Consider the following 53,513-nt stretch of genomic DNA (forward strand, 5'->3'; position numbering starts at 1 on the left):
TGGCAAAGTTGTAATGAAACTTTGCCAAAAGTTTCATTAAAACTTTTGGCAAAGGCTATGCGAATGACTTCATAGCCTGTGCCCCTCAAACTTGCACACAGAAGCACACAGCATCGTCGTAAAGAAAGAAAATATTAAAATTATGTTAGAAGATAATAAAGCCCCAGAAGGGTCACTGCTGACTTTGACAGTAGGTCCTCATCAAAAGGATGAGGACAGCAGCAGGTGAGGGCCGACACCCTGTGGCAGAAACAACATCATCGGATTGCGGAGCCGGGCTGGGATTTAAGCCTGGACAGATAAGAGTGAGAGGTCAAAGGTCTCATAAGAATTTAACAAAGACCAAGCTAGTTGGAACTATTTTGCCATCTGTTAAATTGTCGGTATAATCAGGGCAAAGGTGCCACAATTTAATCATCTGAATTATTCAATAGTTATGTGTACAAGTCTTTAATGAAATAACATTTAAAATAAATATGTCATCTGACAATTGTTTTCCCTGTCTTTACGTTTGCCTGTTTCTCAGCTGAAGTGGGAGTAGTCTTGAATCAGCGGCTAACTGGGAACACCTGAGCCCAGTGTTCCCAGTCTACTTAAACCCAGCTGCTTGGTTTTGCTTTTGGCATGTTTCAGCTTTTTTTGGATGTGTTTTACACCGCATAGCACTTGCACTGTCACTCTTTGTTAAACATGCAATTTATATTACTGATACTCATATGCTATACTAATTTTTTATTTTTTATTTTTTTTGCTGCATTAACTTAATAAAAACATGTACTCTGCTTTTGCAATCGATGTATCTCCTCTTTTTGTTCTGACGTCACGAGTCAAGTGGTGACAGTAAATTTTTCTTTCTTTAAGTCTAGTATTTGATTTTATGCTGGGTTTTTGTTGTTATTTTGTTTGAGAGATCCTTTTCATTCCCTTATAAAAACAACTTCCTGGTTTTAAATCCAATCTACTGGAGGTGTGAAACATTTTGATAACTGTATTTCTTGTTTATTTTGAATATATATGACACAATTTAAAGATAATCTGTTGTTTCATTTGTGATACCGAATTGTGGCACTTTTGACCTTCCATACTAATGCACCAATTTTCAACCTAAAGTTACTATTCTAAATTATAAGAATTACCAATAATGGCTTTCTAACATCTCCACCTCTTGTTCGTTTATTACATATCTTTTATTTCTTAAAAAAGATATGTAACCAGATCTGAAAACACTTCAATCCTAAAAAGGAATCTGTGACTTGATTCAATCAGACGACTGAAGATTTATATCAGCTCTTCCCCTGAGGACGCTTTCATGGCCCGTTCCATGATGTGTGAAAAAAATGTCACCTTATCCTTTAAGGAGATTGTGTTGAGAAGTGGAACATTTAGTATCAATTCAATGAGAGATGCCAGTTGATAGATTATCTCTCTGCTGCGTATCATCTGCCCTTACTGACTCTCTAAGTGCATAATCTAAAAACACATTGTAACATTTTAGGAAAATTGGGACGAAACAAGTAGTAACGTTATTACATATATGAAAGTATTTTAATATCACAACTTACAGTAAAGTTCCAAAGATTAACTATCCATCCATCCATCTATTTTGTGAACACCCTTCATCCCTAATGGGGTCAGGAGGGTTGCTGGTTCCTATCTCCAGCTGCGTCCCGGGCGAGAGGCGGGGTTCACCCTGGACAGGTCGCCAGTCTGTCGCAGGGCAACACAGAGACATACAAGACAAACAACCATTCACACACACACTCACGCCTAGGGAGAATTTAGAGAAATCAATTAACCTAACAGTCATGTTTTTGGACTGTGGGAGGAAGCCGGAGAACCCAGAGAGAACCCACGCATGCACAGGGAGAACATTCAACTCCATGCAGAAAGACCCCGGACCGGGAATTGAACCCAGGACCTTCTTGCTGCAAGGCAAGAAGGTCCAACTGCGTCACTGTGCAGCCCAAAGATTAACTAATGCTTGATGTTAAAATTTCAGATAGTAGTGAAGATTGAGTTGCTTAAATTGGAAGAATCTGAATATATGATATTTTACATCATGTTTTAAGATGCTCACATTTTTTATTTTGGCCTTCCAGACTGCGAATGATGGACTCAAATCAATGTCGCTGCCAATCATCGACTCAGGACCTATTTTTAGTGCACAATTTCTCCTGCAGATATCTAGTTAAAACCAAGAGCTTACATTCACTAAATTAATTAAAAGATACACACTTTTTTCCTCACCATCTGAGGTTAAATTAGACTGTTCTCTTATTTTCGTTCAGCTAGAATTACCAAACGTATCAACTGTATTTTATAAAAAACTGTATTTTTGTTTTTAATTCAAAACTGTAGAACCTAATTAACATCCTGACTCTAAAGGGTTAAAAATGATCAAACTATAATTAACATATTACATGAAGCAAGTTTATTAGACTACTATATTTATAGTTGACAAAATAATAACACGTTCGTAGTGCTGGTAATAATTTTTCTTTGCAGTCCATCATCGGAAGACAGCAACTCTTCTGGAAATAGTGAAAACAGATTAAGACCATTTTGATTAGATGAATTATTCCACCATTTTTATTTGCAGAAAAACTACTAGTCAACATAAAATGAATACATTGAGTTTATTTGCAAAATTATTTCAGAGAAAACTGTGAAAGAATTCTACTTTTCATTATATCTTTGTTGTCTAAGTGAAACAAACAGGACAGAAGCTATTTGATTGTATCCATCCATACAGTCATTTCATTGGTTTAATTTTTAAAATACAAAAATGTAAAATAAGACAAAAAACTCTCAAAAGTTTTTTAAAAGACCACTCAAAATAATATTGATAACAGTAAAAGTTGAAAAATAACACCAGTAGTTAGGCAGGGATCATATCTGTCTATAGCAACCATGGAGCAAGAAAATTGCAGATCAGTCTTTCGACCGTAGCTTATTGATCTTTGGGTATTTTAGTTATCAAATATCCTGAATGTCCTTCAGTAAGAAAATTAAATGTTTGTTTTGATCACATTTGTGAATAAAGGAGCTGTGAAATTACATTCCCTGCCACTGGAACTTGTTGGAATCCAGCATACTAAAACAAACAGAGTATTATGGAGTTCTACAGAGTTTGTCGAATCAAACAATGACAACTCATAATCTCAGGATTGCATTTGAGCGTGTTGCACATACTTTCACATAAAAAGACTCCACAGTTCATTATATACAACTTTCCTCCCGCGGTCCAGTCTTCTGTCCCTCACTCTGAAACAGCACCTCTGTTCCTGATCACCCTCACCCGCTTTCTCCTCACGACCCCGTTCCCCCTCGCAGTCACTCTGCTCTCAGGGGCGTACCGGGCGAGCATGGTGGCCTCCCCATGAAGAATCCTAGCCCTTTTGCCGCCTCCCGCCTCCGCCATGTCATCCCCGCGGTAACCGTGGCGACGGAGGTAGGGCTCCAGCGTTGCTAGGCGATGAGAGAGTTCGGCGATGCGATGGCGCAGCAGGGAGACTTCCCTAAAGAGGTCGTTAAGAGACTCGGACAGAGGGCGCACTCTGCAGGAAAAACAGTGGAGGTGCAGCGTCACATATAAAGTACATTCCTAACCAGGGAGAACATGGCCTAAAAAATCATTAACTGCTACTTGCATGTTTATGTGAGTGCTTTATCTTTTTTATATATTTTTTTATTTTCTATTTTAATCTCAACGTCAGCTAATAAATTCAGGAATATCTTATATCCGAATGATTCAAAAGAAAGAGTTAGAAAAAAATAAAATGTTCATCTGAAAACAGTCAGGTGTTGGACTGACTTTGAGGTAAAAGTAGCTAAAGTTCAAAGAAAATCACAAAATGATTATTTTGGAAAAGCTTCAGGAAAACAAAAACATGTGGATCCATGGAAACAAAATACAAAGAGCCCATGAAAGACTTAAAGCCTCTACAGACCTAGAGCTTTGTGTCAGAGTGAAAATGTGGAACTTATGAAATCTTTTAATTCTACTTTAAAAACATCTCCTAATTTGAGCTGTCCCATTACAAAAATAAAATGTATTAAAGAATTTGAAAAGGTCAGCTGGACGTTCATACCAAAACATGCAGTGCTGTTTTTATGTAATATTGACACCGTGTCCAAAAGAGTTTTTGTTTTGAACAGTTCTTCTAAATTTGGCCTCAAATAACATCTTAGATAATTAAAAATGAGGCATGCTTTAGTTTACTTCTTGGGAAAATATCTGTTAATTTAAAATTTCATCCAAGTCACATATTTAAAAAAGTCCTGAGCTTGAGGCAGCTTTACTCCTGCGTTGCATCACTTCCTTTTAACAACATTCAGTAAACATTTGGAAACTGCTGTTGCTGGAAGAAAATGAAGTCATTTTTATTTCCCTTTTTGGCTTGTTCATCTGCTAAATAGTTTGGGTGCTCAGTTGCTCCAAATGGTGACAATGCAGGCTGTCACGTTAATGTGCAATTGAGTTTGGTACTCTACTGCACATTAGAGTGTGAAATACCTAAATGCATAGTCAAAGAATAAAAATTGGAAATAGGGCAGGGAGTTTAATTTGGTGCAGCTCCAGACAGTGTTTAAACAGGATCTAATATATAAGCTCCATTTACTTCTGAATCTTCCCCTTTGCTTGCCTGATGTGTAACCTTGTGACATTCTGTCCCCTCTAATTGTAAAACAGGGTGGTGGCACCATCATGAGAAAAAGGAGGCTGGTCAGAAGTTATATGAAGATGGATTGAGCTAAATTCAGAGAAATTCTGGGAGAAAACATTTTAGACTGCAAAAGACTTGAACCTAGAACCAAAGTTCAACTTCTAGCAAGATGGCAGCCCTAAACATGCAACCACAGCTACAATGGAAAGATTTGTCTCAAAGAATATACATGTTCAGACCAAGACCAGAATTTGTGCAATGACTTCTGAATATATTTTCACAAATAGTCAGATTGAGCTTGAACTATTTAGTATAGATTAATAGCCAAAATGTCTAGAAACAGCCACAGTGGAAGGTGTTTCTATACAGCATTGACTCATGTGGCTGAATACAAATCCACACCACACTGTACAGAAAAACATGGTTTATCATAAAATCTAAAATAAAAAATGCCATAAATTTTGTGGATGTAAAGTGTCAAAATATAAACATTTCCAAAAGTTATGAATAATGTTGCAAGGCACAGTATGACAGCATTTTTCAATCAGCCTGAAATATGTTAAAAGCAACTTAACCTCCTGAGGGTTAATTTCAGTGTTTCTGGGACCCCCATCTGGCCACCCTGTCAAAAACTTTCTTGAGGCGCCCCTGTTTTAAAATGTACCTGGAGTAGTCCGGGAGCAGAGTGCTGGGCTGAGAGTGCAGTAAAGTCTTTATCTCCCTGAATATGTGTTTCCCCCAGGCGTCCAAAACTCTGGTCACACTGCGCACTGAGGCCACGTTAACACTGTCAGCTGAAACCAGAGCAGGACACCATCAGGTTTCCATTCAGACAACGAGTCTGAATATATCAAAGAGCTCATCTGGACACTTTGCTGCATTTCATTTAGCTGCTCTGTGATTTATGGTCTCTGAAAGTCATAAATTTATACCTCCTTCTCTGTAGTTCCAGTACCCGTAATCCAACTCATTCTCCTCACTGCCTGCTCGGGCCTCTGTTGCTGTGGCAACCAACGTCAACACCATCAACACAGAGAACAGGGCCATGACCAGGAGTCAGATGATGTCCTTTGAAAAGAGGGATATGAAGAGAAGAACAAAGCTTTATGTGGCATTTTGCTGAAAATAAACTATAATCTTTTAGGGTTTTTTCATTGGATGAGACAATAAGACACATTAGAGAAAAAAATAAAATAAAATCATAGAGCTGTCAAGCATGAGACTCAAGCAGTTCTATTAAGTATTTACATGCGTGGGGGAATAAAATATCTCAAGCAGCCTTTTAAAGAACTAAAATAAAGAAATATTTTACCTTGATTCAAATGGAAAATCAGACAACGGGATGTGTAGCCTGGTATGCCTTACATCTATAGTGTGCTGGTGTACTCTCCCATCTAAGGAAGGAAGATTCTTCTAACTTTCACTTTCAAGATTGAAGCAACTCAATGTTAATTTGTTTTTGTTGTATTCCGCTTCTTCCTCTGTCAGACATCTAGCATATCATAAAAAGCTACTGATGTAATCTTAACTACAAATGCCTGACTTCCTTGATTGAGCTAGATTCCATAATCCAATTTCAAACAAATGTGCCAACATTTATTTACATTACTGCTACCTCACCACCAAGGCATGCTTGACCCTAAGTGATGGTTGGTAATTATTGTAATTCAAACATGCAGTTATAATATTTGTCCAAAATATGTGATCTAATGTGTTAGGTAAGAGAGGTGAATAGACTTCACTGAAATTTTTCCACAGGAGGAAAAAGTAATTGATGAGATGATAAAATGCTGTCATATAATGTTATTTTCAGGGTCTTACGTTTATGATTTTGGCTCAAACTGGTGAACAAGTTTCTCCAATTTTCCCAGGCCTCAGAGGTTTGTCAGAGAATACTAGTGAAGAAGTTTAAGTTTTACCAATACTGATGCAAGATCAATATCACAGCACAATAGGCACAACAGACAGAAAGTATCATTAAAACAACAAAGCAAAAAGACGTCTCACTTTAACCTAAATCTGAGTGGTGCATTTGTTGTAAAAACATGATTTTCTTCATTTAGTGAAATCACCCATGACAGTGAGAGAATCCAGAAATATTAGTCAAATAAAGGTAAAAAGTACTGTGCAGTAAAACGTCTCTTAAATATATATGTTTTACCAAATCAGTCACATAAGTAATATGTTAATGCCATGACAGCATAGAGTGAGTGGCTATGAAAAATACACCTATATTCTGTAAAAGGAGATTTTTAGAATTAAAATTAGTTATTAAAAAGCAGAACACATTAAAGATATATATATATATATATATATATATATATATATATATATATATATATATATATTTATATATATAAATATATATTTTTTTTTTTTTTTTTTTTTTTGACAGCCACTCAAAGCATTTCTCAACAATTCAATAATGAAACAGAAACCTCATAAGACAGCACTGCCACTCATCCCAGATCTCTTGGCACTCCTTTGCAGATCCAGGTAAAGTTTTCAACATCTGTCTCTGTGTAATACACAATGCATGCCAGAAAACTAGGATGGTATGTCATGGTGGACGAGTCTTGGTGTTGGTTTTGCTTTTCTTCAACAGGAACAGAAAACTGATCACAGTTTAATGTGTGACCTAATCAATGTCCAGACATAAATCCAAAACACATGGACAGCATGTATCCTTTTCCCTCCACGTAGCTACACTGTAATGTCTCAATATCTATTAAAATGATACACAATACCTTGAATGTTTGTGGTTTTATTGTGGTAAATTGCAAAGAAAAAAGAATCTAGTGAAATGACACTTTTTGCAAGGTTTTTTATACTTTATCAAACTAAAAGCTAAAAGCTGCTCCATATGACAGAGCAAGAAAACATACTGAGGAACAAACACAATGAAACACCAAAGATACTTGTAGGACTCGGCTTTGATCAAGTTGAATCAACATATTTGTCTGTCTCCAATCACTTGAATTAGACTTTATGACTAGGTTCAGATTTTATAAATATTTAGTCTGTTTGTCTGTTCTGCTCATATCTGACAAAAAAATATTTTTAAATTCCATGTTTGACAGTGGAAAAAGAAGAAACAGGTTACAGGCAGGTGACCGAGCAGGACGACAACTAAAAGCTAAAATCAAATGGCTTCCATCCATGGCACACTCTGGTTCCATCAAAGACAATAATAAACTGGTGACTCAATATTTTGCTGTTGAGTAATACTAATTGGAAACACAGGCAAAACAGTGACAAAAGAAGTTATCTTCTGCTGCGGTGGTTAAGTTTTGTGGCTGTGAAATTTGAAGCTTTTTCATAAACTTACGTAAGAATCAAGAGGCGGGGGGAGCTGGAAGCTGTTTTGGAAAAAAATGATGGAATACTCACAGTTGTAAGCAATGATGATGAGACTGTAAGACTTTCTCTCCTCTCTGTCTGTGATCCGCCTGTGATCCACTCTGATGCTCTCGTCTTTTCTCCCTTGGTCCACAGAGGAGTTATGACAGTCCACACAGTCTTGTTTATCTGAGTACACCTTGAAGTACGTCTATAATGTGGTGGCTTTGAGAGCTGTGGTATCTTTAGACCTCAGCACACGCCCACCTCTGACTCTCCCTCTTTCTCACACACACACACACACACACCCACTCTGCTATACAGCTGCTGCCAGATGTGTTACAGATCACCGTTTTCCTGATTTGCCTCACATTCTTCTCTCCTTGTATTCATCATCTTTTTTCAGTTGCAGTTGAAGTAGAGGCTTTAATTTTGCTGTACAAAGTGATAAACTTTCTGTACTAATATAGTACAGCACAGTTTCTTTTCACTAATGTCTGATTTACTTTAAACATGTGCTGCTGACAATATTTTCTCCAAAGCTGGGATCAACTTAATTTCATGCAATTAGACATAAGGAAAATAGTAGCATTTTTTTTTTTTTATCATAAACTCCAGATCCAGATCTCATTTGCAAGAGGGACCTGGGCATCTAATCTAATCTAAATTTAAACTATAAATATCACTCAGCTGCAGGCTAACAGATTTAGACCTTTTTAATTACTGTTAAAAAAAGGTTACACAAAAATAGATGGAGCCCCTTAAGGGACATTTAATGAGGGAGTAAATAAAAACACTAATTTCTTTTGTGCCCCAGATAGAAACTGGCGTTTACCAGATCTTGTGCATGAACAAATGCATTCTTTTATTATTCTTATTCAATGTTCCTTTAGGGATAGATCAATGTTTAAAGATGCACAGATTTCTTTTGTGTGCTTTTTGTGTATGAGGCTGTCAAAAGCTGATTCAGTCTTTGTTAGGTAATAAACTGAGCCAAATTTAATCAAGTTGTACAAAAACATACAAGAAGTTCAAATATGTTATAATTTAACAAAAAATAAAATAAGAAGTTGTATACATGAAAGCAATATGGCCTTAGTGCTTACATAGGGTTTGAGACAGGAGGCTGCAGGTATAAGCTTTTAATCATAAAACTGTCTTTGCAAATATGTATTAGCAGTTTGATGGTCTGGGGCACACAGGTGTGTGTTGATATAAAGCTGCACACACAATACATCAACAGAGGCCTTAGAGAAGCAATCTGCTGCAACTCAATCATGGAAAAGTAATAAAGCTACCCCCCAAAATATTGAAAGTCTATCATTCTACTGCGAGGTTTTTTTATTTTTCAAAAGCATTTTAGTTTTCAAGAAAGAGGACAACATTTAAGAGATTGTCATTCTTCCTGGTTGAGGAGGTCTCAGCCAATTCACCTCAAAATCCAGCTGTACAATAGATCTACACAGCCTGCTGCATGTGCTCCAGGTCTGTTTCTTATAAAACTAGATTCCTGCACTTGCACAATTTGCTTGACAAAAACACTATCTTTTGACTGTGGTATGTACACATTTATGGTATCACCATTTTAAGTTTTTTTTTTTTTTAGTGCAGCAAATATTTATATTCAACTGCATTTTTATGAACACATCTGCTCAATTTATTTCCCAAAAAGGGGGAGAGAAAAGAAGAAGAGGAGAGGATCAATTGCATTAAATGTGTAATTTAAAAAACAAAATGTTTTCCTGGCATCCAGAAGATTTTCCAGCTCATGTGTCTGTTTTCATGCTGCAGCAGAGGTGAGGTCAGAGTTGGCCCATTAGTGCCCCCAGAGAAAAATGTGGTGCAAAAGTCAAGCAGAGGGGAGATAGAGGAGGAGTGAGGTCAGATGAAAAACAAGACCACCAAATGAACATGGGCGTGAAAACTGCTGCTGTTTATTTTCCAGCGTCCCAAAACCTCATGAGAAAGCTACATCAATGAAAGAACCTGGTTCATATTAACACAAGTAAAATTGCAACCTCACACACACACAGACGCCCCAACCACATGAGCCTACTCACACAGTTATTCCTCCAACACTGTCTCACTGTGGTAGAAAGCCAACACTGCAACTCACCCCTAGAAATTGACTGAAATGCAACAGCCAGAAACTCGTCTGTTTTACCACATCAGGAATCAGGCCTTTGTGTTTAAAGTAAGCTGTCAGAGAGGGAAGGTCTCATTAAGTTTGTGTTCTGGCCCTTTAATGTCCAGTTGAAGCAGGTTCCGTAAAATTGAAACAATCTTTTGAGGAAGTAATGGTTTTGTTGCTGTCAGGAAACCCACTGCTGTTTGTTCACCAAGACGAAGAGAGAGGAGACATTTGGCGTAAACCCGTCCAGACAGCTAATTACTTCCCTGACATGGAAGCTCAATACTTCTGGCATCTCTTCCTTACTTTGGCTTGGATATTTCTATTTTCCTTCCCTTCTGTGTGTAAAGGAATGAATGGAATAGGTAAGACTGTAAAAATGCTTTCTCAATATTGCATAGGCCGATTTAGATCACTACAGAAGTCATGGGTGATGTCTTCCTCATCAACTATGCATTTGATTAATATCACATTAGTCACAATTACTTATTTTTAACTTTCTTCTAAGGTTTGTAAATGTCATAAAAATGTAAAAAAAAAAATTTTTCATGGATCAGAATTTTTTTTAATTAAAACCTAGATTTAATATGGTAAAGTAATTCTTGTTTGGTGCAGTTTACAGTTTCTTATAAATATTTTTTAATAAATATTTTGTCAAACACAAACTTCAGGCAACGTTTTTGGAATTTGACTTGATAAAACAACATAAAAGTGCTAAATAAGGGGGCATGCTGTGGTGGCATCGGGGATAGCGCAACCCACACTTGGAGGCCTTGAGTCCTCGACGCGGCCGTCGCGGGCTCGATTCCCAGATTCGACCGACATTTGCCGCATGTCTTCCCCCTTTTTTTGTCAGCCTACTGTCATATAAGGGACACTAGAGCCCACAAAAGACCCCCTGGAGGGAAAAATAAAGTTAAATAAATAAAAAAGAAAGAAAGCTATTTATAATTTTAAACATTATTTCAAAGTGAAAATGAGAAGCTTAGCAGACATTTTGATTCAGCTCTCTTTACTCTGATAATACTACAAACAACTGAATGCAACTAGTTGTTTCTCTGAGTAAATACTTTCCACTTCTGCGTAATTTAATCTAAGTATTAATATTTGATATATAAATCTATTCTGTTATGTGAAAGTCTCAGAAGTTTGTTAGATAATATTAGTGAACAAACCTCAGTGAATACCAAGGAACACAGCAGACAAGTGAGGGAGAAAGTAGTACAGTTTAAAGCAGAGTTATAAAACAATGTCACAAACAGTAAACAGCTTATGGAAGGAGTGTTGTCCTAATGCAAACCTACCAACATATGCAAGTGACTTATCTAAACTGACAGGAGGGGCAAATGGAATACTAATCAGGAAAGAAGCCAAAAAGCTTTTGATACCTCTGGAGGAGCTGCAGAGATCCATGGTTCATAGAGTGATCTGCTGACAACTATTAGTTGTGCACTCCATAAATACAGGCATGCTGCATGCAGTTTACCTTAATCCATCCAAATTTATTTTTCTCTGGTCAGAGAAAATTTTAAACTTAAGTTTCCCTACATCACCATGAACACAGCATTCCACCAGCTTAGCATGGTGGTGGCAGCACCATGCCATGGGGGTGATTTTCTTCAGCAGGCGCAAGCAACTTTGTCACTGATAATAGAGTTAAATACAGGGTGATCCTAGAGAGACTTGAAAATTGCATTTCCAGCCTCTTTCTGTCCATTTGAGGACTATTTGAGGTATAATTCAGAAATATGCAGCCGTTTTGAGATTGAACTTGGTCCTGCCATCCACTGACATGAAACCATGCATTATTTTCTGCCACATCAAAATGCTACGTTGTGTTGCTTTGTCATGTAAAATCCCAATAAAATGCATTGAAAGTTGAGATTGTAACTTGACCAAATGTGAGAATGTTCAGATGGCATAACGTATTTAGCATGAAGTATTTAGAAATTGTCAGCTAATTGATCAGAGTCTTATTCATCTTCTATCTCATTATTTAGCAAGAATGTGAACTTCTTTTGTGTCTAAATTACAGAGATAAAGCTGAACACTGATGTGTTTGTGGCCTTCTCCGGCGAAGAGCTCAGTGTTGATGGCATCATCCATAAAACAGCCAACCAAACTTCTGAATATTTGAGATGCTACGACCCATATGGACAAGAGATATATATAATTAGGATCGACCCTACAATAGGGGATGAAGACATACATCTGAATCTGAAAAACCTGAGTAGTTCAGGACTTTATAGTTGCAAGTCTAATTCGGCTGAGGTGAAGTGGTTTCTTCGGGTGACAGGTAAGCATTAAAAAGACATCAGGGTACATAGAGTTTCACATGTCTACAAGATGTTTGATTTCGTAAAAACCAGTTCCTCTGAATGTGACTCCAGCAAATATGATGTTAGTGAAACTTGTATTACAAATGTTTGTGAAACAAACACAGAAGGGTTCAAGTTTTCAAACCAATGTAAATGTAGCCTTTGTTTTCCTTTTATCCAAACACATAAACAAACATCCATTGATTATAGGACTGTTTCAACTTCCATCTAAGTTTCAAGAAGAAGAAGCAAGTACCCAGCAACACATTGTCATTTAACAAGTGTATATTTAAAATATATAGTGAAATAAAATTTTCTTTCTCTTCTTTTTTGATTATCAAAGCTACCAGCCTGCCAGTACACCAGATGTATAGGGACAGTCATAGAAAACACAGCACTCTCTAACATGCAGATGTATATGCTGGGAATGGAGCAGTAAATAATCCCCCCTCTTAGTCAGCAGCTGAGCAATAGTAGCCAAACAGTGGTGGAATTGTTTCTTAAAGTTAAAACTTCAACTGGATTTGCTGCCCAACTTCCATCTCTAAGTAAATCACATTCCCTATGTCCTCAATCTTCCAAAGGAGCTTGTATCAAAAGATTGAGCTAATGTTAGCCACCATACGACCAGTTTTTAAATGATTTTGTCATCCTAAGTCAACTCTAATCCCGAAAATACAGAACTGGTTTAAGAGAGTACACACTTTGTTTTATGCATGAAACCATAAGGCAGATTCTCAACTTGATTGTGTTGAGCCCATTCTGTTTTTGAAAACAACTAGTTTCAAAACTGAAAAATGCCTTCTGTCAAAACTTGGTGACACCAGGAGCAACAAGTTCTTTGATCATAAATATCTTCCCACCAGATGGGGAATCTATAAGTCAGCCTCTGCCATCCAGGAGTTGCTGCATTCCAGCTCAGCCTGACCACGTGTGTTTTCCATCTAAAGCCTACAGGGAGCCGCAGAAGCCGGACTACACAGAGGTCTTCATGATGGCTGTCTTCACAGGCGTGCTGCTGGTTTTCAGTGTGTTTGCCTCTGTGTATGTCTTCAGAGGACATTGGGTAAGATTTGTGCTGCGCAGAAATTAAGAAACCCACATTGCAAGATAAAAGTGTGGCTTTTTGTCTCATACTGTGATGTTACAAAACCTGTGCAAATTTTCCTGCATTTAGAAAGGTACAGTGTCAGTCAAAAAAACAAAAAAAAACATGGGGGTACACACCCACACGTAGACACACACTCATATCTAATTTAGAAACATCCAAATTTTTGAACAGTCAGAGAAAAACTGACTTTGAATCCCAAGAGAAAACCCACACATGTAATAGGAGAACATGCAAACTCTATTTAGATAAGCCCCATTTGGTTATAAACACAGCACGTTCATAGGACAGAGCAGCAGTGTTAATAATAGCACCACCATGCAGCCCATGCAAAACAGAACAACTTCAATCAATTGTACTTGTTCCCTATTCGACTGTGGATTGGGATTAAAGTTAATGTTCATGTTGAGTTTATATGCTAAATAGATAATAAATAAAGTATAAGGTGTTTTTAACCTGTAACTGTTAAAAAAACATATACCCAAATTTATGTGTGTGCACGCTACATACAGTCATGAATGTTTACAGACACATACATACAAATAAACATATATATGAGAAAAAACAAACATTTTAGAGGGATACGTCTTCTACATCTGTTTCATGTTAGCCTGTGACCAAAGAACTTCTTTCCAACTAGGAAGAGACACAGTCTGGATCTCTGGCCAGTAGCAGAACACGGAAGCAGAACACAGAAGAAAGGAAGGAGACAGAAAAAGAGGAAGACAACATGGACATGGCAGCAGCTCAGTCGTCTTCGTTCTATGCTGTAAGCATCAATTTTTTCTCACTCATCTCTTTTTGTTCTCCATCTGAGATGGTTTTATGAGTTTAGTTTGGTTAATCATTCTTGAACTCGGGCAGAGTCTGGAGCCTCGGCCCAGGTCTATTTATGACGTGTTGGATCACTCAGCTGCCAACAATGACAAGGAGCGAGCAAAATCCCCAGAAAAGGTACTCTTTAGCAAAGCAAACCTAAAATGTTTGATGTCAATAGTGAAATATTTAATGTCAACATAAAACCCATAACTTCTCCGTCTCCTGCTCTGTCCTCCATAGGTGGAGCAAATTGGTGAATACCAGGATGAAGGCATCTTTGAGTCTGTTTATGAGAACTTTTGAGTGAAAAAACTGGGTTTGAATGATTTTGCTTCATAGCACCGAGCTAAACATCAGTGCTTTTCACTGTCACATTTGGCAGGAACAAGTTAGGAGATATTTCAAGAACAGTAAAAGCAAAAGATGAAAAAGACCCCTCTGTAACAAATATATCAATAAAACTGTAAATAATAAATAAACAAAAGTATTAAGAGCTCTAGGAATGAAGATTCCTAGAGCTTGTATCACATTGTTATACATATGATAGCTGGATTTAATAAATATTGCTGAATCAGTAACAGATGTTTCATTTGCTGTTGTTGTTTTTGTGTTGTTGTGACAGTATTTCATGCACAGGGATTACTATGATGAGCAGATATTCACAACTGTTTGCTTGTATTGTCGTGGTTTAGTTTGGGTGTTGCTGACATACTTGCTCATATAGTAAGCCAACATGGACAATATGTTACTTGATATATTTACACCTATTGGCACTGCCAGTCACATTTAAAAATGCCTACAAACCAATATAACCAGCAGTCAGCAAGAAATGCAGAGCCTGTCAGCAGTAACTAGTCATTTCTCCCACAGTATGATACAAATATTTATACTTATATAGGTATCTTCATTTACATACTAGTAACTTTATTTAACATCTAAGGACTAATATAAAGTATTGATTTTATGATTTTATGTTGAGGCGAACATCATGGATTAGTAAATATATTTACTGGAATTTTGACTATTACTTAGGGCATATCATTCTTTAACATCCCAGCAGAAAACACATTTTAGATATTAAACCACATCATTGTTATGATGCCAAAACTAAGGAGCTACGTTCACAACATAAAGGAAGGATTCCAGTTTAGAGTGACAGTGGAGTTGAGGAAACTAAAGCTGAAGTTGTCTCATCTTTTATTTTTATTGTTTTAAAATGCACAGTTCAACAAGGGTGGAAAGGAGGATCTGAAGAATAAAATTGCTGAATGAGGATATGACAAAAATACTAATGTTTAATTAATATTACTTTTTGTCACACACATTTTATTGTAAACACACTTTGAATAGGACATATTTGGAAATAAACTTTCGTTTCTAACTGTATGGCTTCTAACTGAAAACAAGGAGGAAAAAAGAGAAACTATTACAACCATGAAACGGTAAATTTAAATCATACAAACTATTTAGCCTGATATGTTAATAAAAGTATCTGTAACCACCGCAGAATATACATATTTATAAGGCTGGATAATGCCCTAAAAATACCTGTTGTTTAGATGCATCGGTTTAGAATATCTGTTTTAGGACTTTTCCTGTTGGGACACGTGCTACACATTCGGCATACGCCAGCCAATGAAACCTTGAAAAGATCTTCAGTAAGCCAATCGCAAAGCTTCTGTCAGAATGATTTCCTGGTTTGGTTTGTTTAGCTGTGTCGACCATGGCTGCGGAAGGCGATTTTCTGGCGAGATACAGAGCTGTGTCAAATAAATTGAAGAAGTCAGTAAGACTTTAACTTACTTTGTTTCACTGAGAGTTTGAAAGAAATGACTAGACAACGTTAAGAACAATAACGTTTTTTTTTTTTATCTTGAATGCTGTATGTAGCATTGAAGGCTAATGCTAACAGCCAAAGCTAGCGGTCGCTGTCCGTCTCTGCCATTTTTTTTTAATTATCTGTGCAATGCATGTGTTTGCTTATTTTTTTATTAACTTGACGTTAGCTTTGACGTTTATTCCTTTTTGAGTAAGCATTACCTTTATTGGTTAGTGGTAGTCGCTGGTTTGATTTCAGGAAAACATGTCCCCAAGCCGTTCATCGTTATACACATAACCACAAAAGAAATGTCAGACTTCATAATATTGAGGTGTAAGACCAAGAAGAATAACATGAATGTGACCAAATGGATTTTTCTTGCATAACAATTGCGTTAAAATGAGAGCGAGAAAATTATTTTAGCTTTTAACCCTCCCCCTGGTTGCTTATTTTTTAAGATTAAAAATACGATTGGACTAAAGTATGGAATACTGATTTGTTAATGTAAACAAATATCTAAGCATTTGTTGATATTTCTGCTTGCAGCCATGTAAGTTATTAAATTAATCCAAATATTTTATATATTTGGATAATTATATAAAAAACTAAAATAAAAAGAGATGTCTCTATTGCTTGATCTCTATCCCCATTACTCTCTTTGTTCTTATCTAAGAGGCAAGTTGTAACTCTAAGCCAATAATATCACTCTCTGACTCCCTGAACTTGAGGTATTTTATAGTGTTAATATTTCTATGAAACATGTTTGTTTCCAGGTTTCTATAAATATATGCTGCATATAAGTTGGGCTTCACAATATTAGAAAATCACATGTTTGCGATAATATTGGTAAACTTTAAGTTGGCAACATCATTTGCTCTAGATTCCCATATTTTTCACTCGTTTCTTTCTAATCTGTGCTTCTGTGACCTGTATCATATTTGGTATTGTAATCTGTGCCAGGTGTGAACATTTAACTGCATTAAGATTCCATCCTTATTCCAAACAATCCTTTGCCTTATTGTTGTTGTGTTCACTGGTATTAACATGTTGCTATATTTTGTGTATCCCTAATCAAACTCTAAGTCTTCATCACTGTCAGATTTAAGCCCTGTAACACATAACGGGTCAAAGATTAATCCAAAGCTTCACTTCAGCTAATTATTTGATGTAAATGCTTCTGGTTTTGGTTTCTCATTGCAGACGTTTTCTCCGGAAGCCAAATGTAGCTGAAGCCAGTGAGCAGTTTGGTGAGTCGATGCTTTTCCAGGATTCAAGATTATCTGCTGTCTGTAGCAGCTGGGTATATTTGCATCCGTGAGATAGATGTTTTTTCACCTGCATAGCTTCTTAATTGTTATATTGATAATTAGTCCTTACATAGGAAACTTTTTCCTTATGAGTAAGATTTTTCTTTCTTGTAGCAGTAATGTTTGACAAAACTAAGAATAAACTTGTAACCTGCTGCTTTTAGAACTGTCTTTATATTAGAAAATACATTTCATAAAATGTAAATAGCCCTAAACAACCACTGACTATTATGAATCTTAGCAAAGGTCTATAAAAGATTCAGATTGCTTAAGAGCCATTGATTTAGTCTATTCTGTTGTTCTCTTCTAACACTTTTTCTGCCCAAACAAAAATGTTCATCAGGAGGCTGTCAAGGCTCCAGTGGAGCAGTTACCTGAAACAGAAAATAGACACAAAGAGGCATTTTCTTGTCATGGTTGTGAAACTCTGTGTCTGCAGACTGTCAGGATATCAGAGACAGATTTAGCTCCATGGCTATATAGGTTTTAATTGTAGCAACTGTTAAAGATTGAGATGGATGTAGTAAAACCTTGAAGAACAGCTGAAAATCTGTCTCTTTGTGAGACAGTTTTGACTGATCCAATTTTATTTAGTCGGGTTTCTTATAGCTGCCACATAGCTGACAGGAAATAATGTTTACAATATTTAAGTAACAAATTGAATAATTGTGCCGTAGATTGTTCATCATGATCCTAAAGACTGAACTGCTCACTGGGCAACAGAAAAAGTGATTGTCAGCATAAAGCTACTCCTGTTATATACAACAAACACGGCAGGTTAGTAAGGTTGGATGCACCTGTAGAGGCATAAAAAAGACCAACAATGCAGTAAATTCAGCATTAAAGTACAAAGAACAGATTTAAAATGTGTTCACTCAACATGGACAGAAAAAAGCTTGTTTTAATTCTTCATCGTGTGTCTTTCCTTTCAGTTTAGCTGCCCTGATTTTCAGGATGAAGGTTGTGTGTCCTGCACACAGTCCTCATTTCTTTCCACAAATATCTTTAATAGCTTTGTTAGGGTGAGAAATGATCTGAACAGGACACCAGCGCTGTCACTTGGTCTGCCCCTGTGGTAACAGGGAGCAGATGTTGTAGAACAGTTTCACTGTTTGCCTCGTCTGTTTCATTGATTTTCCTTCTGCATGCGTGCTTCCAGGTCAGCTGGCGAAGGAGCTGAAGCAGCAGGACTGTCTTCAGTATGCTGCCTTCTGTAACCTGGCCATGGCTCGGTGCGTGCACACAGCCAACGTAGAATTTCAATGTTGTTTAGACGTCTTTATCGTTATTTCAGTCTGCTGTTCACTTGGTTGTGATGGTGACTTAATGGGAGATTTTGGGACATTTTCCTCAGCGGTTATATTGACTTATTGAAAGTGTTGTTGATATTTGATGTTATTATTGGATCTGAGTGATCTGATTATGAATGTATGGGGTTAAAGGCTTGAAACCCACTATAATAATGTATCCATGTCCATATTTTTGTCTACATCGTTACAGGTATTACATATTTTTTTTACTACCTGCAGCAGTATTTGTGTCTCGGAGTGTTTGCTGTTGAGTCAGCTGAGTTTAGCTCCAGTCTTTTGCTCACTCTAAGCTACTCTTTCGAAACAAACATGGCAGATAAAGCATTTTACTGCTGCCAGATGAACCTGGTTTTAAATGTTCTAAGTTTCCTAAGTCTGAAGTGGTCTAAAAACGTAAGCGAAGTTATGTCGAGGTAAATTTTGTTATGCCACATGGGGGATGAAGCCTGGACAAAGTGTTGTCCAGGCTCACAAACGAGTTGTATATCTGCTACATTTTCCCATTTTTCCTACACATTTTACCGATTAGCTGGCGGTATTCAAATGTGCAGAATCCTAAATCCATTTCTCTTTCATCTTGTTTTAATCTCACATTAATGTTGATATTTAAATGGATTCAAAATGTAACACTGCACCACTTTTTTTTTTCAGCGACCAATAAATGTGACTATTTCAAAATGACTCAAATCACTTCTGCATTCAGCTCCATGTATGTTTTTTTTTTATTAATGTACAGGTGTGAGCAGACCCTTTTTAATGCTCCAGGAGAAGCGCTGGCCTTAACGGATGCTGCGCGTCTCTTTCTGTCATCTGAGAAGGAGATTAGAGCCCTGCAGGCTCCGAGCTTCGATGAACACCTTCAAGCTGCCCTCAACTGCTACAGTTTTGCCATTAAGGTAGGCTGTGTAACAGCAGCAGTACTCCGTTCAGTGTAATATCTGAAAACAGATGGGAGTCTGACTGCATTCTTGTGCTGTGACTGAATGCTGATGTGAAAATGTGTTACAGGTGTACATTGAGATGAACCAGCCTGTGATGGCAGCCAGCCTGTGTTTGGAACTTGGCAACGCGCTCAAGGTTGGATTGTTGCTTCCAGCTGTCCCGTATGATTAATGAAGAAGGTTTCCATTTTTGCTTTAAGGGTCATGTAAGCCACATGGCCCATCAGTCTTTTCTCCATACTTCTACAGGAAATGAACAGACCAGGAGAAGCGATCGTTCACTTCCAGAGGGCTGCAGAGTTACAGACGCAGACGCCTATAGAAGCTCTGCTGTCCATGGGAGAGATAGCCACGTGTAAAATCCTCACACGTGAGTTGCGTTCGCTCATTCGAATGAGATCATGTCGTTTGCGGTACGTTGGGCTTGATTCCAGGTGTTTGACATTGTATTCAACTCCTCTGATTTGCAGGTGACTATGACGGTGCTTTATCAGTGTTCACAGAGATGCAGCTGATGTGTCAGGAGAGAGGACTGCAACTGCCAGGCACCACAAGCCCTATTGGTGAGGCGCCGACCAGAGCCTGCTGGTCACCATTCTCAGTTGCTCAGACTTTTGTATATTTCTATGTTGTCTCTAGTGTTGTTTATTCCTGTGGTTGAACTGAAAAGCTGACCAGTTTCTTTGTTTCAATCAAAAGGTGCCTTTCTGGACATTGTAGCAAAATGTGAGATATCTAGAGTTCTGCTGCTGATGTTACTTGAGGTAAGCTTTGTGAAAAAATTTGTTATTGTTATGTAAAGATACTTCTGAAATGTTTTTGCGCCAAACACTGGAGCCTTCTAAAAGTATTCACATACCTGCAAGTCTTTCATAATACATAAGCAATCGTACATTTCAGTGTGTTGATTGAATTTTCCAAGTACTAAACAAACTTGCGCAAATTTGTGAGGTGAAATGAACGTGAGGTATTGTTTTTGTGTGGTGTGAATTCCTGTTCAGTCAGTGCTTTGTAGAACCACCTTCTGCTGCAGAAGATGGTTCTACAAGGCAGAGTTTATACCAGCTTTGCATGTAAAGAGAGTAAAATGTTTGCCTACTCATCTTTGTAAAATACATTAAGCTCAGTTATTCTGCAATTGATTTACAAATAAACAACACTTAACCGTTAAAGCTATAAAGGAGCAAAACATTTTCAGGCATTAAAACAGCTCAACTGCTGCAGGTCATCACATTTTAATGGAACTGCCTCGGTGTGTGTTCCTTTGCAGCCTCCACCTCAGAAGTTACTACCAGAACATGCCCAGACCCTGGAGAGGTACGCCTGGGAGTCCTTTGACCCTCATAGCCAAGGTAGATGCTCCTTAATATTTAACTGTTTGGGAGAGTTGGAGGGGAAAAAGTGAACGATTTTAGTTCCTGTCAAACTCTGAGCATGAATCAGGCGAATGACCCTGGCAGTGGTGTAAATATGAATGCTGTTTGCTCTTTCAGTGACCTTCCTGCCTGAGAATGTGTTCCTGCTTCTGCAGTCTATAGTGGTGAGTTTTGTGATACATGTACTTGGCCAAGTCAAAAGGTCCCTAACCTTTTCTGCCTCGCACGCAGAAGTTGTTTTTCATACCCTGTACATGACAGTTATTAATGTCTTGGTTGCGTTTCCCCCTTTGGCAGCATAATTACTCTTCTCTATTCGGCACCAGTGTTGCTAGACTTTTCATAGTATCTTTCAGTTTCTTGCAGTTAATATTTTGTGTTTTATTTGTACAACCACAAAGTATTTTATTGGAGTTTTATCAACTCAACATGATGATAAAATGGAAGTACAATGATAAAAGGTTGTTTTCTTTTTTCCTACTAGCAGTGAAGGTTCATCCTCCAGCAGGAAAAGAACTTTAAATATAAAGCTAGAGAGCTGGGCAATAAGTTAATAACAATGGCTGCCACAATAGACATGCGATTAATATCAATAGAAAATATGTCCAACAGAATGTTCAATAATTTCACTGAACTGCGACACAGAACCACAGAGTATTCTGGGGGATGTAGGCAAAGGAAAGGCTTTATCCACTCAAGCTCTCACGGCCAGCTAAGCAACGTTGGTGGCAACAACTAACTCACTCGCTCCTGGGTTGCTTTGCAGCAACCTGTTGAGTAACTTGCGCAGCAGTAGTTTCAGGTTTTGCCACAGTAACTCACAACTAGTTAAAAATAAAAAGACAACAATGTGGAGCGAAAGGAGAATGGATTAGTACAACTTGTGAGGAAACTGTGGCTAAAACAGGAAAGGAAAGGAAAAAAGTTTGGCTGTATTTCAGATATTTAAAATAAAAAAGCATATGAAAAATTATTGGTATTGACTAATATTAAGCCCTTATATTGTGGTAAGTTTTCATCCATTTCAACCGGCCCTAAGCACAGTAGAAAGACTGATCAAAGTATGATTGTGCTTTTTAATGGCCTACTCTTAAATATATTGACGGTGTTGATTTGCAACTGTAATTACAACAACAAGTGCTTGTACTTCTACAAAGTACTAAATTAGGCAGCTGAATAGTGAATGCATGTCACCTTTTCAGGTTTTAATTTGTAAATAAAAAAAGTATTTTATTTTCCTTCCACTTCTCAATTATACACTACTGTGTGCCAGTCTGCCTCAAAAATCTCCCCTAATTCCCAATTAAATAGAAATCTGTAATGTGACAAGAAGTGGAAAATGTTCAAGCTGTTTGACTAATATAGTAAGGCTCTGCATAAAATAAGAGTTTCTGTCCTTCTTATGCTGCTGAAGCTCATTTTATGTGGCAGTAAACAGAGAAATATGAGACGTTAACAAGCTCATTTGAATCTGTAGTTCTGTTTTTATTAGTGCGGTGTCTAACAGCAGATCTGTTCTGCAGATGGCGTGTCAGGAGAAAGACACAGAGTCCCTCAAGTCCTTGCAGACTGAGCTGTGGTGAGAATTCATAAATGTCTCGTCCCATCATGTGATCTGCACAGAGAAGCATTTCCAGGCTTCGCCATCATTTTCCATATTGATCACATTTTTGTGGCTTTTCTCTCTGCAGGCCCTTTCTTACGGCAGAGCAGAATCATCTGCTCCACCTTGTGGTTCTGGAGCGAATTGCACCGTCTGGTCAAGGCATTTAGCACAGCCTGGCCTTTACTCACTTCCTCTGGGAACAATGCCGTGTGTAATGGAATACTCCCGTTTCTGAGCGGTCTGTTGTAAGACCCGAAGAAGGGTTGTTTTCATGGTTGAGGAACTCTGGGAGAGACATTTTTATGTTTTATTTACTCATTTCAACCTGGACCAATTCATATATGATTTAAAACGAGGTTTTCTTGAGGTAAAATACAGCGTCTGTTTGTTTGAATTGACTTTATTAGTAAAAGACATGGCTTAGATTCCAATGTAAATACAAACAAATTGTCTAATGCATAGTTCTGTTAAATGGTAAAACGTAACACCTCCGCTCTTCATCCCTGGATTGTTTTAAGGTTCACTCGTACAAACGTACTTTACAGAAGATAGCAGCCAACTACAAACAGAAAACAAAACATAGCTTAAAAGAAGCACACTCAATACAAAATGCTACAAAAATATAATTGGTTACATTGTACATAGACATAGAAGGTATATACCATACATGTAAAATAATGAAAAACGATTAAATGCTCTGTGAAGTAAGGCTTTTGTTTCAAGAGTTTTCATTGTTATCGCTGTTTAGGCAAGTCGCTGTACCCTCTGAGGTACAGGGCAGTAGTAACTATCAGCCTCACAACACAATTACCTCACATGATGGATTCACTCGACATATCTTTCTAAAATACAGTATATCCCAGGAGCTTCTTCTGGAGGTGCTCATCTTTTCACATCAGAACTTGGTTAGAAACTTTAGTTTTTAGCTCGACAACAGAAAAGATGAATGATACACCGCTCATGTCTTAGGATGTCAGCAACCACTGGGGAATAAAACCTGAATATAAGTGTCAAACATAAGCTGTAATTCTGATCAGAGGTTAGATCCGCTCATTACAGGAATAAGTTTCATATTCATTTTTTTTTCTCTTTTTTTTTTTTTTCCCAGGACAGGATGATGCCACAAGTAGATTCAGGAATTTTAAAAAAACAAGAATCTGATGCACAAGTTTGACTAAAATTTTTGTTCCATAAACACTCAAAAATAAATATGCACCCTTTGATATAATATATCTCTCTAAGAAAGCTTTTGGTATAATTCTGGCTGGATACTTCCTATCAAAAGGGTAGAGTTCATTCAGATTAGTTGGTTTTCAAGCAGAGGCCCATCTTTTAAGCACAGAACACACATTTTCAATTGGGTTATGGATTTCCAGGACCTTATTTTCTCATCCTGCTTTATCCGTTCTGAAATTGTACATTTGAGCTTTCAGGCGTGGGACGGATTAGCAAAAATTCACAACAAATTCAAAATTCTTTCCATTTTTGTTTAACATATAAATTAGCTCAGCAAACTGAAAATTGAGGAATATTGAATGCATGCCAGCGAGTGTATGAACAGTTCTGACTGGATCTGTACCACTCACAAATTAAACTTAGATGAACAAATCAGACGTGTGCAGCGGAAATCTAATCGGCACAGTCAGAAGAACAGCAAGTAACATTTCACACAGACTTTAAAATGCTGATAATGTCTGGCCTGAGTTTCCAGACCTACAAGTAGCTACATCGCAGAGATAAATGATTAATTAGTTAAGGTTACACAGATGAAAGCTCCTTATCTTATCCACTTACAGTCCCACTCTCCTACTCTAACTTGTTAAAATCAAAACAAGAGTATTGGCTCGTTAGCATTCCAACATATTCCTAACTGAGGATGAAGCTGACAAGTCTTGAAATGACTAAAAGGACAAAGGAGCACGGACCCCATCCTCCTATTCACTCATTCCTCTTCCTCGGGACGATGTAGGTGATGGTGAGGAAGAGTGTGAGGACGAAAGAGATCCACGCCAGGATGTAGCTGTGGCCGTACCCTCCTTTTTTGTCAGTGGTGTGAAGCTGCGCTGTGTAGATCGAGGCTGCGGTCATTATGCACAGGCCTGCGGGAGAGGATGAAGGAAGGAAATGGGGAGTGATGATGCACAGAGATGAGATTTTTAGAATTAGTCACGTTTTCTCTGAAAAGGAAAAAAGTCAACAGCAGCAAGATTGAAAGATGGCTTGTGTACAGCTCCAGGCCATTCAGTTTAAACAGTAAAACCATTAATATTATATAGATTCTGATTTATTTAAAGTTTTTATTTCAGTTCATTACAATGATTATTATAAGTAGGGGTTAGCAGTATGCACTTAAAAGTTTTATTATAATACTTTGTGGTATCATTCCTACACATACCCATTTGTAATGAGCTTCCTTAACATACCAGGCACACAAAAAAGTGTGATTTATATCACTAATCTGCACACAGTAATTACATCTAGTTATATTTTGAAATATGCTGATATTTATTGATACTTTCAATGCAAAAAATGGTGGAGAACATAGTAAAACTAACAATCTCAACAACTCAGACAGTTTGAGGCTATTTTAAGCATCAATTTGAATTTATTGTGACAACGGTAAATCAACATTCTTATCATGATTTCTAAAAAATGATCGCTGTAAATGATAAACAAAGCCAAACCCTAAATACAAGACCGAGGTTCTCACAATGTTACAATCTTACATCAGACCAGTAAATACCAGCTATTACAAGATGTTGGCCTACAGGAAAGCATGTCCATCTACTGTACATGTACTTGGTTCTTGGTCAAGGTGAACTGTCTGAAGTTACACCTCTGGAAAACCCTCTGGCTTAACAGAAGGAATGTAAAAAGCTGTTTTCTGGAGGCTTCTCTTTGAGCTGGCTTTTGAAACTCTGACTCCTACTGCAGTTCACACTGCAGCAATCTACCCCATGCCTTTGAACAGATCATGGTTGTTAGAATAATTATGTTTTGTTATCATTCTTACATAAGTAGTTACCAGTTTGCTTTTCATTTAAAGGTTTAGTATTCACACCCCAGAGAGGAAGAATTTGTTAAACCGTGTGAAAGACAAAACTTGCCTTTTCCCTAAACCTTGAAGCTGCAGCTGCTTCTTATCTTGGTATACTCCTTAAACTGTGAGTGTGTAGAATGAAGTTCTTCCTTGTTTCAGAATAGCCCCCTTCTTTTTATTTATCACTCTCCCACATTTCACTTCCGACTCCTTTCTTTCCTCCTGCTTAATAAAAAGACAGGCTTTGCTACAGGGAGTCAGAACGCATGGTAAACACCTTGGAGAAGTGGTTTGCTGTGTCTTCTCCTTCTGCAGAAGCTTGGTTGAAATCTCATAAACGTTGTCTGTGGTTGTCTCTTTATGAAGGTTTAAAAAATACCTATCAATGGTTATCCCAGTTGCTGGTGCAGATTTTCCTAACATACTTTTTCCTTCCACTCAACTTTCAATTATCATGCGTGTATAAAGCACTCTGTGACAAGCAAGCTTTTTTTATAAATGACCTCTTGTGGTTCGGCCTCATGGAAGGTGTCAGTAGCTATTTATTGGTCAGCTGTGAAGTCAGCAGGTGTCCATATATTTGCATGGACTATAAAATATTTCTGTATTAAAAATACTTTATGTCTTATTTAACACTGCAATCCCATTTTCTGAGAAACATTTTGCATTTTAATTAGCTGTAAGACAGCCATCAAGATGAATAAAAATAGTATTTTAGTAATTAATCTAATAATGAATCTAGTTTAAAAAAGTTTAACTTTTTGAACTAAATTACTAAAATGAAAAAACTTTTTAATGATCTTCTAATTTATTGAGATGTGCCTGTAAAATGAAATGAGAAATATGACAGCCACGCATTATCTTTTTCATGTCAGCACAGCTGCTGTTCTTTGTGCAAGTTTCTTTATTATTTATTAATTCTCAGCAAATGTTCAGGACTGAAAACCGAGCGACTGCAGAAGAAACATAGAGATTGCCGTATGTTTCTGAACATAGAGGAGTTCAGAAACACAGAGGATCTGAACTCCTCTGTTTCTGTCCACTTCTTTTGGTATCACCTGCTGATTACTGATTGTTTATTTCCTTAAACAATCAGTACAGGGCCAACCTGATCCATTAGAAGTAGGAACTGCCACCAAAGCATCTAAAAGGATCACACCAATTATAGTCATTTTTAAAATCCATGCCATATTCAAGTATTTTTCATGTGGTTATTCAATGCATTGCAGTACATGGCTGTGCACTAAAAAAAAAAAAAAAAAACACCTCTGGAGGCTTCCAGGATGGGAAAATCCAATTGTTTTGAATCGTGACTGACGCAACAAAGCTTTGGTGCCTTGAATAATGTAACATCCCAGGCATCCTCAGCTCACTGGCAGCTGTTTGGTGAGCTACACTTCAACTAAATCTTTGTTTTTGAGATGACAATGTAAAAAAGGAACATGTTAAGACAAGATCTTTTTTCTCCTCTATTGTTTATTGTTGCTACATTGTCATGCTTTCACACAATAACACAAACACGGTCACGGCATTTGAGGACGTCTCTCTTACTTTAAAACAGCTTAAATGTTTTACTTTCTCACTTCCTGTGAGATGAAAAGAGACAAGTTATGATTCCTAAAAGCCAATGACGTTTCTGTGGATTACCACCTGGTCAAATTCTTTAGTTGAATAGAAACATGAGTCTGAAACTGACCCACCCTTCTGTATCCCCCACTGGGGATTGTAAAGACATTGGAGGAGTCTTTGGGTGTTGCCTGAGATAAAAAATCCTAAACATTTTCTGATACATATGTGCATCAGACAAAATTGTCTTAAAACATACTGAAAGGACTGACACAAGTTGAATTTAAGAGGATCTTGTAAATGAGTCTACAGTTAAAAAGCTGTACTTGTAGAGCTGAGTGAGCTGGCAGATCGACAGGAAACGTTGCCCAGCCAAAGGCACTGACAGCTGAAACAATGGAAAGGACGATAAAACTCCTGGAAGATATCTGAACACAGTTATTGTTCCCAGATCGATGAATCTCTCATTTATTGTAAGAACAAACAAGATGGGAGCAAACTGCCAAACGTCAGAATGGGCCAGGGTGAGAGGTTTTCCCAGCAACTCGTCTCGCTATAAAAAAGACGAGTTCTTTCACATTTTGGCACTTTGCAAATGCAAACTTTTAAATATTTCATGTAGATTTTATGTGATAGAACAACACAACGTAGGACATTTTTTTAAATGAAAAGAAAATTAGTTAATACTTTGCTGAAAGACCTGTTCCGTCAACCACAGCTGCGATTCGTTTAGGGTATGACTCTACCAGCTTTGGTAGAAACATACCCTGTAATTCACATGTACAGATGTGAAGGTGTTTTCAGGAGTATATTGTTAGTTGTCTGTCACTGTGTTCACCAGTGTTCTCTAACAAACCTTTTAGGTCTTTGTGAATCAGCCAGATTTAAACTGAGATTAAATTACACACACATGGACTCTATTTGCCAATTACGTGGGTTTTCCAGGCAGCTTGTTGCACTGGATTTTATTTTAGGGTATCAGTGTGAAAGAAGCTGAATAATAAAAAATTTTATTACAAATTTTTTATTGTAATAAAAAATTTTAAATCATTAAAATGTTTCTTTAGCTTCACAACTTTATGCTACTCTGTGTAACATAAAATTGTGATCATATAAAAACCAAAAATTTGAAAAAGCATTTATATCATACTGTATGCTGCACCAAAACCAAGTCAGGCGTTATTATGTGTGACTGGACTAAAAGATCAGGTTAAGGAAGATGTATGTACATCCAAAGCAGCCAAACACTAACTGTTGATTGCGTGTAAACAGCAATGAGAAGTAGCCATGGACTGCAGATGATTGGATGGTCGTAATCAGTGATGGATCTGTGCTGGATGATTAGATGGTAACAGAACTACTGTTGCAGTCAGAATATGTGGCTGTAAGTATGAAGGACCATGAGGAAAAGTGTTCACAATTTATAACTTAATAACAACCTACATAGTGAGCAAACATAAGCTGTCATTTACAGTTTAGGATTTGCATCTCATTTGAGCTGATCTGTGCATGGAGGCTCAAGCGCCACATGTTTTCTCTGACCTTTAAAACATGATCTCAAACACATTGTTATTATTTTTAGTTATTTAGCCTTAGGGATTACTAATAATGCATCTTTTTATAATGCTACAAAATCTCATATTTATTTCTGCTTTTTTTTTTTTTTTTCAATCGTCTGCATCGTTTTGAAGGCATCGAGGTTTAATGGCATCATTGACCTCGGTCAGCCAAGCATGTGGCATCCGTAAGAAACAAAATGCAGTGATACGAAACAGGGACATGAATCAATATCTCTCACAGCAGCACTCTGCATTTGACTCCAGGTTACTTACAAGCGATTAACTGTAAAATGCCAGTGAAGATGAACCTCTGCCCCTTGGGCAGGGTAAACAGCTGAGCCACGAACACAAACAGGGCCAGGATGGTGAAAAAGCAGGCCAGCACCGAGGTGGCCTGCACCGACTGGAGGAAGTCTACAGGGAGACGGAGAGTTAAAAGAAAAAAAAATTACTTTTTCAGTTAACACCGCTCATTTTAAATTTAGTTTTTTGTTCTTTTTTGTATTCAAACCTGATTGGACTTCTGTGTATTTCTTCAGATCGCTATAATGCCAGTCTAAGTTTATTAAGTCCCACCTGCCCCACAGGTCTGTGTATGCAGTGTCAGTAACCCACCAGGCCTGAAAACAAGAATAAATGTCAAAACATACAGAGGCACAAAATGATTACAATGCAAACATTCAGAAGTTGTATTCTTGGCAAAGGTTTCTTTCCTCATCTTGTTTTTCCCTCTAATGTGTGTGGGCGTGCGTGTGTGTTCATCAGTGTGGGCAGACCAATTCACTGTTGTCTTAAAAAGGTTTTTTTTATTATCCTATACACATTGCTCTGCTTGTTTTTGTGCATGTGGAGGTTTGAAGATCTGCAACACAGTGGGCGGTGAAAACATAATTTGACATTTAAGTCAGGCTTTATTCTCGATTCTTTACACACTTGCACTGTGGGGCCAAAGGTGCAGGGAAAAGCATTGTTGAAAACTTAGGCTGCTCTGAACTATAAAGAACTGAGATATAATTTAATGCGAAGAGTCAGACTTTTATGTAAAATCAAATTCACTCTAAACATGGTAAATCACATACAAAACAACATGTCATGTTTGGTTTTTCTATTCGTTTTGCTGTTTTATTGTAGAGCATTGTTTAGTCAAGACAAAATCCACAGTCTTCGTAAGAATATTTTACACACACACACACTTGTTGACATCACATAGGGCATATAGCAAATAATCACAGTTCTTATAGAAAATTTTGTCCTTTTTATTCTCTTTTCACTATTGTTTTTATCTAATTCCTTATTTTGAGGTGCTTGCATGTTGTTATTTATTTTCACACCAAAACACTGGAGATGCAGTAGAAAACACCTCATGGATTTCAGGAATATTTGCCAAAAATGTTAAAAGTTCAGGGTTGGGGCAAGGTTAAATAATATTTTCATAAAACTTTCTGATATTAAAAATCCACATCATTTCTAATCAATGTGAAGGATGTTTCCTGAAGGGCTATCCCACTGTTGTTAGCATACACAGTCTTTGTGTAAGGTAATATCATGAGTCCTGAAATTATAGTTATTTTTCAGACTCTTACTGCTAAGTGGAAAAGGAAATTGTACTTAAGTCTCATAATTAAGGGTCAACTAATAGCAAGACTTCTACATCTGGAATAAAGATTTGCACAAAGTGATTACAGAGACAGGCTAACTGTTAACCAATACTGACGCTAAAGTAGGCATCTGCTTGGAGGCTTCCTTTAAAAAGTAAACTAATGGATGTTTTACAGTTTTTAAGGAATCTGGAATGTATTTCAGTAAAGATTTCTGAATGAACAGAGCAGGAAGCGCTTTTATTTTGATAATCTGAGAATGTGTAATGACTTAGCCAGCTTAATAATATTTCAGGATTTCCTAAGTTCTGTTTTGCTTTCAAGTGAGCCAAGAACATTTAATACAACATTTAGTTAAAGTAGCATCAGTGTTTATCACCCCACAGCTAACATGAACAGGTTGTTGTCATCATAAACTGCTCACAGTCCACTGTTACTAGTGAAAAAACTTTCCACAGTAAAACATGAAACTATGTATGTTGGAGCTGCAGTCTAGCTTTCACAATGGCTTGCTTTCATTAGTGGTTACATGAACTGGGTCATTCTGCCAAATGGGTGCCATCTCCTTTTTGTAAATTTCCAAAATTAAAGTATTTTTTTATATATTTTGTTCTAACCTGAATCTACTAGTGTACACAAGTGATCAATGGTCATCTCAGCTAACTTTATTTAACTTTTACAAAGGTTTTTAGCCAAGGATGGTTGCAATTTTAAAATGGCAAAATATCGGGTATAAATTGGTGAAGGGGTTGACTGACCCAAACCCATGAAATCAGTTCTGTTGCCTCTTGTGATGTCATCATCCAAATTGAAAACAATTTAGCGGGGATTTTTGTCATTCAGTGTAATTTTTTAAGCTCCTACAGTGAAAATTTGGTTCCCAGCTTTGTTTTTGCCATGCGTAGTTAGTGGGGGGAAAAACCACTTCCGCACCCCTAAGTAAGAAAATAAAAAGCACTCACGTTATCAATGGTGGCCACCAGGAGTAGGATGACGGTGGTGACGTGCAAAATGACGATCCCTGCCAGCACCAACATTGTGACAACTCTGAAAATTGATAAATGAGAGGAATGCGAACGGAATCACATCAATGCTTATTTTCCACTCACATGCGCTTTATAGGACGCATCAATTAACACGCAGCACGAGTTCCAGTTAAACAATTTAACATTGAAAGACGTTGAAAACAGAGAGGAGAGAGACAGAGAGAGCCATTACATGCGAATCCAAACACGCCCCGGGAGTCAGGAGGATTTTTGAACAACATCTGGAGTCAGACACGTCGCACAGTCAGGCGGTTTGACGCTCCAAAGCGCTTTCTTTTACAATTCAGTCCTCTTTTCTAGCAACTTAAAGTCAATTCCTCCCCAATTAAATGCTCTGAAAACTCCTGCTTTTCGCTTATCTTCTCGTTTTCACCGCTTCCCGCAGTTTCCGTCGACGAGAAAGGCGCGTTTGTTTGGACGTGTTTGGGCATTCCCAAATGGGACCCTTTCAGTTAAACACACACACACGCACGCACGCACACAGGCCCGACACCGCAGTCAACAACTTCAGAAAGAGCGCGAGAATCCAGCAAGGCAAAAACGAATCATAACTCTAACTTGCACAAAAGCAAAAATGACTATATTAGATGTGCAACCTCTTTGACGCCCTTATTGTGCTTATTTTACCCTTCAGCGCTTTTAAAGTGCACTCGGCTAAGGTTATCTCTCTTTATAAAAGCAAATAAAACTGATAACACAGTTCCGCAGAGTATGTCCTGTAATCCGGGACTTCTCCGAAATAGAAACAGAATGAATAAAAGTTACCTGAAAGCACTTCAAGTCTGGGCGCAGCAGCTGCTTGGGAATGTGTAAAAGTGTGTCCACACCCTGCTTCTAATTCTCAACACACACATCTCCCTGTTTTCTCACTCACTTTCCACCCCTTTTTACTTTCTCCTCTTAGCCCCACCCAGAAAGTCTCAAATATATATGTGTATTTGTTTCAATAAAAGAAAGACTCCAACCTTTCATGATGTACTTAAAACTGTGCGTTAAACCTAAAAATCCGACTTTGCGATGAGTTAGTGTGATGTTTTATATTTTTAAATGTTTGAGTCGAGTGGCTCAACTTTTCCCGTGTGTAGATGGCAGTTAGAGGAAGAATCCCCTCTAACTTCCATTTTCTGTGCCATTGTGCACCCAGAATAATTTTTGCAATGATGGCACATTAGACAGAGTTGTATCCAGTGGAGCAGCGCGATCTGAGCCCATCTTCTGTGAAACAGCTACTCTCTGATGGTGACATTTAAAGCGTGAGGGGAAAAGCAAAGAGAAGACTATAACTAGACATCTACATTTCAACAACAAGGCTCCTGTTTTGGATAAACGTGATCAAAAGTATTAGTATGATCATTTCTGTCCCAGCTGCAAACAAAGCAACCCATAGCAAGACTGCTGCCATCATGTTTCACCCTGGAGAGCTGGCCAATCTGTCTGAACATGTTGCCACATGACTGGATCTTCTAATGTTAAAAATACTCAAAGGATATAATTTTACTTAGTCAACAATTCTCAAATATTTTTTTTAGTTTATATTTTCTTTACCTGCTCAATAATAAACTATCCATCAAACCATAAGTTATTCTCATTCACCTGTCTGTAGATCTAAAAAATAAAGGGTCTCACACAACTGCTATATGAGAAAAGCTTGCAGTTTCTGAATTGTTTAAAATCCAATTTAGCTAAAAAGAAAAAATAATAAGTTGCTCCTTAATGATGTATATTTTGACCTATATAAATTATCCAATTACCACCTATCCAATGTTTGTTTTTAAAAATGTTCAACTGTCCAGTTGCTGCTGAAACCTGATGTAAGTAATGTTTTTTTTTTTTATTTAACTGCTTTATTTTTGATGTCATGATGATATAGCTTTGTGGTCATAGTTAAAGTAAGTAGGTTGTAATGGTGGACAACCTTTTAAGGGTTTGCATAAAGTTGACATATATCTGATGAAGAAAGCAATCTTCTAACTACCAACAACATCTGAGATCTGAAAAGACTGAAATCGTGAAGTTACCGAATGACAAAATTTCTCTTCCAAAAAGTTGACCCAGACTAAGTTTTGGCTCCTGAAACCATGGCAACCCCAATAGGAACTCATTAATAACTTATTCCTGGAAGAAAGGCCTTTCTGTTTTACATTTTCAAAATTATTTTTCACTAAACACCAGTACACAAATAGTACATTTTGCTTCAACATTTTACCTCATGGAGTTCCCTCTTATGAAGAAGAGATCAATTTCAGTTCAATCCATTCTTTTTACAGTTCATTTTTGCATTAAGGCCAAGTTTAGTGTAAATAGCCACATAAATTCATGCAAATTATCTTCTAATGTTGTGTTATTAAAGGGTTATAAAAGAAAATATGCATGAACCTCTGTGAAATTCTTGAGATTAGAGAATCCCTGTAAGAACATGTTTCAGTGGAACACCAGTTCTGGTTACTTGTGAGTTTGAGAGAATTTGGATGATCCAAAACATCCAAAGTATCAGTGGGTGTGTTCTTGCTAAATTAAAAATATTTTCAAAGGATTAAAACTATGACTGTGAGCTGCTCAGCCTATGGAATTTTTCATGCATTCATGAGCTTTATAAATGTTCAGCAGCTACAGTATGTTGATTGCTTTATGCCAGAACCACATTTATAAGTTCATCAAAGGTATCAACAGGCTCATCTGTGAGAAACACTGCAATTGAACCTCGGGATTCACTGTCGTAGCATTGAACTATGACAAAATGTCTGCACAGTTCTCATCAGAGCTTTGCTTTGACCGAATGTTTAATATCTTATTTTTTCACACACAGAGTGATGTGTTTTGAATATAAACAGGCCCAGCAGGTCACCAAATTTTCTGCTTTTCATGATGTCAAGATAAAGAGGTTCAGTTCCTTGTAAAGTTATTCATATCTCTTGATTTTTCTTTTTATTATTTTGCATTTGATATTTTCTTATTACGACCTTCAGATTATTGTGGATCTTGATCCATCTTCCTATAACTCAAACCAGCGCTCCCTGTGCCTGCTCAAGAAAAGCATCTCCATATACTAGAGCGGGGGTGGGGACTCCTGGTCCTGGAGGGCCGGTGTCCTGCAACTCTTAGATGTCTCCTTGGTCCAACACGCTTGAATCCAACAGCTGAATCACCTCCTAAGTGCAGTCAGGTTCTCCAGAGTCCTGCTAATGACCTTATTATTTGACTCAAGTGTGTTCAAGTAGAGATACATCTAAAAGTTGCAGGACACCGACCCTCGAGGACCAGGAGTGCCCACCCCTGTACTAGAGGGTTAAAAATTATGATTCATCAAGCTGTTTGTTATGTTTTCAATTGGATAATACCCCTCAGTCTGAATATTTACATCTGCAGCAAGAATTGTCTTACAGAAAACCTGTCTCTGAGGCCCAACTTCCTACCCCATGCAATAATTTTGTTAATTGCAGATGCTACAGAGCAGCACCATATATGGAGATCCCTTTGCAAAACATCTGTGGCAGGTTACAGCACGGGACCTGTAAGAGCAATAATGCACTTCGTTGGAACTGTCTTCCTAAAATTCTAATAAAATGCATTAAAGTTTGTTCTTGCAAAGTCATAAAGTGTCTAAGAGTGTCAGCGGTCTAAATTTATAGTTGCAAGTCTGTAGCTGTAAGAACATTCCTCAATGCTGGTGTCTCCTAGTCTTCTCTGAAGGTCTCCATTAAATGAGAGAATCATTGTCTTAGACAGAGAATGACAGTTATTATGTCCCTTGCCTCTGAGCTGGCCAGCATTTCTCATTGTTTTGGAACATCTCTGTTTACCCCATGAGCACCAAGCCAGAAAGTTGAAAACCTGAAGGCAATTTTTCCTGTTTTTATTTTTTTTGGCTTTGTCTGTCTTCAAACTGAAAAAAAAAGGTTTATATATTGGAAAAGTAACCAGTTTTCTGGTCTACTGAATATGGAAACTTGGATTTAACTCTGTGTTCCCTGTGTTACACATAAGGGCTGCACAGAATTAGGAAATTAAGTGATATGTAATAACATGGATGCAGGTTGTGATGAAAAACCCTTTTATTAAGTGATGTTAATGTTTTTTTCATTTGCATCCACTGCAAATAGAATGCAGGTTGTGAGTAGTCTATCCAGGAAACTTTAACAAAAGCAACCCATTATTTATAGTTCAACAATATTTTGCAGAATAAGTTGGAATTAAACATTTAAGTAGTTTTCTTATTGACTTTACCAGAACATCTTGGTGATTTTCTTTAACACTGTCTTCTGCATCAAACAACAAACATCAGAAATCATATTACTGGAGAGCGCAATGTACGACATGATTAGCTAATATTTTTTGGGGCCCATAGTTATTGGTGATATGATTATTATGCAAGTGAAACTGTGGGAACTATTCATTTGCAATGTTCAGTACTTTTCTCCTCATTTTATATAATCTCATTGTTTTTCACTCACTAACATCATAAGAGGCCTGTAAAATGAAATGTACCCTGTCTCTAGCATTCATAAAATTCTGGTACTCTAACATCAGTGAAATCTAAAGTTAATCAGATTTTTTTTTATGCCAGCCTGAGGAATGAGTAGTAAATACTTTATATTTACTCTCAGTAACAGAAAGGACTTCATTCATCTCAATATTCTGTTTGTGGAATATTCTACTGCTCACACATTGCATTTTATTCAAATACACATTTCATTCAAATACACATAATCAAAATGGATATTGCTAGACAGCTATTATTTTACCAGCATGGGTGAAGTAAAGTCAGATATTATGGGATTAGTTGGCAGAATTTAAACACCGTCCATCTTGGATGAAACAAACTGTCACAGAGTGGCTTCTTGAGGAGCGCGGCTATCTGACAGCCGGTGATCTCTCAGAGAAACTGGCCTGGACTGATGAAGTTCTGCTCTGAGTACTACAATGGCTGCTTTATTCTGTCTGAGCCGGGAAGGGTGCAGATGCATTCACTTCCTCTTTAGCTGTGTTTCACTCTTTTCCTCTATTGTTGACAGTAGAGTGAAGTGACAGTAAGTTGTCGGCATGAACAGACCGACAACTTAGTGAACATGACATGATTTGATGTTAGACGTAGAGAGGGTTTGTTTTCTGAGAGACAAAGACGGGGTGGGTGGGCTCAAATCAGGTAATGCTTCTGAAGAGTTGCGCAAGCTGCTAGGGCCAAAATGTTAACCAATAAAAGTGGAATGCATCTGGAACTGGAGTTGGTAACATTTTGTGTTATTTGGACAACAGTCAGTCTGGTGTTATATCAAACAGCGATACTGGGAAAGAACCAAGAGGTTGCTGATATCCTCTAATGTTGTAGGCTTTGCTAGTGGAGCATGCCCACAGTTTCCCTTCATTTTCAACAGTTCTCCTATCCCTTTCCCGTGCTCTCAGTTTATATCAGTGTCCTTCTTTTCCTCAAGCAAACAAATTAAGCAAACAGTTGTAGTCTCCATATTTCTTGCTGGATTTGTTAAGGAGCAAACTTGACTTTCATCTGCACTCAACCCCTGCAAGCAGATTTCTGACATTAAAAGTATTTCTGCACCTTTTTTCAGGACAAAAAGATATGACTCACCAAGGGCACATAAATGCACTAATTCATCTGTTTTCTATAGCTGCCTGTCCTTGCAGGAAATTAAGGGGGCTAGTCCCTATATCCACTGGTAACTGTTGGAGAGGTTTCCAGGCCTAAATGCACAAAGGTTTTATTATTATTATTTATTTATTTTTAATCTGGATCCACTGCTGAGCCTGGATCAGAGAAAATAATCATATTTAGGAAGCATCTGCTGACAGCTTCATGAAGACCAACCACCAATTAAGATTTAGTGACTGCTATGTTTTGCATTTAGTCACCTTCATTTAAAATAATACAATAAAGGTACTAAGCTTCAGAATTAATGCAAAATTTTATGAACTCCCAGGCCAAGATTGCAGAGTTAAAAGTATTTGTGGGCCTTAGAATTTTTTTTCTTCTTAACAAGTTTGAATATAATGATCTTAAAAATTGTGTTTCAAGATGTAAGTATATTTTGAAAAATTGAATTAAAGTTATTTATTTAAGAATCATTCGGCTGGTACATTTACATCACTGTTTAGAAGTGTTGATTCAAATATGTACATTAAAAAAATGAAGCAAATTGTCACACCTGTTTTATTTTTATTAAATTCAAACAATTTATCAGAGTAAAATTGATCCAATTCATTTTAGAATTTATACTGACAAGACATCGTAAAAAAATAAAAAATAAAAAAAATTAAAAAAAAATCTCAATCACTCCGCAGCAGAAGCTTTCTTTTAGTTTCCATGCTTTGTGACGTCTTGCTGCTCTTTAATTGGCTGGTGCTTGATGACTCCTAATTAATTGCCTCGTGTTCAGGTGACTCGTGAGTGTGCGTGTCAGGAAAACGCTTCTTCAAACCGGCGATGTCTTGCGAGCTAATAAGAAAAATACGTTTATTTTTAATACTGCTGATTGTTCTTTTCTATTCTTTTCAATTAACTGGTTCGGTTAGTTTAGCACAAAGGGAAGATGATTCGACCACCAAGCGAGGAGAGTCAGCCTTAGCCTGGGAAAAGAGGCCTGAAGACGGTCAGCAAGTACAGCCGTATACGGTTAAGCAGGTTATATGGACCCCTAGTCGGAATTTATCCATCCTGTCGGAACTCCTGGAGCCCCAGCTAGACATTAAGCATCCTGCAAATCCACACCCAGGTGTCAGGACACCAGAACTTGATCAAACTAGCGACAGGTTAGCCCTCATTAGCCCCACCTGGACCACTGGTAATGTCAAGGAAGAAGGAAGACCCTTTGCTCCATACTCTGAAGATGGTTATCAAGCTGATTTTACAGGTGAGGTAAAATTTATTTACACTGCTGAAAACAACCAAAGTTGACCAGAGTGCTTCACATTGTAAATACAACTGTGGGGAAACTGTATTGTACGGAAGTATTTTAATGAATTAAACCCAGAAGAAAGTCAGCCCTTTTACAGACATCGCATGACATAAATAAGAATATATAAAATTAACACGCATGAAATTTACATCAACTGCATTAGTTTCTCATTGGAAATTAGCGTCAATAAAACGATTTTATTTACATTTTCTTTTTAAAGAATGGCACACTAAGAATTGTTCATATTCTTAATAATGAATGGCAAAATGTTTTTTGACATAGCTTGGAACACTTATAATTCAGCATATTTTTGGGTGTTTCCACTTTTATTCAGACTGTCTGTTGGGGTGAACTTCAATTATTAGGAAGGCCTCATTGCCAACGCCCTAATCACTAGCTCCTTTGATGTATTTATTACTGAACCCACCCTACCGGTGCAATAACTGTTCATGTGCCCGAATCACATTTTGCACCTGAATATGGTTCAGTTGCATGAGGTGAGGTTTCTAAATTGCATTTAAGTTTAATGTTTGCATCTTCAAGAAGTAAAAAATAATATACATCATCAGTGCAAGCATTTAATATATTTAGACATTTTGACATTAATCTGGAGATATTTTTCTGTATTCTTCAGGTTTCTCTGAAATTCAGGGGAAGGTTTCCGGCCTGTCATCTGACTCTAACCCATATTTCTCTGAATGGGAGGCCATGAGACCTCTGGTGGAGTGTGCTGACGATGTCATGACCTTAAATTTGTCCGGTAGAGGCTTCATCCACCTGCAAGTTGACAGAAGTAAGGCTCAGTTCATGCTGCAAACATCTCATTAGTTGATTGGAAGCATTGTAGAGTTGCTGTGTTTACCTCAAAGAGCATGCACAAAGCAGAAAGATTCATAAGTTAATGGTGGTAATTGTGATGATAGTGATTTCCTATTCTGCCTGATAGCTGAACTATCCTGCACCAATTTTGAACTTGAAGTGTATATGACCATTTCTGAGGGATGAACTAAGCACTGTATTAAGTCCCTTTTTCCTGAAGTCTTTCTAAATCCTTTCTATTCATAATCTTTAAACATCTTTTTCCAGACAGGGCCTCTCCCATCTCCATCTTTGAGCTACCTTCGTACTGTGGCTACTCAGTGAAGGCATCATGGACGGACTTGGAGATGATGGTGCCATATGATGGCTGCTATATTGTTAAAGAGGTGTCAGGATCAAAAGTGTTGTTGTTTTTAGTTATAGTATACCTGTGTCACGCTGTCTTATTTAAGTATTTATGCTATATTTCAGAATGGCAGCTACGTGCTGCCCATGCTGTGGTTGGGGAGCCCACTGAAGTTGTCCTGCCCCGTGATGATATCCACGGCTATTCCCATGTACTCCTTGTCGGCTCCCTTTGTCTTCTGCTCTGACTATGGCATGGCAGTGAAGATCCAAGGGCAGGAGCATAGAATACCTGTGCTTGATGTCATTGGTATGTAGGCTACCGGCACATCATAAAACTAAAAACAAATACAATCTCAAGCTGCAGATTAGTGGATTTTTCATTGCTACAAATGTACATATTTATCTATTTTTGTACTAATATACTGTAATTATCTCTTTTCAGCAGTGTGTTTTTTCTTCTTCTTTGGCTTGTGTATGGAAAGGTTGAAAATGACTGAAAATAAATACAGTAAAATTCAGATTGTAAGATCCCAGTCTAAAATGTTTGGTTTAGCCTGCACAGAGAAAATGCTAATTTATTAAAGATGGGTAAGTGATTTTTATTTCACAACAACTGATTGTGCAACTCTCCCAGATCACAGTAGTCTGCAATCATTGGCTACAGAGCCTGATGTTACTCTGTAGCCACATCAGGTGTTACAATCCCGGTCTTGGTGACCTTGCTAAGAGTTATATATATGAATGTGAATATATATATATATATCTCATTGAAGGCCAGTTTTTGCGGTTTTCTAGTTCTATTTATACTGTATCTGCTCAGAATTTACTTGGCAGACTGACCGGTGGGGCAAAAAACATTTTTTTTTTTTTTCAGCTGTCTTTTTTTTGTGTGCTGTGAATACATATTTTCCCAGGTACAAATTTATTTTTGAATATCTAGTTGTCTGTTTCCAAGTAGTTTATTGAATGGTTTTGTTTATTAAGAAACACAATTATTCAATGTGGCATTGTGCATTAAAAAATGTCCCTGAATTGTTTGTGTCAACACCAAGTTGATGCAATGTAAATGAAAGTCAGTGTTTTACATGACTGGACAGGAATTTTGACACTCTGGTGACTTGTTTTAATTCTGGAGGGTTGTTCTTGGTGTAAACGTACTGTTTAAGGTAAAGCCACAACATCTCAATCAATAGTCAAAGCAGCAAGTGTGCTTTGACTAGGCCAGGTGGACCTGCCTGTTCTTAAATCTTGTTGCGTTGCCCAAATGCAGAAAAATTCTTATTTTTTTGTGCCTTCATAGTCAATAGAATATTTGTCTTGTGGCTCATTAAGATGTTTGGAGAATGTGAAACCAGGCTGTGGTTTTCAGCGGTTTTTGCCTGGGAATTTTTGGCCCAGATCTGGAGTATGTTGGACATTGTTCTGGTACCTTTGTGAACTCTTGGATAGTTTCCACAGTGTTCATTGTGGTTCACTTTGAAATGTTGTTTTTCCAAGTTGTGCCAGGATTTTTAGGATAGCCTTTGTTGCATTTAAATTTTTGAGAATTGGATTTTGTACTTAATGATTTACTCAAGTTTGTTTGAAATATTTTAGTCTGACAAAAAGTCAAAAGTAGAATAAATCTGTATGTGGCAGGAGTTCTATTTCTAACAAAGAAATATCAACAGTTCTGGATGGACGATTTCAAAACTGATTAACAAACACAGGAGTGACTAGTTTTTCTAAAGTTGAACATGAAATTACAAGAGGTTTGAGTCAAAAACTCATAAGTGGTAAGGAAGTGCCCAAAATTCAGTTTCCAATCCCTGATTGTATCGGTAATAGAAATGTTAATCTGTTTGGCAGTGGATGGAGCAAAGGATCCTTTTGTGTCTAAAAGGTGTGCATTCCTAGTTGACTCCGAGGCCCGGGAGTTGACCTACCTTATCTCCCACAGTGCTCCTTGTATCACAACTGATGTAAGTTTGCTCATTTAGTTGAAGACTGCACCTGTATTCTCACCAGTGAATAACATGAGGTTAATATGTTTTTGGGGTTTTTTTCCCCACAGGATAGTCTGCAGCTTCGGCTCATGTTGGGTGGTTTGCAGTATGTTCTCTCCTGCCCAGTCAGCCCTCAGTTTCCCTATTCTCCATCCTTGCCTCAGTATCCTCCTCAGTTTCCCGGTGACCTTTTGTTTCCATACTTGCCACCTCCATCCCACCTTGTCCCCACTACCACTCTCCCTCCTCCTCATCGAGCCCTAGTCAAGGAGCAGTTGATGCAGAACCCACTCTACCAGCACCACTTCTCTTCTGGTTTCCAGTTCCACCAAATACCTCTAGTTGTCCCCCATCACCTAGAGATCCCTCATCCACCTCAGCCCACCACTGTCCGCTTCCCTGAGTCTATGCCACAGCTCGTCCAGAGCCCAGCTGGATCTGAAAAGTTATTGTATTCTTTAGGCAGCTATCTGCAGTACTTCCCTCCACATTTTCACCTGAAAGATCCTTCAGAACATCAGGTTTTTCAATTTCCTGACCACCCGTCTGTCTTCTATCCCTACCCGCCATTCTATTACCAGGAAGTGATTGCAGCAGCTGAAGACCACTCCAAGTCTCTAGTGGGACCATATTATCCTCAGTACTATCATCAGAAACCTGATCATCCTGTATCCACGGCAACACCAGTGACCCAAGCTCCAGCTCCTATTCCTCGTCCTTCTTTTCCACCAAAACAGCCGTTAATCCCACAGCATCAAACCAATTCATTTTATCCACCCATGTTCTACTACCATCCAGTATTTTCTTACTCTGCTTTACATCCTGCTGCTACTCCACCGGTTGACACCCCCGATAGTCTTGGGCATCCTTCCAGCCAATTTCCTGTCCAAATTCCTTTTCACTTTCAGCTGCCTCCATATCTGCCACCAGTCCAAAAGGAGCCTGAGAAACCGGCAGCCAGTCCTCACATATTCTACCAAACATACCACCCTAAACTCCCTTTTTATCCCTTTTCACCCCAATATCCGAAGATTCCTTCTCCCACTGCAGCCCCAAACTGGATCACCCCTCAGGAACCCCATGTACAGTGCCTGAAGGACAGTATGGCTGCTTTCCTGCCCTATGCTGACCCGGAATCCATCCATGTCAGAGGTCAGTATTTGTGTAAACAGAAAAGATTTTCTCAAAGAAAAATGTGGCTCCTTATCACTTGTCATATGTTTTGTATTCCAGCATGAGGGAGTTCTAGGTAACAAAGGATATAATGTTCTTAAAAAGCTAAGGTGTAAAACTGCTAAAATTTTGTTCCTGATAGTTCCTCCTGAGTCTGGAAAAAGTCTGCAGTTTGACTTAAGTGTTTTTATTGTTCTGGATAAGAATGGGGCAACGACAACAAAAAAGTATGGACAAAATATGTTTTTCCAGAATTTATACTTTTTCCCCATCTGACTTTTTTTTTTTTTCTCCTCAGTGTGTTTCTTCTTCTTTGTTTTTGTTTTTTTTCTCTCAGAGGCATCAAATCTAAATGCAGAATCTGAGTTTACATTTGAAAATGAGTTTTAAAGCAGTATATTGATTCTAAATATCAAAAGTCTTTAACTGCATCACTACTTTCCTCAGACCCATTTATGTCATGGCAGTCGCTCTCCAGCGTGTCTCCGTTCTGTGGCTACATGTTGCAGGCGACTGCAGGCCACGGCTTAATCCTCCACTCTCCTCTGCCGGCCTGCCACAGCCAGTTACAGGTCAGACGACTGTTTAATTTCTCTGTGTGCTGCTAGTGTGTGTTTACAGAGTTTGTCTTGGTGTTCATGTTTACATAAAGTTTGCTTATTGTCAGTAAAGATTATCCTTCTCTCTGATCCTTTTAAACTCTTTGCAGTAATGTAGTTTTTCTGTAAAACTACAGCACTTTAGGTATGAAAGGGCACATGATCTGGATGAATTTTGAATCACACACCACAACTTTTAGGATTTATTATAGGAAAAAGCTGGAGAAGTATTAAAAAATGTAATCGGTTCCAAGGTTGCACAGTATTTTGAGCGTTTAGTTTGATAAAACTCGAGTGATCTATATCTTTTCTTTATTTCTTCGTTCTGCTCTATAAGGTCTCAATTTCTGTTTATCTACACAGAGCAGCATTTTAGCTTAATAATTCATGTTCAGATAAATTTATCACGGATTATAGGCATTTGTGGACTGTAGGGTCTTATCTTTTTTCATGTTCCATGCATCTTAGCTGTCAAGAATACAATGTTTTTGCAAGTTTAGGTAAATTCACTTGTTTTTAAAAACACATTATCTATAAATTTTGTGTGGTTGCACTTACTACTTTTGTATCAATTTCTCTCTTGCTCCTCAGACTCCCACAACCATTTCTCTACCCATAAGTTATTGGGATTTCTCCACTTGGCAGAATAGGACTCTGTATTTACAGTGCCCATATCAGAGTCCCCCAGATCCTCTAGAAGCAACTCCGTGGATTTTCCCTACCGCTCCGAGCGCCACTGAGGACGAGTCAGGTCCATCCATTGCCACAAGGACCGAAGTCTTCTGCTCCTTCCAGCAGATGAAGGTCGTGCTTCCTCCTGGACCCATTTCAGAAATAGTTCTTAAAGGTGTGTGTCTGCTTTTCTACACACCAGGTGCATATGGTAGCCATCATTTCTGCACGAGTTCAGAGGGTTCAGAGGCTCTGCTGTGCAGTGAATGGGAGCGGGGGGTAAAGCTTAGCTTTTTTTATTGTGACTGGGGATTTCTGCCTCCCTCTGCAGAGCTGTAATTGTTCTCTTTAAGGTCTACACTGAAATATCTTATTGTGAGTTTTTCACATATGCTTTTAAGACACCAATGGGAACCAGATGAGTCTTGCTGAAGTGCCTAAAGAATGTGAATATTATGCAAGAGAGGCCAACGATGGCAAAATCCATTTGTTTCTCCAGTTACATTCACACTGTCATATGAGCGTGCAGGCAAGTATTGATTCAGATTTCACACTGAGCACATGACATTTTGTGACTATTTTATGTGCATATTAACTCTTTGTATGACTGTATTTCTGTTGAAAAGGATAAAATGTACATCATTAGCATCCTCTACACAACTCGGAGTGGAAAAAAGGAGGCAAAGGTCTCCTGTCCGCTTGTGATCCCAAGGTCTGAGCATGGTAGGTAGATTTTAACTCTCTAGAAGGCTGTTCAGTTTGTCCAGGCCCGTCTGTTATTTCAGCTGTGTTCCTGACATTTGTCGTGCTGCCCCTCAGAGTGCAACCTTCACAGCGAATACCGCCTCCCCTGCGGATCCAGCTCTATGTCCGAGACACAGTGCCTCTCCATGGGCTGCTGCTTCAACAAGCACCCCCCTGCCTGCTACTACCCAATGGATGGTAAGCTGCACTCTGTACCCCTACTGGCATTTTCACGCCACTTAGCTAAGTGCAGTCGAGCTGTTTGAGTACAGAAAGGTACTATAGCTGCCGGACGTGTGAAGGAGCATATTCAGGGCAGGCGCAGCATGATTTAAGCCGGCAGCTACACAGAACGACTGGAAGAATCTTGGGTCTTGTTATCAATTGGCTCCTGAGATTTCTGACCTTTTGTTCATGTGACCTTTTCGTAACTGTGAATGTGTATCTGTTTGTGTGTCTTTGTTCATCCCTCCAGAGTGCACTATTGACCGCCACATGATCTTCTCTGTGCCCGCCTCCCTCACGGACCCCCCTCTTTCTACTGCGCTGCTGGTCGCTGCCAGCAACTCCACCTGCAGACCTCAGAGGGTGACCCCTGAGTATGCATTGTTCAAAATCCCAATGGATGGCTGTGGGACACGCAGAGTGGTGAGAATCATAAATCATGTCAAAATATCGAAGAATGGGTTGGAAATAAACGTCATTATGGTCAGATTCTCAGGGATAAGCCAAAGACATTTTAACTAATTCAGTTTGTGAATATATTTTTTATTTTACTATATACAGCTGGAACCAGGCCTTATGTGTAAAAAGGCTTGCAGCAATTTCCTTTTTTTCCTCAACATTAAATCCAACAGAACCTAGCGGTAATGTGGGGTAGGTGAAATGTGTCCCAGTTAGGATTTATACATTTAATAATAATTAAAAGAAAAGGTCTTGAGCTTTATCACGTGTATTTCCAAAAAAATAAAAATGCATAAGACAATCACTACTTTTTGATATTTCACCTTTCAGTGAAACTATGCCAAAAACGGTAAAGATAATGTTTGAAGCTCATCTACAGTTAATCCTGATTTATACCCAGAAAAAAAAAAAAAAAAAACATACGCAGGGAGTTTAAAATTGCAGTTATATACTGCAAGCAGAAACTTAAGAGCATAAAAGTGAGAACCACATTATTGCAAAATGCCCTGCAAGCATGTAATGATGATCACTTATGTGGGGTACATTTGGTATCCATTTTGAATTTACAATATAAAAGCCATTTTTCTGCCCTTTTATAATCACATTTTATGGCAGCTGAACAATTTATTGGAAAAACATAAAATTCTGAAAAACGTTTTTAACAGGTTAGAGAAGACTTTGGCCAAGTGCCATTCAAAGCAACAATCTTATGTTTACCTACATAACCAGTTAATTTGAAGCAGATTTGAGATAAACTGACAGCACAAAAACATTCAAATCTGTTGATGTTTCTATAGTGAAAGCTCACAAGACAATTACACCCAACAGACAAAATCACATCATATTCAGTCAGCAATGCAGAGCAGTCACTGAAGCGTGTTTTGTTAGAAACTCAACACCAAAATCATATCAAGATGAGCCTTTAAAATCTAATCTACACATCCTTATAGAATTACTCCCACAAAAACATGATAAAAAACCCCAAATCTATTCTGTCCATTTGGATGACTCAATCCTTAATCCATTGCTATGATCCCAAAAGTGTCAGCCTTCATGTTTGTTTAGGACGTTCTCCTGTGTTTTAAAACAGCTGAGAGTCTGTTTTAAAGAAAATGTAGCCTTTCCAGGTCCACATTTCTTTGAGCACTAGAACCTCCCAAGTTGAATCCATATTTTCCAGCTCCTGGCAAAAAAATCCACAACTGAAAAACTGCAAACACTACACAAACCTTTGCTTGATTAAACATCTTTTTATGGATAAACAGTCTTGAAACATAGAACAGTAATCCGTAGTGGGTCCATGTCCTCCTGGATGCCTTAATGTTCTGGAACGTCGAGCACCAGCAACAGTACCGACGGCCATCTCCTACAATAATCATTAGGCCATCAAGGATATTTCAAAACCGTAACGAAAACGTCCACTAACTGCAAATACAATTATGTTTGGCTGATCAAAACGTCAAATCAGAATTTATGCTGCTACTCAGTTTAAAGCAGAATAACTTCAGACAGAAAAGCCCCCAAAGTAGAAAAGACTGCAGACAGGAATTTCAGAAAACTCATCACTGTCTCATTTAGAGCTAAAACCCGTTCAGCTCCATCTCCTTCCTGACTCCTGTCATTGCAGGACACTTCCATGGCGCTTATGCTTACATACAACTCAACAAACTAACATAGAAACTTTCAGGCATCTGGGAATTGAACCAAAGGATGAACCAGACTTGAAATCTTGGCTGCCATCTATTTTTAATGCAGCCAGACAAGGAAGCAGTGTGTTTGAGGTGTTCCCTTAAAAAAAAAACACACATCTGAGAATAAGCATAAGCCTTTTCAGAAATTTCTGATTCGAATAAAAGTAATTAATTGTGCTAAAAATGTTTACATTTTAAATCTATGTAATTAGTTAAATATGAAATTAATGCTTTAAATCACAGCCTTATGAAGCGTGCACACACACAACACACAAATTCTCAATCTGTTATTTGCAAATACAAATAATTTTGGTAGTCCTAACCCTGTGTTAGTTTTTAGCTTAAAACATGAAAGTTTTAAAGCTTTTATTTTTTGTATTTGTTGAGCATCAGAAAAATATATAGCAATTCCATTAAACATATTGCAACACAGGATGTTTATTTTTGTTACCAGCATTTTCCTTCTGTCCTGACAGGTGGTGGGGAAGACTGTCGTCTACATGGTAGAGATTATTAACACAATACAAACTGTCAGCCTTAACTATGGCACCATCACAAGAGATTCACCTGTCAGGTCAGCGAACGCTTTTATATCCTGCCTGTATTAGTCTTAGTGAAGCACTGCTAAACTGCTTTATCTGTTTAACCTCATGCACCTTGTTTGCTTGCATCGTTCCACTGAAAGATCATGTTGCGTCGTCAACATGCACATAATTTGTGGTTTTAAGTTTTTCTCCCCGATTTTATTCTTTCTTGACTGTAGATGTTATTTAATTACAAGTGTGTCTATATAAATTCCAAAAATATTTTAACTTTATTTTGGTTAAATTCAAGGAGAAGAAGTCCTTGAAATGAACTATACAACTTCATTGGGACATGTTAATATGTTCAAATTTGTATTTATGATTCAATGAAAATACAGCATACAGCATTTAGTTTCTCATAAGATTGAATATTACCTAAGAATAACTAAAATTATGTTTCATACAAAATTTTATATTATTCCCTAAACAATCAGGATTGCTGCTCAACAGTTAACCAGCAGACTGTCATTAACACTTGCTGTATGCAAGCATATTATTGGAAAGTTCAGTTGAAGGAAAATGTGTTGTACAGAGAACGTGCACAAGATGACTGCACCCATCAGACGATTGTGAAGCAAAGCTCATTCAAGAGTTCTGAAAAGCTTCACAAGGTTGGTGGAGTCAGAGCTGTAAGAGCCATCACACAAATGTATCGGGGATATGGGCGAAAACTGTCACCGTTATTGTGTTATTTGTGAACCAGACACATCAAAGTGACTTTAGCTCGGCTAAGAACAACAATCTCGGAAAGTATTCAGTGAATGTAATGGACATGCTCTTCAGCAAGGTGACATAGTTGTAGTACAATACAAATTGCATTTGTCAGGAAATTAGATATTGCAATTCCACTGACCAGCTGGATTTTGGGTTATAGCTGCAGTCAATTAAAAATAAGACACGATTTTTTTTTTCTTTTGTACTGTGTAATAAATCTACAGAAGTTTAAGTTTGAAGGAAAAGTAAGCAAATAAATTCAAACTAATAAAACAATCTTAATTTTAGATACTCCAATTGTAAAAATGTCATGCTAACCAGAAGTCATTACAAAGGTCAGTCTTATTTTAACATAAAAATGAAATGCAATTTGGCATCAGTTCTATGAGATGCACATCTTTGAAATGAACAAATTCTGAAATATTAAGTGGAGTGGTTTTTATAGCCGACTTCAAACATGCATCAGTTTTCTGTGTGATTAGCTTTGCTGGCAAAACAAATCTGAACTTTGTTAGAAACACTGTACAACAGATGCTCTGCTCCTGAAACGCTTCCAGTGAATGCTTGGGGAGCAATAAAGCCACAAGAAAGCCTTAGCAGCTGTTTCTACGTTCTGATCTCTGAGCGCTCCTATGTTACACACACTGTCTGACTGCAAGTAATCTTCAGTTTTCTTAACAAACATGATCACAACTCTTTGTGATTTTGATTGCAATACATTTGGTTGCAAAAGTAAAATTGTAAAAACATGTTGGATTTAAACAGTTTTTGCCATGACTTCAGTCTTGTCTATTATTTTCAGGTTACTGGTAGAGTGCAGATACGTGCCAGGAACAGTTCTCAGTGTGAGCTACGTTGTTAAAACTCCCACCTTTGGTCCTGATGTTCATACTCAGGGGGTGTTTGGAGTCCAGCTCAGGATTGCCAAAGGTAAATGGTCTTTCTTTCAAAACCAAAAGGTTCTGTTAATGTTTGAGATCACAGGTGGATCAGTCTAGTTATATTAGAAAGGACAGTATTTCATGTTTAAGTGCAGTCTGTCTTAGTAGTGCTATTTGGTTGCTTTGAATATATTGTCTGGCGAAATATGATTGCAGCTCTCCCCAGCTGTAGTCAATGCTGAACTAAAGGGCTGTTTAACACTTGGCAGTGATTCTCGGCTGTATTTATCATCTAAATTATTAGTCAAACCTAAGCTGGAAAGTACACTGAACAAAGTTACTTAAATAGTTTGAGTATAAAAAGGACTTTTTAAGAAAAAAATTTAAAAAAAATTGACTTTACGACTAGCTTAGAATTAGCAAAAACAAAACAAAAAAAACAATGTATGGCGAATCAAACCAGTCTACAATATTCTACACTGATTCATTACTGGTCAATTACAAAAGAATGATTGCATCATGAAAAAAGTAGATGCATGCTGGTTGTTGAACTGATTATTTCCCTCCTATGCTACCATCTAATATTAGATGCCCAGTACACCAGTTACTACCCACAGTATCACCAGCCTCTGCACATGTTGCTGGGGAAACCTCTCCACCTTGAAGTGCGCCTCCTCGGCTCCCCAGATCCCAGTTTGGTGCTGCTGGTGCACTTCTGTGTGGCCTACCCCCGCTCTGGAAAAGCAGCGTGGGTGTTGCTTTACAATGGGTATGCTAGAACATCTACACTATAAAAACAACCAGCATTGACTAAATCCAACCTCATCTGAGCAGGTAGTTTCTTTAAAGTATTTAAAATACTCATGCCATCTCTCCAGATGCCCCAACCCTCTGGACCCAGCCCCACCAGAGACAGTTCTGTCAGACCCGACGCCACCGTCTCCTCAGAGTCAGACTCGCCGCTTCACCATTAGCACCTTTCAGTTTCTTCCTGATGGGGAGTTCCAGGATATGGATGAAGAGGTAAGGCTGAGCAGAGACGATCACTGTAAATATAACCCTCAATATGGCTTATGAACAGTTGCTTTGACTGAGTTTATATATATATTACCTGTATGTGACTATTTATTAGTGAGATTAAAATTCAAATGAGGTTTTCTCTTCTGCAATACTTCATTTACTCATTCTTGATCTTCATTTTATATATATATATATATATATATATATATATATATATATATATATATATATATATATATATATATATATTACCTGTATGTGACTATTTATTAGTGAGATTAAAATTCAAATGAGGTTTTCTCTTCTGCAATACTTCATTTACTCATTCTTGATCTTCATTTGGCTCCCTTTCAGATATACTTCATGTGTTCAACTGAGATATGCTCTCCTCAAGATGGTCCTTGTGTTGAAGGATGCTTTGGTCACTGACGATGGAAAAATGGATTTAATTCACAGCATCCTTGAGTTCCAGTGGAAGGTATACTAACATGCAGAATTATTGCAGACTGAAAATGTCCAGAAAGTTTGTGAAAGCTGCAATTTAATTTAACCTAATTAAATGAGAATGGTGACGGAGTAAATTAAAAAAAATTTATTAGTCGATACATGCATAACACCTGAAAAATGATGGTATAAATAGCTGAAGCTTTTATGTCTGTGTTCTGACCGTCTTCTCTCCTCTTTGTCCTCAGATATGATACAAATAACCTCCAATAAAACCTCTTAAACAACTCTGAAGGTTGGGGTTTGTGTTTTCTTTAATCCTGCAACTATTTTATTTATTGACATGGGGATGAGCAGTAAAAGTTTAGATTAAAACTACAGCAAGTAAATCAGCTTGTTGTCAGAAAGGCAACATGTGAGCTTTTTGAGATACTGTTTTTAAAACATCCCTCATATTTAATTGTAATTAGATAGGGGGTATTTTATGCAAATTCTGCTGATGTTTGCATTTACACCAATAAATACATCATAGAAATACATATGAAGTGTTTTCAAATTAACAAAGTCAAAATAAACTTCTACTTTTTTGTTGAGGTTTTGTCATTCTGTTTGCCAGCAAACAGAATGACAAACATGAATTCCTCTCTCAAATTGAGAGAGGAATTCATGTACGGTACTTAGATTTATAATCCATCTTCAGCACAAATACTAAGTGTGCAGTAATGACATCCCTGAGATTATGTCTTCAAATCTCGACCAAATGTTCTTCTGCCTGTAAAGAGAAGAACTTGATATCATCTAATGAATTAAGACTCTTTGCTTGTTAGATCAAATGTTAGTTCACACAAATCCTTGTAGGTGCACCTATATAAAATGCTTTTGTCCTAACATTCACTAGTGTCAAAAATTTAATTTTTGTTGAATGTTTGTTCAAATTTCATTTCACCATCAAATGTATAAACCTGTTTAACAACTGTTCACCATCTGCAAACCCAGTACATTGGAAATATCCCACAAGCTGCATGCAGGTATTTGCATGGCTTACAAATAATAAATGGCAGTCAAATTCACATAACCTTTTTTAAACTAAATTAAATTTAGCTTTGTAAATAAAAACAATTTTGTTTGCATAAATTATGTAATTGTCTAGTATCCTTAAGAACATAGTATCTTTTTGTTGAGACTTCAAATGCAAATTTTGACAAAGTCTTCAAAGTGTAAAAATCAATTCCACTGAAAACTACTAGCAATTTGCTTTTGCTGATATTTATCATGCCTTGTACAAATTGTCAGGTCACCACCACAAACTTCAATGTACAGTCTTGGGGTTTAATGTAACATAATTCACTGCCTAATTTCAAAATAAAAGAAAATTGTGCTTTTTTTTTTTTTTTTTTTTTTTTTTTTTTTTTTGGGCCACATTGTGTCAGTGCCTTGTAGATTTGGTTATCCCTAGCAACTCCACAGCCAACTACCGTGTTTCACCATGGAGATGGCCTTGGGAAATATTTCTTTGTAAGCTAAATGCAAAGATACACACTGCATATTTCTTATATATATTGTTTAAAGATTTAAAACTCATGCGTCTTTTTTATTTGATTTTTTTTTTTTTTTTTTTACCTTTTGATTCAATTATGCCATTTTGTGTTTTTATGTAATCCCATAAAAATACATTGAGATTTATGATTAAAGTACTATTATTTATGATTAAAGTACTACGCAAACCCAGAAAAAAACTGAAATATCTCATGCAAAGATGGTGTATATTTTTTAGTCTTTATGAGTTTAAAAATCAACCGTCTTCTAACTGGGTGATTTATCCATATTTTTGCAATTGTGGCCAAATGGCCTTCTATACCCATAGCCCATAAAAACAGCTTGTTTCAGTTGATGTAAGTTTATTTGAATTGCACATGCTGAGAGGGAGCAATTTAATCTGGGGTTGTGAAGAGGTTAGACACCTAAACCCATCTGGCAATAGGAAAAATATTTGCATTGCAGTGTATTAAATTACTGAGATTCCATGGCTGAAAACAAGGTAAATAATATACAATTTCTCTTATTTAGAAGCCAATAAACAAATATAGCACATCGTCTTTTCACCCACTACTAATCCTACCAATCTCTGAATTTATTCGACCACAGAACTGGTTTTTTTTCTTCTTTTTTTTTTTTTTTTTCTTAACCACTAATGTAAATGCATCCCACTGGGTCATGTTTGGTTACTCTAAATATTGCAAAGAAAACTTATTTATATTCCCTTCTGTTAACACTGGCACATTCCTTTCGCTAAAAATAAAACTGGGCAATTTACTGTCTGAATGAAGGGAAACATTTGAATTACTGTGCTACTAAAACTCAAAGAGAAAATGTATTGAAATTTAATACAAAAACACTGCAATCCTAAGAGGACTTGTATTAGAGTTTCTTCAAATATGAGTTTTGTATTCTGAGGAAGCCTCTGTCTTGCTGTTAGTCAAGAAGAGGATGCTCAGGGTTGTCCATGATCTTCATACTCTGAGAAACCTTCTTTTCACCATCATCTCCAGATCTCCCAGAACAGGACCAGCTTTCTTTAGCTGTTTGAACTTTTTAAAGTCCCTGGCTCTGATGCTGCCACCCCAACAGATTATGACAGACAATATTGTATTCTCCACAGCAGATTTAAAAAAGATATGTGGCATATTGCTGCAAACC

General features: G+C 37.5%; 5 protein-coding genes across 7 annotated transcripts; 3 read left to right on the forward strand and 2 right to left on the reverse strand.

The window, feature by feature from the left end:
* Window positions 1-2,560: 2,560 nt before the first annotated feature.
* On the reverse strand, window positions 2,561-8,236 carry si:ch211-243a20.3 (uncharacterized protein LOC100151507 homolog). Its single transcript, XM_044113730.1, has 4 exons — window positions 8,058-8,236; window positions 5,600-5,735; window positions 5,332-5,461; window positions 2,561-3,557 (listed from the first exon to the last, which is right to left on the reverse strand). The coding sequence occupies exons 2-4, from the start codon at window positions 5,712-5,714 to the stop codon at window positions 3,260-3,262; spliced, it is 543 nt and encodes a 180-aa protein (XP_043969665.1). The 5' UTR covers window positions 5,715-5,735; window positions 8,058-8,236; the 3' UTR covers window positions 2,561-3,259.
* A 1,942-nt stretch (window positions 8,237-10,178) lies between these two features.
* On the forward strand, window positions 10,179-15,932 carry si:ch211-243a20.4. Of its 2 annotated transcripts, none has more exons than XM_044113728.1 (6): window positions 10,179-10,502; window positions 12,173-12,433; window positions 13,322-13,521; window positions 14,204-14,332; window positions 14,428-14,517; window positions 14,623-15,932. In XM_044113728.1, exons 1-6 carry the CDS (start codon window positions 10,304-10,306, stop codon window positions 14,683-14,685), a joined length of 942 nt encoding a protein of 313 aa, XP_043969663.1. In that variant the 5' UTR covers window positions 10,179-10,303; the 3' UTR covers window positions 14,686-15,932. The 2 variants fall into 2 exon arrangements, with proteins under 2 accessions (XP_043969663.1, XP_043969664.1); XM_044113729.1 differs by having other exon boundaries at window positions 13,406-13,521.
* Window positions 15,933-16,053: 121 nt separating this feature from the next.
* f8a (coagulation factor VIII associated) lies at window positions 16,054-23,450 on the forward strand. The gene is made up of 12 exons (XM_044113727.1): window positions 16,054-16,164; window positions 17,402-17,448; window positions 18,668-18,740; window positions 19,555-19,714; window positions 19,827-19,895; window positions 20,009-20,129; window positions 20,230-20,322; window positions 20,459-20,523; window positions 21,030-21,111; window positions 21,253-21,299; window positions 22,659-22,714; window positions 22,827-23,450. Exons 1-12 carry the CDS (start codon window positions 16,106-16,108, stop codon window positions 22,906-22,908), a joined length of 954 nt encoding a protein of 317 aa, XP_043969662.1. The 5' UTR covers window positions 16,054-16,105; the 3' UTR covers window positions 22,909-23,450.
* emp1 (epithelial membrane protein 1) lies at window positions 23,124-32,420 on the reverse strand. 2 transcript variants are annotated; one of them, XM_044113731.1, is made up of 5 exons: window positions 32,316-32,420; window positions 31,467-31,551; window positions 29,418-29,526; window positions 29,180-29,320; window positions 23,124-24,840 (listed from the first exon to the last, which is right to left on the reverse strand). In XM_044113731.1, exons 2-5 carry the CDS (start codon window positions 31,539-31,541, stop codon window positions 24,680-24,682), a joined length of 486 nt encoding a protein of 161 aa, XP_043969666.1. In that variant the 5' UTR covers window positions 31,542-31,551; window positions 32,316-32,420; the 3' UTR covers window positions 23,124-24,679. The 2 variants fall into 2 exon arrangements, with proteins under 2 accessions (XP_043969666.1, XP_043969667.1); XM_044113732.1 differs by lacking the exon at window positions 32,316-32,420 and adding an exon at window positions 31,723-32,108.
* Window positions 32,421-37,891: 5,471 nt separating this feature from the next.
* On the forward strand, window positions 37,892-51,110 carry si:ch73-90k17.1. The gene is made up of 18 exons (XM_044114703.1): window positions 37,892-38,413; window positions 39,093-39,251; window positions 39,545-39,663; window positions 39,749-39,932; window positions 41,474-41,586; window positions 41,679-42,762; window positions 43,231-43,355; window positions 43,974-44,229; window positions 44,456-44,583; window positions 44,681-44,777; window positions 44,874-44,996; window positions 45,274-45,446; window positions 47,650-47,747; window positions 49,274-49,401; window positions 49,941-50,121; window positions 50,231-50,375; window positions 50,727-50,850; window positions 51,065-51,110. The coding sequence occupies exons 1-17, from the start codon at window positions 37,987-37,989 to the stop codon at window positions 50,799-50,801; spliced, it is 3,615 nt and encodes a 1,204-aa protein (XP_043970638.1). The 5' UTR covers window positions 37,892-37,986; the 3' UTR covers window positions 50,802-50,850; window positions 51,065-51,110.
* Window positions 51,111-53,513: the final 2,403 nt, after the last annotated feature.

This window comes from Gambusia affinis, linkage group LG04 (genome assembly GCF_019740435.1).
Source record: "Gambusia affinis linkage group LG04, SWU_Gaff_1.0, whole genome shotgun sequence".
NCBI classification, from domain to species: domain Eukaryota; kingdom Metazoa; phylum Chordata; class Actinopteri; order Cyprinodontiformes; family Poeciliidae; genus Gambusia; species Gambusia affinis.

Coding starts and splice junctions, on each gene's coding strand:
- si:ch211-243a20.3 (XM_044113730.1), bottom strand. CDS start 5,714: ATGGCCCTGTTCTCTGTGTTGATGGTGTTGACGTTGGTTGCCACAGCA. Junction 5,462..5,599: donor CTGGAACTACAGAGAAGGAG/GTATAAATTTAT, acceptor CTCTGGTTTCAG/CTGACAGTGTTAACGTGGCC. Junction 3,558..5,331: donor CTGCTCCCGGACTACTCCAG/GTACATTTTAAA, acceptor TTTTTCCTGCAG/AGTGCGCCCTCTGTCCGAGT.
- emp1 (XM_044113731.1), bottom strand. CDS start 31,541: ATGTTGGTGCTGGCAGGGATCGTCATTTTGCACGTCACCACCGTCATC. Junction 29,321..29,417: donor ATACACAGAAGTCCAATCAG/GTTTGAATACAA, acceptor GTCTCCCTGTAG/ACTTCCTCCAGTCGGTGCAG. Junction 24,841..29,179: donor CATTTTACAGTTAATCGCTT/GTAAGTAACCTG, acceptor CCTCTCCCGCAG/GCCTGTGCATAATGACCGCA.
- si:ch211-243a20.4 (XM_044113728.1), top strand. CDS start 10,304: ATGGTTTTGTTGCTGTCAGGAAACCCACTGCTGTTTGTTCACCAAGAC. Junction 12,434..13,321: donor GTGGTTTCTTCGGGTGACAG/GTAAGCATTAAA, acceptor TCTTCCCACCAG/ATGGGGAATCTATAAGTCAG. Junction 13,522..14,203: donor ATGTCTTCAGAGGACATTGG/GTAAGATTTGTG, acceptor CTTTCCAACTAG/GAAGAGACACAGTCTGGATC.
- si:ch73-90k17.1 (XM_044114703.1), top strand. CDS start 37,987: ATGTCTTGCGAGCTAATAAGAAAAATACGTTTATTTTTAATACTGCTG. Junction 39,252..39,544: donor CCACCTGCAAGTTGACAGAA/GTAAGGCTCAGT, acceptor ATCTTTTTCCAG/ACAGGGCCTCTCCCATCTCC. Junction 44,584..44,680: donor ACTGTCATATGAGCGTGCAG/GCAAGTATTGAT, acceptor TCTGTTGAAAAG/GATAAAATGTACATCATTAG.
- f8a (XM_044113727.1), top strand. CDS start 16,106: ATGGCTGCGGAAGGCGATTTTCTGGCGAGATACAGAGCTGTGTCAAAT. Junction 21,112..21,252: donor CTTTGACCCTCATAGCCAAG/GTAGATGCTCCT, acceptor TTGCTCTTTCAG/TGACCTTCCTGCCTGAGAAT. Junction 21,300..22,658: donor TGCTTCTGCAGTCTATAGTG/GTGAGTTTTGTG, acceptor TCTGTTCTGCAG/ATGGCGTGTCAGGAGAAAGA.